Source organism: Schistocerca americana, chromosome 5 (genome assembly GCF_021461395.2).
Source record: "Schistocerca americana isolate TAMUIC-IGC-003095 chromosome 5, iqSchAmer2.1, whole genome shotgun sequence".
Taxonomy (NCBI): domain Eukaryota; kingdom Metazoa; phylum Arthropoda; class Insecta; order Orthoptera; family Acrididae; genus Schistocerca; species Schistocerca americana.
This window is the reverse complement of record NC_060123.1, coordinates 468,138,424-468,210,512: the sequence shown is the minus strand read 5'-3', so window position 1 is coordinate 468,210,512 and position 72,089 is coordinate 468,138,424. Positions and strand designations below refer to the sequence as shown.

General features: G+C 42.8%; 1 protein-coding gene across 1 annotated transcript; it reads right to left on the bottom strand.

Annotated features, from left to right (window-relative positions):
• Positions 1-33,110: 33,110 nt before the first annotated feature.
• On the bottom strand, positions 33,111-53,803 carry LOC124615955 (ejaculatory bulb-specific protein 3-like). Its single transcript, XM_047144159.1, has 2 exons — positions 53,539-53,803; positions 33,111-33,502 (listed from the first exon to the last, which is right to left on the bottom strand). Exons 1-2 carry the CDS (start codon positions 53,729-53,731, stop codon positions 33,306-33,308), a joined length of 390 nt encoding a protein of 129 aa, XP_047000115.1. The 5' UTR covers positions 53,732-53,803; the 3' UTR covers positions 33,111-33,305.
• Between the last annotated feature and the right edge of the window lie 18,286 nt (positions 53,804-72,089).

Below are 72,089 nucleotides of genomic sequence, written 5' to 3'. Positions count from 1 at the left end.
TATCGTCTGAAGGTTTTAGATGGGCCTTTGGTCTTAAATAAGCCACTACCAATCTCCCTTGTCCTGATATTGTCCAGATGCTTACTGCCTTTGTTTCAAGTTGTAATGCTCGCAGTCTTCCTTCCCAGTGCGTTATTTTGCGTAGGAATACTGCTGTCCTACTTCCTCGTATATTTTGTCTCCACGTTCTATACCGTGTAAATATTCCGTAGTTATAAAATTTCAGTTGTACGCAGATGTGTTACGTTTAGTAACAGCCCGTCGTAATTGTTAGTGGAACAAAGTCCTGGAGTTCTGATTTCGTGTTTTTCGAAGTCCATTTTCATCCGAGACGCAGATTTTTTAATCCTTTGTGCGTCTTCTATCCGTGGTGCGAGTAGTACTTTCAGAAGACAGTTATGTTAGTAATTGCGTCAGATGTAAACCTGAGCTTCCTCCCTAGGTTGGTGAATATCTGGAACAAGTTCCCATTTTTAAGGAAGTTGATAGATTGGCGAGCTCCGTTAGAATTCAACCAGCCTCCAGTTTTACTTTGTTGTAGTCTGAGATAGTTGCATCTCGTCTTCGTTGTTGCTCAGTGCAGTTGAACACAATTATCCCATTGTGGGCATTCTTCTTGCTGTTTTGTTCCTTTCGCTGTTGAGGTGCTGGCTTGTGTCGTCAAAGCTGTTTCTTTTTTTTTTCGTTCATGGTATCATTATTTTCATTGCAGGTAGGTGTATAGCTTTTGGTGTAACATTGGCTCTTACCTTGTGGGCACGTATGGTTTCCTGGGCTTTACTGGATGAACATCCTGTTAGCAGTTTGCGCATTCTGCTCGTTGATCCTTTGTGTGGGTACAAACTTCCCTTTGGTGGAGTCCTCTGCATTTAACGTTTCTAGCTAGAAGGCAGCAGTAGTCTGGTATGCGTCCACTTTCGACACTGTGTGGTGACCGCTCGTGGAATACAATATTCAATTGTGACTTTTACGTAAAATATGTATTTGACTTCATAGATGGATATAGGTTCTGTTTTGTTTTAGCAGAGTAGCCGTAAATACAGGTTGAGGAATCGTCGAGTTTTGAGATCCTCCTTGTGATAGTTGTGCATTTCTCGGAGAGTGAAACCTTTGTTTCGAAGTTCCTGTAGAACTTTTTCTTCTTCTGTATCTTTTGGCAGATGTTTGATAACAATTTACAATTCCATTATGTCTAATTGCCGATGGGTGTAGGACAGTATTTTGTTGACTTGGTAAAAGTTGAATCCGCCCCCAGAGTCTTCCATGGTCTCAATATGGTTTGATACGTTGTCACCTTTGACTACTGCTCTGAGGCTCCCGTCTGTCTCGTTTTTGATAATTTTTATAAGTTTTATATTGTTAGCGTTGTATAGGATGACAGTGGCGGCACGCAGTTTCTTCTCAGCGTTGTCTTGTCTTGTGGGTCTGCGGCTGAAATGCGAGAGGTTCGATTGAGGTTGTTGCCAAAGGGTCGTATTTTCTGGTTGACGCGATGTTCATCTTCCTTCTTTTCTTTTCACGTGTTATTTACTCAGTCGTACGATGTATGACCTCCGAGAGGAGATTTGATGAACTGCACTTCATTGCCGTCTTCTTCTCTGTTCTTTTGGTTGACATCTATTTGCTCTTAAATTTTTTCATGTGACTGTGTATCGTTGATGAATTCTCCTTCACTGCGTTCCTCTGAACTACTTCCTTCCTGTAACTGGTTGTAATGGATTCTCCTAATATCAAGTTCTTTCATTGTCTTCTAGCTTCATCTATCTCTTTTTTTTTTCCTTGATGTACGTGGATCTTGGTTGTCGCTGGCCTGGACAGGGTTGAAGATTGGCCTCTCCCTTGTTCCTGTGGGTGGTCATGGTTGGAGGTTGTCCATACTCGCGGGATTATTGGTGCCTGAAAATAGTTTCTGACTACGAGGCGCTGGCTGGTCCTGCCCCAGCAAGGGCTCTGGACCTGAGTTTACCTGTAACCATGTCCCTAATTTTCGGCTGATCTGGAAATATGTCTCGCCTGTCACGCCCTAGCACTCTCCTACAAGTCGTAAGAGTGAAATCATGATTTTTCTGCTCAGCTTCATAGGCTGATGGCAATAACCATGGTATACCGCAAACCCACGCACACTGACCGTTATTTGCACCGGAATTCGAACCACCACCCACAACAGAAGCGGGGTATTATCAAGACGTTATCGGACAGAGCTATAAATATTTGTGAACCTGAGTTGCTCGACGTGGAGATGGAACATCTCCACAATGCAGTAATGAAGAACGGATATTCGTCCGCTGAAATAAAACGCAGAAATCATAGTGACATTCAGGCTACTGCAAAATCCAAGGTTTTCCTGCCGTTTGTTAAAAATGTAACGGAAAGAATAGGGAGGATCTTGACAAAGGGGAATATTACCGTAATTTACAAGCCCACCAGGAAGATATAGGAATACCTTAAGCCTGCCAAGGACGCTCGCAAACCATTGGAAAAAGCTGGAGTCTATAGGATCCCAAGCAGCTGTGGAGATGTTTATGTGGGTTCCACTAAAAGTACTGTTTCAAAACTTTTGGATGAGCACAAGGGCAATTGTAGAAGAGGAGAAACGGAACGATCAGCTGTTGCGGAGCATGCTTTCCACCCAGGGAACCACCATATTCGTTTCGAGGAGACGCAGGTACTAGCTGCCACAAGCTGATATTACGAAAGGTTCTACAGGGAGGCAATCGAAATCGCTTAACACCCTAATAATTTCAATCGAAAGGAGGAGGGCGTGAAATTAAACGGTATGTAGATGCCGGAGTTAAATAAGATGTGTACCACCCGTCCACTACTGGGTGATGGCAACGGCGATAGACGGCAGCGGACAGCGGCCAATTGCACTGATGTTTTCAAAACACGTGTCGTCAAGCCACGGCGCTGGAGCGCGCAGACACGTAATTTAGCGGCAGTCAGTAGCGAGCCAGCGGATGTGTTGGACCTTCCATCGAGCTACAGACCCCGTTGAAGATGTTTCCCGCAGACGGGGATGAAACGTTGGGAATTGAGACAAAATTGATCAACCGACCACGGCATAACAGCCCGGATAATCATAATGGACATGACACTTCCGGCCGTGAAAGTCTACATTTTAGTATCAATAACCATTGTCGTGTTCCTTGTTAATGGTGGTTATGCTTGGCTTAATCTGAAGAAATGGAGTCATGGGCTAAAATGGCTGTGGTTATCATTGATAGGCCATTATCACTGGATAGAGAGGAAGTTTTCGTGGGCTTATGCTGAAGAGGAGTTATTGGTTAAAATACTATACAGCTATGGACTTCCGCCTTCGCGACTTCCTGCCACCAACGAAGAGAATATGCGGCCGCGGTGCGCCGGCAATACAAACAACGTCGAAGAAGCCACCTCTGCGCATAATATTAATTTTAATAAGTATTCCTCCTCCCTTCCTCTACCTGCTTAACTTCTTTCTGATTACGATGGCCCACCTATAGCAGCTGAAGGAATTTTAAGCAATAACTCAGCTTCCGCATGAACGTGGGTAAAATCCCTTTCCATAACGTGATGATGGTCCACCAATGGTCGCCACAGGAATTTACGTAACAACCTCACATTGTCAACGTAAGTGCGAGACGACTCCCTTTTATAAGCAACTTGACACTGATCTCTGTTGTCTTTTAAAAGCTCTATGGTACGTCTCCAGGTTTATAGATGCTACGCAGTATATGGTATAAGAGTCTAGTGGCAGCTTCCTAAGTTAACATTCAACAGAAACGGTGCTTATTGCGTCTGCCTTTTATCGTCACAAATCTTCTAAAGCCATCTCAAGCCTCAACACTGTGTCTGGCTGTCCTTCCAATCGACAACATTTCCATTCTCTGTCTTGTTACCAGATAGTTCCAGTTTTTCGTAGAGACACTAAAGGCACTCTTTCCATTTATGTGTCCTGTCCTCTACGTTTCATTCCCTTTGATTTCGTAATATGAAGACATTTTCTTTTAATGTCTCCAACAGTTTTCCTTCCTTTTGTAAATATTTTTTCTCAAAATTAATAGTTTGTCTAATCCAAGTTAGTATTACTTTTTTTACAGATGTTCATTCCTTCTCAACTGAAATACCAACTATCGTATACCGTTTCGCAGCAACTTCAACCTGAGTGCTTCAAATTCATATCACTTTTCATCAGTACTCCAGTATTTCTGTTTCGTGTAAGATGACCAAAAAAAATTTCCTGAACTTTGCCTATTTCATCATCATAGATAAACATTAATCTGTATCTGTATTTGCTCCTGAGTAGAACTTGTTATCCATTATTTGATTTCGGAAATTTTGGTCTCATCATGCTGTAATCCGACTGAGACATAAAAAAAAATGGCTCTGAGCACTATGGGACTTAACTTATGAGGTCATCAGTCCCCTAGAACTTAGAACTACTTAAACCTAACTAACCTAAGGACATCACACACATCCATGCCCGAGGCAGGATTCGAACCTGCGACCGTAGCGGTCACGCGGTTCCAGACTGTAGCGTCTATAACCGCTTGGACACTTCGGCCAGCCCGACTGGTACATTCCTGCGTCTCCATGCCTTTTCGAAGCAAATCTGCTCTTCTTGGAATTTTCGAATGGTGTATTTGCTATGCGTAGCCGAATTTTTTGCAAAACTCAAGGAGTCTTTCTCTTCCTTCATTCTTACTATCTAGTTGTTAGCGTTCGCCGACCACTGTGACCGAGCGGTTCTAAGGGCTGCAGTCCGGAAACGCGCTCCTACGGTCGTAGGTTCGAATCCTGCCTCGGCATGAATGTGTGTGATGTCCTTAGGTTAGTTAGGTTTAAGTAGTTCTAAGTTCTAGGGGACTGATGACCACAGATGTTAAGTCCCATAGTGCTCAGAGCCATTTGAACCATTTGAACCAAGTTAGGTTTAAGTAGTTCTAAGTCTAGGGGACTTCTGAGATCAGATGTTAAGTCCAATAGTACTTAGACCCATTTCAACCATTTGTTGGCGTTCATTTGGTTTTGATTCTTATGAGAATACTCCTACCGCTGAGGTGCTCGTAGTTACATTTTCAACAGTTGCACATTCTTTTGCAGGTTTTCTAGCTTCGCTAAGATAGTCAGGCCTATGAAACTCCACACTCCGACTTGTACAACATTATACTCGGCCGGCCGAAGTGGCCGTGCGGTTAAAGGCGCTGCAGTCTGGAACCGCAAGACCGCTACGGTCGTAGGTTCGAATCCTGCCTCGGGCATGGATGTTTGTGATGTCCTTAGGTTAGTTAGGTTTAACTAGTTCTAAGTTCTAGGGGACTAATGACCTCAGCAGTTGAGTCCCATCGTGCTCAGAGCCATTTTTAGAACATTATGCTCGGTGTTTATCATGAACATCTCATTTTGTATCCCCGTAGCAGCGACACGGATGTGGAACTATTCCGGAATGTTTTACCGATGGAGAGATCATCATTTATTTTGTTATTGTTACAGCTCACCGCCCGGAGTGGCCGTGCGGTTCTAGGCGCTACGGTCTGGAACCGCGTGACCGCTACGGTCGCAGGTTCGAATCCGGCATCGGACATGGATGTGTGTGATGTCCTTAGGTTAGTTAGGATCAGTAGTTCTAAGTTCTATGGGACTGATGACCACAGCAGTTAAGTCCCATAGTGCTCAGAGCCATTTGAACCATTTGTTACAGCTGACATTTCTTGCGGATGCATGTTATGCGACTTTCATGCGTTGATTCCGTTGCCTTCCGCATCCTTATACCTGTGATTATTACTATTATTCCGCCTTTGGGGGACGTTTCCTACCCGAAAGCCATGAGGGTGCCCTAAGCCTCTATATGTATCCGCACCTTCTTTTGATAAGACCTTTGGTAGAATTGTGGTTCCTGTCATCCGATGTCTGCGGCCGCTATAGTAGATGATTTTTACTCAGAAATCAAGCAGTGGCTCGGTGAGATGACCGGATCAACGAATTTTTGATTTTCAGACCAAGACGCTACTTTCAGATCCCAGCGACTTCTATATCTATTTGAAAGCTAGAAAAACGAGAATTTTGCTATTATCATCTCGGAAGCGGTTATGTTTTGTGAAAAATACTCTCATTTAACCGCATTAGCATAGAATATGCTCCGCAAGCAGAAATCCGTAGCAAAGTTTTTCTCTATGTGATTTGTGGTATTTTACAAAGTCATAAAAAATTTATAATCTCGAACAAAACTAATGCAGTTCCTAACCCAGATCGCAGTGTTGTCTTTCTTTTATGCACTGAAGGCAAGCAACACCGATAGTTTTAGTTGTAACTCTTAACTCGGTAAAGAGAACTAGGAGTATAACAAAGGTAAACATTTACCTCGGCCTTTAGTAATTCTAGATATTGTAGTGTCGTATTTACTTGAAATACCTCATACACTTTTTCTTAAAAAAATCATCATTCATTCTTCGATTGGACTAATGCTGTCCTTTCTCTCGTCCCATTTATTGCTAATCTCACCGCTATTTAACCACCGTGCAACACGTCCTCCAGGACAAGTCTTGCTTATTGCGCTCTTTCTGTTGTCTTCAATGTTTCCCCACACAGTACTGCGATAACCACGTCTGATTGCCTTACCAGACGCCCAACAATCTATACATCTATATAGTATGGTTATTTGGTAGCTTCCTACGTCATCCATTATCTACTAACCTCTCTTCATTTCACTGTTTCGCTAAACTTTAGACGTTTATCTGAGGAATACATTCTTCCGTCGTGTTCCAATTGTCCACGTTTCTATTCCACGGAATGGCGTCCTCCCATATCCGCTTTTTTTCGAAAACCGATCTCTTTACTGTGAAACAAGCCACGACAGGCCCTTAACCATCGAGATTCAGATCTGACAGTTTAAATATCACCACAGTTATTCTCAGTACTCATTTTAACAGTTGGAAACCGTGAAAACAACGCCGAAGTCCAACGTGGCGCTCCATAAGACGCTACATCCAACTGCGGGAAATCTTATAGTAGTATTAGTAGTAAAGACGGTACTCTTCTCTCTTAGACTCTTTACTGAGACGGTTACAGGTGCTCACAAGGCACTTTTAATGCTGTAATTTTTTCCTGTTTTTAAGCGCTTTACGTAACAAACGTTCTTAACCATACATATACTGAATGGGTTTGGTCAATTAAAGTAATCTGTTACGTGCCACTCATATGTGAACTGGATATCGGACTTTAACAATTGCTGTCACACAATTTACAGCTACGTAGTGGCCGTTCCGTAAGTTACTGTTTTCACTTACCTCTCTTTACCACTATCCAGTGCCCAGTTCCATCGTAGTTTACCCTGGAGCAGGGGCGGGCAAACGTTGCACGCGGCTCATGAGCGCACAGCGCTGCACGTGTGCTGCTCGCGTGGAGGCGTCGACCGGGGCTGTGGCGACAGCCGGCAGGTTGCGGCAGTGTAGTGCCAGGCTAAGCTGCGGACGTTGATGCGAAGCGAGCACTACGTAGTGAACGTTGTATTTCAAGAAATGGAGAAGTGGAGATTTGCTATCTTTTAAAATGTAATGGGAGAATCATTTTTTCTTTGTGTAAAAACGTGAAAATTCGAAATGTTTAATATGTGGCAGTATTCTCGCTGGTCAACGGAAGTTTAGTATTGAAGGCCATTATAATGAATTTCACAAGGACGAGTACAATTTATTGTCGGATTCTGAGCGGATGGGGAACTGACTGAGCTTAAGAAGAGCGATCTGACGATACCAGATGAATCTGTCGTAGTTGGCCGGCCGCTGTGGCCGAGCGGTTCTAGGCACTACAGTCTGGAACCGCGCGACCGCTATGGTCGCAGGTTCGAATCCTGCCTCGGGCATGGATGTGTGTGATGTCCTTAGGTTAGTTAGGCTTAAGTAATTCTAAGTTCTAGGGGACTGATGACCACAGCAGTTAAGTCCCATAGTGCTCAGAGCATTTGAATTTGTCGTAGTTGCTGTTGTCACGAGAGATCTGCGACTTTCTCTCGTCATGTCTCTCATCTAACTGATTTAGCATTTTATGGAGCACTGTTTTCAAGTTTTCAGGACGACAACAATAATAGCCCAGCGGTATGTGCAAGTTACAAGACTGCGCTTAATATAGCGAGAGCTGGAAAACCATTTGCTGAATTAATAAGTCTCGGTTAAGAGCAAACATCAGAGATGAAAATTTACGTAACTGTTTGTGTTTGTCTGTATGTAGAAATTTTGTTCCAGATATTAAAGTATTGTAAACTCCACCTGTGATAATTAAATAAAACGTATCGTAGGTAATAGGTACTCTTTCAAACCATGATTTCTTTCAAGCACTCCTACTAACGTTATTCATTCACTCAATAAAGCAAGCTAGGAAACAAAACACATTACAGAGGAAGGAGCGGACAGAAGGTATGGTGGGGATGGGAGATAAGCGGGTGGCCAGCTTGCCCCTGTGTGCACCGCACATGTGCAGGATTCCTGCCCGCCCCTGCCCTAGTGCTTCCTTCGGGACAATTCTGCTGTGCTACTTAATTAGTATGAGAACAGGTGAATTCAGAAAGTAATGTTGCAAATAATAAGAAAAATAATTTTAACAGCAAGAAGACCATTAAGATATGGAACTCTTTTAGGCTTTCATTTAACCACAAAACATTTTGTCATGTTGGGAACAAAGGTATATAACTGAACTAAGAATTTACAGATAATTTACTTTGCTCACTGTTAACTCAATTGTACAAAGATAATCAGTTCTGTTGTGACGTAACCCTACAGTCCGCAGTTTTGAAGTGTAGGAAGCTTAGCTGGTTGCCTTAAATTATTCGTCCTAGGGACCTAATTCGTCATTAATCATACCAGTGCTTTGACATCCCATTACTATGCCGGGTCATGAAGTGTCAGAAGCTAAGACTTGTATAAAGTTTCACCGACATAGTCCTCAAAATGCTAGTGGCGCACTACATTCCAGATACCTTTTAGCTGGTAGCACTTCCTGATACATCGTACCATCATCTTCACTATCTTACATCGAGTAAATAATATAGACACAGCCAATGCGCTCTTTCTCTAGGCGACTGTGTTCTACACAGGATTGCTATCCGCCCCAATATGTCGGGACTTTCACGGTTATGGGACTTCTTGTCCCGACATCCCGATAAGACCCGATTTTGTCCCAGTTTTGCGGAATACTGTTGCGAGGATAGGCTCAAGTGCTGAAGTAACGCCATCTGTCAGCGCAACATGTAAGTGCAGCCTCAGAAAGTATTACTTACTTCAACAAGTCTACGTTGATGAGATCGTCTCGCAGATGGCGTTGCATGTTGCGTATCCTGTATCGACGATGCAAGTACTTTCTACAAATAGCGCCATTATCCGAAAAAATGCCAGCCTTCTCCGGTAATACGAGGCTGGAACCATTTAAGCAGCTCCATGCCGAAGAATCGGGCAGTTCCCATTTGAATAGCGATCTGATAAGACTATTCTTTCAAAACATAATACGAACAACGAGTGCTAGTTAGTAATGTTTTCAGTGTTTACTGTGGGTATATAGGGCATGAAGTGTATTTCGGTGATTAAAGCGTTATTGTCCATAATTTACCGTCTAATAAATTTACCACAGCTTGTGAAAGTGTCTAAGGATGGAGAGAGGGAGAGAGTGTCACTTACTGGATGACTACACAAAAGAATTGCCTTTTTTTCAGTGAAGGACTTACTGACTAGGAAGCGTTGAGTGAGATTTGTAGCTGTTTCATCTCAGTAACTCACAGAGGTTACGCAAATGTGAGGCAAAATATTTCTAAAAGAGTTATATAAATATATTCGTGGTTGCATAGACATCAAAGCCTATGACTGCAGTCATGATTAAAGAAGGTACCCAGGAAGAATTTCTCGTTGCTGCTGCATAACTAACAACAGTTTAAAGTTGTCAGGCATCATCAATCCTTCATGTTTCTTGGCTATACCGTAAAACAATGCCGCCATGTATCCTGACTCCGAAGTCCCCACAGTCTACAGCCAGGACCAAATCTACAGCGATTGTTCAAACCACAGGGTGTATCAAAAAGAATAAACCGCTGTAAAAAATATCAACTGATATATTATTTGAGATACGAGCGTGAACAACGTACAGTTGGAAAGAACAAACTCGAGTTTTACATGGTATCGTACATCAAAAAGAATCATCCGATTTAAAACAATCGTATCTGTTATGATATCTGAGATGAGGTGTATGGTCCATTTTTCGTTGCCGAGAACACTGTTACCGGAAGCACTTTCATTTCCCACAGTTGGAGACTGATTCGAACGGCTTGATTTACCAACAGGATGGGACACCGCCACACTGGCATCTGGAAGTGCGAGAATTTTTAAATCAAAGGATTACTGAACGATGGATCGGTCGCACTTGACCAAATGATTCAACTTTACATTACTGGCGTTCAAGGTTGCCGGTCCTGACGGTGTGTGATTATATCCTGTGGGGGCTTAGAAAAGACTGTTTATTTGCCTCTGTTATCAACAAAAATGAATGAACTGTGACATCGTTAACAGCAGCTGTCGAAGCTGTAACTCAAGACATGTTCGCTATAGTGTGGCAACAATTTGAATACCGCATTCACATACGCAGTGCATCTCAAGGGAAGGGGGGGGGGGGGAGGCATGTTTCCCGTTCATACAACAAAAATTTAATTGTATACCCTTCTTCATTTCAGAAATATAGACATGCCAAATCGGATGATACTTTTTGAAACACCATGTACTCTCGCTCTACTCCGTGCACAAATGCTTAAAACGATTGCAAGAAGTTTGATTTTGCGGCATAAGCACCGATACATCGAACTACAAGGCTGGAATATGTGTCCTTTAGGTGTTCAATAGTTGACTGAAACTGACGGAATCTAACAGAAGCTGTTGAAGTTTGATTCGCTGAATAACGAAACATCGGAGACAACTACACAGTTTTGTCTAGGCACTTTAAGACAACTGCAAATTCTATTAGATAAATTAATCGCTATTTGTGGTACAATGCCAATACCAGCTTCGGTGTGCTTCATCGACGCGGCCAACGAAGTGTTTCATAAAATTAAAGCAGAACTAGGAACAAACGTAGAAGGAATTGTATGCCCTGCTCATATTCTCAACAATGTTACATCAAGAGCTGCTGGAGTCTTAACCGTCGACACTGAAATAATCGTCATGAAAATATTTAGTTATTTTTTAATATAAATGGTAAAAGACAAAAAAGCTGAAAGAGTTCTGTTATGCGTAGATGTCAATCAGGAGACTCTGCTGTCTCACTTAAAAATTAGATGGCTGTCGTTAATGCCCGTAATTGAGTGGGTTCTTAAGGTTTGAATTGCATTTAAACAATTATTTTAAGCCCAAGACAGGCCAACTAAAAATTTGAAATATTTTCAGTAGTCCGATTAGTAAAATTTACTTAATGTTTCTGCAGTCAAGCTTGGCTCCGTTTGAAAAAAGTTGGAAGAAGCGTGGAGAAGAAAAAAGACTCGAAAATTGAAAAAAGAAATATATTAATTGACACTCGAAGATGTCTGAATGAAAGGAAGGCTACCAGCTTTATTGGCGTGCAGACCAACATAAGTTTGAACAAATTTAAGAATGAGAGCCTTGACCAAGAAATAATTAAGCTGATTTCGAAATTTGAGTAAGAGATAATGACTTTCTCTATCATAGCAATTGATTGCTCAGAGAAATGGGCTATTTCTTTCAGTAATTATCAAGTATCTGGTTGGATAACGCTATCTGAAACTCCAGATTGCGTCATGATTGAAAACACTACTATAATATAATATATATTATATATGTCTAAAAATAGTGTGAAAATTTCACGTGACTGTTGTTTTCAGTTATATACACTTAAGTGCCAAAGAAAATGGCATAGGCATGTGTATTCAAATACACAGATATTTAAACAGGCAGAATACGGCGCTGCGGTCGGTAACACCTATACTAAGGCAATACGAGTAAATGTACGGCGCATTTGTTAGATCGGTTACTGCTGCTACAGTGGCGAGTTATCAAGATTTAATTGAGTTTGAACGTTGTGTTATAGTCGGCGCACGAGCGATGGGACACAGCATCTCCGCTGTAGCGATGAGGTGGGGATTTTCCCGTACTAGCATTTCACGAGTGTACCGTAAATATCAGGAATCCGATAAAACGTCAAATCTCCGACATCGTTGTGGCCGGCAAAAGATGCTGCAAGAATTGGACCACCGATGACTGAAAAGAATCGTTCAACGCGATAGAAGTGCAATCTTTCTGCAAATTGAAGCAGATTTCAGTGCTCGCCAATCAACAAGTCTCAGCCTGCGAACCATTTAACGAAACATCATCGACATGGGCTTTTGGAGCCGAAGGCCCTCTCGTGTACCATTGATGACTGCACGACACAAAGCTGTATGCGTCGCCTGAGCTCGTCAACACCGACATTGGACTGTTCATGGACGGCCGCGGTGGCCGAGCGGTTCTAGACGCTTCAGATCGGAACCGTGTGACTGCTATGGTCGCAGGTTCGAATCCTGCCTCCGGCATGGATGTGTGTGATGTCCTTAGGTTAGTTAGGTTCAAGTAGTTCTAAGTTCTAGGGGACTGATGACCTCAGAAGTTAAGTCCCATAGTGCTCAGAGCCATTTTGAACCTCCGATGTTAAGTCCCATGGTGGTCAGAGCCATTTGAACCATTTTTGAACTGATCATGTCTTGAAACACGTTGCCTGGTTAGACGAGTATCGTTTCAAATTCTATCGAGAGGATGGACGTGTATGGGTATGGAGGCAACGTCATGAATATATTGACCATGCATGTCAGCAGGGGACTTTTCAAGTTGCTGGAGGCTTTGTAATGGGGTGGTGCGTGTGCAGTCGGAGTGGTACGGGAGCCCTGATACATCTAGATACGACTCTAACGTACGTAAGCATTCTCTCTGATCGCCTGCATCCATTCATGTCCATAGTGCATTCCGACGGACTGAGGCAATTCCAGCAGGACAATGCGACACCTCACACGTTTAGAATCGCTACAGAGTGGCTCCAGGAACACTCTTCTGAGTTTAAACACTTCCGCTCGCCACCAGACTTGCCAGACATGAACGTTACTTAGCATGTCTGGGTTGCCTTACAACGTGCTGTTCAGTAGATATCTCCACCCCTTCTAACTACACCGCCTGTAACTCTTACGGATTTATGGACCACTCCACAGGATTCTTGGTGACAGTTCCCTCCAGCACTATTTCAGACATTAGTCGAGCCCATGCCACGTCGTGTTGTGGCATTTCTGGTTGTGCGCGGGGGCCCTACACGATATTAGGCAAGTATACCAGTTTCTTTGGTTCTTCAGTACTTGTATTTGATGAGGTTTTTAGAAACTAAGCTTGACTCGGAGGAATGGAAGTCTAAGCACTCCGTGGAAGAAAGGTGTATTTACTATCTTAAGGAAACAGAAAATCCAGAGCACAAATGCCCACTGCTAACATTATGCGCATTTTTATTTTCTATTCCCGCACACAACGTTACAATGGAAAGGGTCTTTTCGCTGCTCTATGCCCAGAGGACTGATAAAAGAAATCGACTGCTGCCAGGAAAACAGTGGAATCAATCTTACACTGCCAGTTAACTACAAGCTGACTTGCTTGGCGTTTTATGAACGCAAAAAAAGGGAAAAACACTTGCTGAAAAAAGGTGAAATCTTCCGAAAAATGTGGTGTAACAACCACTTCTGCCGCAACGAGTTCCATGTAATTGTGTTCGAAACGAAAAGTAATTACACTAAATAAACTTTTTACCTCATGTCTACATCCCATCTCAGTGTCCCGACAGAGTCCCAGGTAGATATGGGAACCCTAGTCCCACAGTGCCACTCCTGCTAAAATGTTGTTCTTTCGTTCCTCGTCTTGTCCCCGACCAGCAAGACGCTTTCCCAGTAGGCCGACTTCAAGCCACTTCTGAGAATGTTTTTATATTCTTAATTTCTTCTAAAAAAAAGTGGGGTTTCTATTTTATGAGTTTTATAACTTTTTTCTTTTTAACATAATAGCGAACTCGGCAGTGCTTCGAAACTGCTAAATACAGAGGGGAAAACGATGTATGTACTGATCTGGGGTATCCCTTGGGTATTGTCAGAACGCAGTTTCCGACTCTTCGTTGTGACTTCGCCGACTTTGAAGAAATGGTAATCGAAATTATAAAACATTTTAGAGAATATAATTGTGAAAGACTCCTTTGTTGTAGTTTTTCAGTTTTATTATCTTTAATGTTATTTTTAAATATTTTGTACACAATAAAGTTTCCAAACATCAGAATATAAAATCATTTTTTGTTTTGTTTGGTACTGTGTCGTGAGAGTATGAGCTCGTTTTCAGTACTCTCAGTTCGTGAAAGCACAATATTTAATTGACGCGTTTACATTGTTGTTAAAAATATATACCCCGTTTCCTAACAGTAAAGGGAACAGTTTTAGTTTTTGGAATACTGTGTGGTAAGAATTATGGAAAAGCGAAATCATGGTAAAATCAATCAGATCTATCTCAATGTTGGACCTTGAGACTACTTCTTGTTACACGCGCACAAATTGAATGGGGATACCGGTTACGCTCATTGGTGTACAAGGTATCACAGTAGGGTTGCCACAAATACTAGTGCTAAAATCGGTACAAAATCCACAGAAATCCTATCAAGGATGCGTGTGAGGCAAGATTAACCTATGCGTCGTCACTGAGCGTAATACATAAACACATTTGATAAAAAACAAAATGTGAGTTACTTATATACACATTTTTTACACGGATTACTTTATCAACTATTCATACTTCTATGACACTGTCTTACACTGTAAGGCGCTGTCTATAGTTGATACATCCAAACTATTCCGTTCCTCAGTTTATTGAACTCACATGAATGAAAAACGTCTCTCAACATTAGAAAATGTATATTGGCACATCTCTAGCGATTCCGACTTTGGAACGCGGAACGCTACACTTCTGAAAAATTGCATCCATTGGTCCTGGGCATATTGGCACATCTCTAGCGATTCTGAACTCAGAACGCTGAGCGCTATACTTCTGAAAAATTGCAGCCATTTGTCCTGGGCAGGTAATAGTCACTTCCAATTATCCTCTGAAACATTTCAAGCCAGAAGACTCCTCAAATGCACATATTGATTAAAAATGCTGACCCACCAATATTTACTTTTCCCCCTTTTAAATAAACCAACGTCCTTTCCGAGTCTTCCAGTTCCACTAACTTAGTCAAAGACATCCACTCCAAAAACGTCAAATCCTGATAGGTGATGTCGCCACTTTGTAAGACACATAATGGCAGTTTCATCAGACCCTTTTACTTCATTGTGAAATTTGTAATGCTTAGTTTAGAGCACTGACATTCCAAATTTTTAAAGAATTACTTTATATTCATGTCCAAAAACAACAGTGTTCTTTCTCTTGTGAAATTATTCTATTCTCAATAATGACCTTCACTTCAGTCACAGATATGTTACTAATTTCCATTTTGTATTTCGTTACTAAAAACCTCAGCTGATGGCGAATTAACCAAAGTCCTCGCTTAAAAGAGCAGAAACAAATTCTACCTAGACCTTTGTTTTTTTCCTTCAGACAAGAAAAGAGATTTCTGAGCTTCCCACAGTTGTAAACTTCTCTCGACTTCAGATACTGAAAACACTCATATAAACTTAGACTGTGACGATAAGTATCTATAGCAAGTACACACAAATTCACAAAAGTCAGCAGGTTTTGAGTTTCTGATTATGCAGATGGAAAAGTAGTCAAAAATTTCACCACAATGAACTCAATATAAACAGATAAGATGACTGAAGCGGTTGGAATAGTCCGATATAAAATGTGTTCTCACTCTGTTCTTCCTAACTCTCTTATGTTGCTGTTGTTGTTGTGGTCTTCAGTCCGGAGACTGGATTGATGCAGCTCTCCATTCTACCTTACCATGTTCAAGCTTCTTCAATTCGAAGTACCTGCTGCAACCTACATCCTCCTGAATTTGCTTAGTTTATTCACCTCTTGGTCTCCCTCTATGATTTTTACCCTCCACGCTGCGCTCCAGTACTAAATTGGTGATCCCTTCATGCCTCAGACCATATCCTACAAACCGATCCCTTCTTCTAGTCAAGTTGTGCCACAAACTTCTCTTCTCCCCAGTCCTATTCAATACTTCCTCATTAATTATGTGATCTACCCATCTAATCTTCAGCGTTCTTCACTTCTATACATGGCTACGCTCCATACAAATACTTTCACAAAAGACTTACTGACACTTAAATCTATACTCAATGTTAACAAATGTCTCTTCTTCAGAAACGCTTTCCTTGCCATTGCCAGTGTACATTTTATATCCTCTCTGCTTCAAACATCATCAATTACTTTGCTCCCCAAATAGCAAATCTCCCCAAATAGCAAATCTCATCTACTACTTTAAGTGTCTCGTTTCCTAATCTGATTCCTTCAGCATCACCTAATTTATTTCGACTGCATTCCATTGTCCTCATTTTGCTTTTGTTGATGTTCATCTTATATCCTCCTTTCCAGACGCTGTCCAATCCGTTCAACTGCTCTTCCAGGTCCTTTGCTGTCTCTGGCAGAATTATAATGTCATCGGCGAACCTCTAATTTCTTCTCCATGGATTTTAATTCCTACTCCTAATTTTTGTTTTGTTTCCTTCAGTGCTTGCTCAGTACACACTGAATAACATCTGGATAGGCTACAACCCCGTCTCACTCCCTTCCCTACCACTGGTTCCCACTCATGTCCCTCGATTCTTATAACTGCCATCTGGTTCCTGCACAAATTGTAAGTAGCTTTTCGTTCCCTGTATTTGACCCCTGTCACCTCCAGAATTTGAAAGAGAGTATTCCAGTCAACATTGTCAAAAGCTTTCTCTAAGTCTATAAATGCTAGAAAGGTAGGTTTGCCTTTACTTAATCTATCTTCTAAGATAAGTCGTAGGGTCAGTATTGCCTCACGTGTTCTAACATTTCTACGGAATCGAAACTGATCTTCCACAAGGTCGGCTTCTACCAGTTTTTCCAGTATTCTGTAAAGAATTCGCGTTAGTATTTTGCAGCCGTGATAGTTTGGTAATTTTCACACCTGTCAACACCTGCTTTCTTTGGAATTGGAATTATTATATTTTTCTTGAAGTCTGAGGTTACTTCGCCTTCTCGTACATCTTGCTCACCCGATGGTAGAGTTTTATGAAGGGTGGCTCTCCCAAGGCTATCAGTAGTTCTTATGAAATGTTGTCTACTCCCGGGGCCTTGTTTCGACACAGGTCTATCAGTGCTCTGTCGAACTCGTCACGCAGTACCATATCTCCCATTTCATCTTCATCTACGTCCTCTTCCATTTCCATAATGTTGACCTCTAGTACACCGCCCTTGTATAGATCCTCTATGTACTCCTTCAACCTTTCTGCTTTCCCTTCTTTGCTTAGAACTGGTTTCCCATCTGAGTTCTTGATTGTGGTACAAGTGGTTGTTTTTTTTTTTTGCTCCAACGTTCTCATTAATTTTCCTGTAGGCAGTATCCATCTTACCGCTAGTGATGTATGCCTCTACATCAGTACATTTGTTCTCTAGCCATCCCTGCTTAGCCATTTTGCACTTACTGCCGATCTCATTTTTGAGACGTTTTTAGTCCTTTTTGCCTGCCTCATTTACTGCATTTTTACATTTTCTCCTTCCATCAATTAAATTTAATATCGCTTCTGTTACCGTAGGATTTCTATTAACCCCCGTTCATGTTACTCGTTCCCTAATGCTCTCTCTGAAACTCTCTAAAACTTCTGGTTATTTTACTTTATCCAGGTCCCATCCCCTTAAATTCCTACGTTTTTGCAGTTTCTTCAGTTTTAGTCTACAGTTCATAACCAATAAACTGTGGTCAGAGTCCACATCTGCCCCTGCAAATGTCTTACAATTTAAAACTTGGTTTCTAAATCTCTGTCTTACCTTCCGAAATCCGTCGGAAATCTCCCAGTGTCTTCCAGAGTAGTTCCCGCTCGGAGACGCGAATAGGAGACAATTTTTCTCCCGGAATATTGTACCCAAGAGGAGACCATCATCATTAACCCATTCAGTAAAGCTGCGTGCCCTCGGGAAAAATTACGGCTGTAGTTTCTCTTTGCTTTCAGCCGTTCGCAGTACATCACCTCAACACCGTTTTGGTTAATGTTACAAGGCCTGATCAGTCAATCATTCAGACTGTTGCCCCTGCAATTACTGAAAAGGCTGCTGCCCCTCTTCAGGAACCACATCTTTGTCTGGCCTGTCAACAGACACCCCTCCGTTGTGGTTGCCCCTATGGTACGGCTATCTGTTTTGCTGAGGCATGCAAGCCTCCCCACCAACGGCGACTCCATGGTTTATGGGGGGTCTCTTTTGTTAATCTAGCGAAAACGTTGTTTGCACCTCTCCGATTCAACAGAACAAACCAAAATTGGTGTGGAAGTTTCGCAGCAATATGCTACACCATTTTTTTAAATTAATTTTAATATCTGTGAAGCTGAAATGCATAAATTGTGTATAATCTTCGAGGTTCGCATTTTGTACAGAATCCAGCCTTATTTAATTTTTATCCTTTCACCTGCTTCAAATACTGAACAATTACAGAAAATAATTTCAGTGCTACGTGATTGCGCTATCAGTTGCTAGTCCGTAAAAGGAGATTTTTTCGAGTCCAAATTGCAAATGGATACAGGATGAGGAGAAGAATATGTCTGAATTTTGCTGTGGCTTCTGTTTTCGCGATACTTTGCTTTTTAGCAATTACAGAATTGGGATAAGTAACTGAACACAGTTTCCTTGTGCAATCAATGATTTAAATGAATTGTGTTGTTTTACATTTCTGCACACTGTTGTCAATTCAGAGGTAGCAACGAGCATTTCCTCTGTTGTTTCCGGTTTCTGTGAGTTTTGAACCGGATGCCTGCCCTTGAGTAATTAGACACTGCGTGCCAAACACCAGTCACTAGATTATGCAGCGGCTCTTGACAGTACAAAAGGAGATTTTCTCTTGCATAATGGCGCGTGTTCTGTAAGTTCACGTACCGTGACAGGCTGAACCTAGCCTCATCTTAAGAAGTGAAAACTGGGGATCCTAAAGTTCTTATCCAGCTTCACTCAGAAACGAGCGGCAGGAATCAACAATGCGTTAGTTTCACCTTGACACTTTAACTCATGCACGATACTAAATACGTAAGGTTAGAGATGCAGGTCCTTTCCGATAATTTTTCGAACGACGAGCTCTTAGTTCCCATTTGCACTGATAAACGGCGTTGAGATATAGTCGGACTTTTTTCCAGGCTTTCCCACATTCGAGCAATGATTCCTCTTTCTTGGATAGTCGCGGTTTTTATTCACTAGAGCCCGTTTCGCACCATTACGGTACTACATTTTTCATTGCAGACTTGGCTGGGGGTTTTGTCGCAACTTTTCCAGTCTGAAATTCTTGCGTAAACAGTTCTGAACACGCTCTCAACGAACTGTGCTTCGCAGAAGGCTCGACAATGGGCACGCGCTTAGCTGGTATTACACTAGCAAATTTCTTTGTCAAATATCAATGTCAAAGAAATTTGATGATGTAATAGGGAACTCTGTCAAATGACGTCTGTCGTCAAATAAATCTGATCAAATCTAGGGCCACGCTGTAGATTGGATCAAAAAAGGCGCTTGTCTTCTGTTCACAGCAATGTGACATGCTACCCTGTGGAGCACTAGTATCGTTGCAGCGTTCTGTCATCTGTAGTGTTTTTATACACATTGCTGATAAATACAATTGGTGTGTACCACAACTACAAAATTAATAGAGATGTATGAAGCTGATGAGGCGCTTTACAACGTGAGGCACCCTGAACACAAAAATAGATTAAGAATGTTGGCGACCTAACCTAACTCTCATTAGGAAATGAGACACTTAAAGTGGTAAAGGAGTTTTGCTATTTGGGGAGCAAAATAACTGATGATGGTCGAAGTAGGGAGGATATAAAATGTAGACTCGCAATGACAAGGAAAGCGCTTCTGAAGAAGAGAAATTTGTTAACATCGAATATAGATTTAAGTGTCAGGAAGTCGTTTCTGAAAGTATTTGTATGGAGTGTAGCCATGTATGGAAGTGAAACATGGACGATAAATAGTTTAGACAAGAAGATAATAGAAACTTTTGAAATGTGGTGCTACAGAAGAATGCTGAAGATTAGATGGGTAGATCACATAACTAATGAGGAGGTATTGAACAGAATTGGGGAGGAGTTTGTGCCACAACTTGACAAGAAGAAGGGACCGGTTGGTGGGACATGTTCTGAGGCATCAAGGGATCACAAATTTAGTATTGGAGGGCAGCATAGAGGGTACAAATCGTAGAGGGAGACCAAGAGATGAATACCATAAGCAGATTCACAAGGATGTAGGTTGCAGTAAGTACTGGGAGATGAAGAAGCTTGCACAGGATAGAGTAGCATGGAGAGCTGCATCAAAACAGTCTCAGGACTGAAGACAACAACAACAACAACAACCTAACCTAACCTAACCCTCTCCTGTAGCAAAGAATCGGAGTGTTACAGTGAGCCTGTTACACTTCACTGAGTACATACTGGTTCAAGTGGCTGTGAGCACTATTGGACTTAACATCTGAGGTCATCAGTCCCCTAGAACTTAAAACTACTTAAACCTAACTAACCAAAGAACATCACACACATCCATCGCCGAGGCAGGATTCAAACCTGCGACCGTAGTATTCGTGCGGTTCCGGACTGAAGCGTCTAGATCCGCTCGGCAACCGTGGCCGGCAAGCACATACTGAAATGTATGCTCATCCTTTCTTAAGTAATTGATGAACTACTTGACGTCCTCCACTATAAGATCACGTAACAAGTTTTGTTGAATGTTTTTATTGTGTCGTCGTAAAACCCACGGCTTCCTTTTTCTCCCCCGCTTATCTTCCATATGTGCACACAGTGCAATTGTGGTACGTGCAACTGCTGCGGTTAATAACAAGTTGCTGTTTTCAGCCATCTTGAACTTTGACTAAAAATATGATGGCAGTGTAGTACCCATTTTTAGCACCACGTCAAAGATCTTTGTCAAATACACTCCTGGAAATGGAAAAAAGAACACATTGACACCGGTGTGTCAGACCCACCATACTTGCTCCGGACACTGCGAGAGGGCTGTACAAGCAATGATCACACGCACGGCACAGCGGACACACCAGGAACCGCGGTGTTGGCCGTCGAATTGCGCTAGCTGCGCAGCATTTGTGCACCGCCGCCGTCAGTGTCTGCCTGTTTGCCGTGGCATACGGAGCTCCATCGCAGTCTTTAACACTGGTAGCATGCCGCGACAGCGTGGACGTGAACCGTATGTGCAGTTGACGGACTTTGAGCGAGGGCGTATAGTGGGCATGCGGGAGGCCGGGTGGACGTACCGCCGAATTGCTCAACACGTGGGGCGTGAGGTCTCCACAGTACATCGATGTTGTCGCCAGTGGTCGGCGGAAGGTGCACGTGCCCGTCGACCTGGGACCGGACCGCAGCGACGCACGGATGCACGCCAAGACCGTAGGATCCTACGCAGTGCCGTAGGGGACCGCATCGCCACTTCCCAGCAAATTAGGGACACTGTTGCTCCTGGGGTATCGGCGAGGACCATTCGCAACCGTCTCCATGAAGCTGGGCTACTGTCCCGCACAACGTTAGGCCGTCTTCCTCTCACGCCCCAACATCGTGCAGCCCGCCTCCAGTGGTGTCGCGACAGGCGTGAATGGAGGGACGAATGGAGACGTGTCGTCTTCAGCGATGAGAGTCGCTTCTGCCTTGGTGCCAATGATGGTCGTATGCGTGTTTGGCGCCGTGCAGGTGAGCGCCACAATCAGGACTGCATACGACCGAGGCACACAGGGCCAACACCCGGCATCATTGTGTGGGGAGCGATCTCCTACACTGGCCGTACACCACTGGTGATCGTCGAGGGGACACTGAATAGTGCACGGTACATCCAAACCGTCATCGAACCCATCGTTCTACCATTCCTAGACCGGCAAGGGAACTTGCTGTTCCAACAGGACAATGCACGTCCGCATGTATCCCGTGCCACCCAACGCGCTTTAGAAGGTGTAAGTCAACTACCCTGGCCAGCAAGATCTCCGGATCTGTCCCCCATTGCGCATGTTTGGGACTGGATGAAGCGTCGTCTCACGCGGTCTGCACGTCCAGCACGAACGCTGGTCCAACTGAGGCGCCAGGTGGAAATGGCATGGCAAGCCGTTCCACAGGACTACATCCAGCATCTCTACGATCGTCTCCATGGGAGAATAGCAGCCTGAATTGCTGCGAAAGGTGGTTATACACTGTACTAGTGCCGACATTGTGCATGCTCTGTTGCCTGTGTCTATGTGCCCGTGGTTCTGTCAGTGTGATCATGTGATGTATCTGACCCCAGGAATGGGTCAATAAAGTTTCCCCTTCCTGGGACAATGAATTCATGGCGTTCTTATTTCAATTTGCAGGAGTGTATATTTGACGAATATTTGATCAAATCTTTGATCAAATCTTTGACAAAGAAATTTGATAGTGTAATACCGACCTTATTTAACCTGAGGGCCCCTTTGTCTTTCATTCAGCTGGTCACTAAAGACGTCTGCTCCTCTCACTCACTAACACACAATGGCACAGAGAATTTCTCGGACAGAACATGCGGGAGACGCGCATGTGCGGACTTGTGACATACCACCGACTGTTGCACGGACATCACGGTTTCTAGCATTTTCTGTGATTGGCAGTTCTCGTACTCATCAACAAATGTCAGTTCCGGGTAAGTCTTATAAATAACACCCGGACCAGTTTTATTTTACTAATCCTGTATAAAGTGAGCCTCTCAGACACCTACCGTCCATATAGCTATCTCCAATCCTTCCCGAATCGACCATAAATTGTCCCTCAGTTAGCAGTGTAACTTGCCTCTCATACCTGCGGAATCCCATCTCTTATGGCAGCCAGGCACAATCGTAAAATCTACTGCATTGTCCTAATTAAGGGTATATACTGGACACCGGACGCTGTGGATTGCAGTTACCGCCCAACACTTTCGTCTACCGTATATATTCTGTAGGGCTGTTTTGTACAAGACGACGACACTGTACACATACAAGGTTTCCTACACGACACAGTTACATTTTTTTGGCCACCGCCTACGTTCGACGTCTACTTGCTATAAGCAGTCATGTATGGCAGGTGGCAGGACTAGAAAGCGTGTTGGGAGCACGCCGAAAAGAGTGCAGTTATTGTCTTAATGCGGGAACGGAGCTATTTATCTGGCATCCCACATGGCATGGTCACTGGTTTTTAGGTCACTAGCGGGAGCATTTCCGAAACGGTTAAGATACTGAACTGTTCGCGTGCTGCTGTGGTTAAAGTATACCATGCTCTTCCCAAAACCGGCGCCGACCGTTCGGCGAACGTACTCCTTTATGGGACTCCGTACCAGATGCCTGGTTCAAGCATCCAGACTGACTGTTGATGATCGGAGACGAAGTCTGTAATTTTCACGCCAGAACCGCAATTGGACGCCCATCGAGTGGCGACAGGTGGCCTTTTCAGCTGCATCACGTTTTATGCTCCATCGGACACACGGCTCTTCGAGTGTACAACGTGAAACATCTCAACACCAAGGTCCAGGCTGGTAGATGGAGCGTTAAGCTCTGGGGAATGTTTTCATGGCTTTCCCTGTGTGATCTCATCATTCTAGTAGGTACAAAGGGTCAGCAAAATTATGCATCTATACTTTGGGACCATGTCCACCTTAACATGCAACTAGTTTTTCCTCAGCACGATGACATCTCCCAAGAGAACAATGCAACGCGTCTCACAGCTCGCAATGTAGGTGGATGGTTCGAAGAGTACCAGGGCGAGTCTAACGAACTTCCCTGGCTACCAAACTCCCCGGATTTAAACCCAGTTGAGAATCTCTGGGACCAACAGGATTTAGCGATTGGCGTCACAATACTCAGTCGAGAAGCCTCGTGCAGCTGGATACGGAACTGAAGTCGACATGGTTCTACATCCCTGTCGGTCCCTTCCAGAATCTCACTGACTCTTCTCCTGCTCGTTTTGCAGCCGTCCGCGAAGCAAAAAGTCGTTATTTCGGCTTTTGACACGTGGTCACATCAATGTGACCGGATAGTGGGACATTATGATCACCTGCCTAATAGCGTGTTGGTCTATCTTTGGAGTGAAATACAGCAGCGATTCTACGTGCATTAATTGCACAAGACCTTGGTGTGCTTCCGGAGTTACTTGTTCTAGGTGACGCAATTCCTGTCACTTGAGTTGTCGTCTTTTCGCGAAGCTGACGGCAGAGAGCCTCAGAAATGTGTTACATCGCGTTCAGATCACACTAATTTGTAGCAAAGACAACAGCATACCTCCAGTCTCATTTTCCTCAAGCCACTATAGCACATTTGTAGCCTTGTAACACGAAATATTTGTACATGCCGCGGTTATATGCCATCACCATCAGGGAAGACATCAAGCAAGAAGGGAAGCGTATGGTTCGCAATAATGTTCGTATAGTCCACAGCTGTCAAGATGCTTCAATTTTCTGCCACAGCCTCCATGGTCGACTAAGTGAATTTTACTCATAACGCAATAGTAGACCCACTGCGTCTGTGGCGCAGTGGATGTATCCAGCGGCAGTTGACCCAGTTGACGGCGTATTCAGGTACGACTACAAACCTTGTGTAAGAAGAAACCCAATTCATCCGAGCAGTTAGCACATTCCCATTGGCTCACCATCGAATCCCTATTTTCCCTTGCTCACTGCAGCCATAACTGACAATGTCGGATCAACATGAGAACACGTAGAGGTCGCCTACTGCCGAGTCCCACCTTATACAATGTACGCTGAACGGTATGCTGTGGAACACTTGTGTCTGCATTAGCATTGTTGTCTGACGTCAGATGTAATGCAGATCGCCTCCTATTCTGCTTTACAGAACGTCAAGCTTTAAATGGCTCTGAGCACTATGGGACTTAACATCTGAGGTAATCAATCCCCTAGAACTTAAAACTACTTAAACCTAACTATCCTAAGGGAATCACACACACACCTATGCCCGACGCAGGATTCGAACTTGCGACTGTAGCAGTCGCGCCGTTTCAGACTGAAGTGCCTAGAACCGCTCGGTCACCACGGCCGGCCAGAGGTGTGGACGTGCAGCACTGCCGCCTATTCGTGATTTCATCGTCCACCAGCCACTTCCCACAGACGTTCACGACAGTACCACGTAAGGAGTCGACTATCTTCGCCTAGTGTTTGGTGCTCGTTCCCAGGTCTGCACTATAACTACCTTTCTCTTGTCGACGTCGTTTATGTCAGTGGATCTCCTCATTTGCGGCTCGCACCGTCGCTAGAATGTTTCTTTACTCGTCTCTGGCACGTATGTATAGTATTTTTTCCTGCGCAATGCACTCGCAAGTCTACCAGACACTTTTCCGTCTCGCAGTGTTCAATGGTCATGTTTTGTCTGGCAATCAACAACGAGTTCGAACCTACTGTGAGGGTGGGAGAGAAGGAGTAGCTCTGGGAGGAAGTAAGAACGACACACAGCCAGCAACAGCTTCTGTCGTTGGCATTAAAAGTTAATTCTTATGAATAAATGTACACAATAAACTGACGCGCCTGTCTCAGAAGCTACTGAAGTGCGAAGACTAGGCGAATAGAAAGGGCTACAGACATTAGATGGTATGTGATTATCTCTCTAATGTCGCTCATCGATGTTTGTTGGGGTCTTCTTTCGATGGCATATTCCGTGGAAGCAGAAATATCCTTCACGGGATGCGCGGCTCATATTTCTCCAATACCACAAGAGCTGTAGCCTCAGCAGGCACGTGAAGTTGTAAACCTTGACCCTATCACTGCAACACTTCCGTTTCATCAAGGTTTCAATTTGTAATATTATGGGGATCTGGATGCTCTGTATATCAAATATTTTCTGTAAAAGAGAAGGACAGCCATCGACCTGTAGTTGGTAAAATGTTATACTCTTGTAATGTGCGTCTACACAAAGACGCGTGTCCAGCATTAACTGCTTCAAATAAACACTATGACCCACTGGGCGCAGATGTTTGAATAATTGCCGAAGCGCTGGATCCTAATAAGATGAATAGTTCTAGAGAATTGATTACCTTTTACTGTTTCGTTGCAGACGTGTGAAGTAGTGCAGTTTAACATCGCTACAAGTTATACTATATTTTGTGTACTAAAAAATGTAAATGTTTGATCAAACGCTTCAAAAAACCGTGCGACGCAATGAAATACGCGCACACGCAACGACATCTAATTTCAAGAAAATATCGTACAGACAAAACATGACATTGTTGTAGCACGCAATGTGTGAAAGAAATATTGAATGAAAGTTTTATGTTGCTTAGATATTTGCTCAAGTTCAGCGGTATGGATTCTTTTATGATACATTGATGAGTCATAATGAAATCTTTTCTTTCTATTCTTGTCTTTAAGTAACCTCAGTGTTCATTTGATGTAATCTAACTATGTTACAGGTCAGCTCTTTACAGCGGTATCTCGGTTGTTTCCGGGATGCTTCTAATGTATGCAATCTCAGATTTGATAACCACTACAAAAACCCACATTCGTGTATCCATTTCCCCTTTTTTTTAATGTTCAGTTAGGTCCCTTAGATATTTGTATCGAAGAATCAGATTGCGTGAAGGCAATCCGGGTAAAATGTCAGGCTCAAGCCACTTTTGCGTAATCTGACAATTTTCCTTATGAACACAATCGTTAAACGTTGCAACACAGTTCAAAACTCCGCTCTCTCTCTCTCTCTCTCTCTCTCTCTCTCCGACCTGCACCAAAATCGGCTAAGAAATTGCAGCGACGGCAGAATCCAGTATAAACTCAATTATCATTATCTGTAATATTATCTAATCACATTACTATCAATATATCACGTTATCACTATTTGACCTTTTTTTTCTTTTTTGCGCGATTTATACTAGAAATTTCAGACAGGTTGCCATCGTGTATGATTGTCCGTTGCACGTCGTGGTTTGTTTGTTTTCGTTTTTATGGTTGCAGGAATTATGTTAGTTGAATTTTTTTTATTATGTGGTACTGAATTATGTCAGAAGCAAGTTTGTTGAAAGTTCTGAATGGAAAAGTACGACGCAGTTCTCTTGCCCAGGGCATTTCCGTACGAGGTCAATCGATAGAATGATAATGTGTTTACTTAGAGACTAGGAAACGTAATGGTAGTATGTTGCTCTCCGTCAATATGGTAACTGATAAAAATACCATAGCTTTAAATACGACAGCCGTCCGTTGTGGCCGAGCGGTTCTAGGCGCTCCAGTCTGGTACTGCGCGACAGCTACGGTCGCAGGTTCGAATCCTGCCTCGGGCATGGATGTGTGTGTTGTCCTTAGGTTCAAGTAGATTTAAGTACTAGGTGACTGATGACCTCAGATGTTAAGTCCCCTAGTGCTTAGAGCCATTTGAACCATTTTTTTTTAAATACAACAAAAATACAATTTTGAACAGTGAATAAGAAAAGGGAGAAAAACTGGAAAGTACTCAAGCTTAAAACTCTGGGGAAAATGTATGGATTAACAGATTACCAATATACATGGTCCAGTCAACGCTAATGTCATCACCACCTTTGTTTAGCGTCATTGTGCAGTAATTTTTCATAGACAGCAGGTGACAGCATAAGCAGTATGGGGTATATAAGGCATGTTGGGGGAACGCGGCAAAATGGCGCAATACAAAACCGGCGTTGAAGCAACTGTGGTGCACCAAGGGCCTTAGATCATAGGGGTGAATAACAGCTGCGGAGATCTAAGGACGAGAAGAAGTGCGACTCAACTCAGTTACTCAATTGACAGCCCAGATGAACCAAGGGGCTACCAACAGTGTCCCCTCAACGACCGTTCAGCAAACGTTTCTGCTTATGGGACTTCAGGGCAGATACGTGGTTCTTGTACCCACACTGACTGCTGTTCATCGGCGACAAAGGCAGGAATTTGCACGTCACTAGCGCAATGGACGTTCATTGAGTGGTGAAGGGTGGCATTTACAGAACAATCACGTTTAATGATGCATCGGACAAATAGCCGTTGGCGTGAACGTCTGAAAGCCAGCATCGAGCAAAAATCCTCGGAAAGGGACCAGGCAGGACGAGGGAGCGTTAAGCTCTGAGGAATGTTTTCATGGCTGTCCCTGTGTGATACCGTCATCCGGGAAGACTTTCGGATCCGCGCAAGTATACGTCAACACTTGGGGGCCATGTCCAACCGTGCACGCAGTTCTCGACTCGATGGTATCTACCAGGAGGACAGTGCAACGTGTCGCACAGCTCACAGTGCTTGTGGTCGGAAGAACACCACGATGAGTTACCGTACTTCTCTGGCCCCGGATTTAAACCCAATCGAGAATCTGTGGGACCACCTCGATCGTGCATGGTGCACCATTTAGCCTCAACCGAGAAACATAACCCAGCTGGTCATGGCAGTGGAGTTGGCATTGCTCCACATGCCCTTCTAGAACTCGGCTCTCTTCCTGCACGTCTCCGCTGCAAAAGGTGGTTACTCAAGGCCTTTGATAAATTGTGACATTAATCTGATTGGATACTCAAGTGTTAAAGCGTTACGTCGTCGTATTTATGATAATTATATTATGTTTCCTTGAATTATTGATACCCACAATGAATGGTGTCTTGTTCAACACAGCAGCATATCGTTATTTTCCACAACCTGCGGTTGCGCTATGGATATTTTCGTGGCCGTAAGCTTTTGAGAGAGCGAGGATGTAGTTAGATGGTGACGTCGATTTTCAGTGCCAATCCGTGGCATGAACATCGGCAAGGTGGGATAGCTTGATGATACATCGGTGAGTTTTCGTCAAGTAGTGAACCAGTGTTGGGCAGGTGACAGAACTAAAGGGACAATGAAAATGCCTTTTGGCAAGGAGGGGTGAGGGGAGGGGGGTGGCAGCACATGAATTCAGCGGAATGTTTGGAGCGCGTGGAAAGTAGTTACATAACATGTAAGCTGTGACGTCTTAATAAGAAAGTCATTATCAGCAACAAATTCTCAACGTAGTTCTCGGGAATTCAGTGCGTATGGTAAAAAATAAATATCTCTGGTTGCAGTATACCCGCTTCGGTACCGAGATACTGTTCTTAGATCGCTTTTGTTCTCTCTCCCAGCACCTCGTGGTCAATGTAAGATACCTATTCTCTCCTTCAGAACCACTCATAAATATATTTTTATGTTGTAAGTGAGTGAGAAGATGAGGAAGCTTAACAAAACGTTAATTATAAATCTAGAGATTCGTTTCTCGTCACGAAACCGTAAGTGACTGATTTGTACGCGAGCTGCGAGCTTATAATTGCTCGTCACATTTAACTGAAATAATCTCGTATTAGACAACTCTGTCAGAGTATCGTTTCGGAGCAAATGAGAATGTGATGTATTATTAATATTTTGTTCGTGTAATGTATTCACCCAAGTTCGACAGTAAAAACTTCGCCGAACATTGAAAATTCGGTGACGTGGGCAGGAAATGTATTTTCATGAACTGTGCGTTCATCATGTCAATAATTTTTTGCTGCAAATAAAAATTACGAGAAAAAAATAGTGCATCTCTCCCATAGCCCACTAATGCCACATACGCATATGTCATTAAATAATTTGTGAGTTTGTTGCTGATACTACACGTTTTTTTCTTCTTTTTATGTTTGTTATAAGAATTATCTTGTATTTGACCACATTTAAAGGGAGCCGCCAATCATTCAACAAAGTTTAAATTTTAGTCGTTCAACCCTGAACTTACTTACCATCGTCCAACGACTGTACTTCGCTGCACACATCATCATCACTGAACAATCAGGTGGTGGTGCTGCTGTCCCCAAGAGAACAAATTTGTACGTCGTGAACATACAACTTCATTCAAGCATTCATACAGAATAAATGGTGTATTATTTATCTTCCACCAATGTTAAGCCCTCTGAGATATACTGACAAGGGAACCTCCCCATCGCAACCCACTCAGATTTAGTTATAAGTTGGCACAGTGGATAGGCCGTGAGAAACTGAACACAGATCAATCGAGAAAACAGGAAGAAGTTGTGCGGAGCTTTGAAAAAAATAAGCAAAATATACAAACTGAGTAGTCCATGGGCAAGATAGGCAACATCATGGATAGCTTGAGTTCAGGAATACCGTAGACCCGTGGTTAACGTGAGTAGCTGCGTGACGCGGGGTCCGTGGTTCAAGTCTTCCCTCGAGTGAAAGTTTAATTTTTTGCTTTCAGTTTATGTGCCAAACTCTTACGTTTTCATCATTTTTTTTGGAGTGATTATCAGATCCACAAGAAAACTTAAATCGGGCAAGATAGAAGAATCTTTTTACCCATTCGCCAAGTGTACAAGTTAGGTGGGTCGACAACATATTCCTGTCATGTGACGCACATGCCGTCACCAGTGTCGTATAGAATATATCAGACGTGTTTTCCTATGGAGGAATCGTTTGACCTATGACCTTGCGATCAAATGTTTTCGGTTCCCATTGGAGAGGCACGTCCGTTCGGCTACTAACCGTACGGTTTTGCGGTGCGGTCGCAAAACACAGACACTAAACTCATTACAGTGAACAGAGACGTCAATGTACGAACGGACACATAATAACTTTGCGAAAATAGCTCGAGGGAAGACTTGAACCACGGACCTCTCGTCCCGCAGCTGCTCACGCTAACCACGGCGTTCCTGAGCTCACACTATCCTTGATGTTGACTATCTTGCGCATGGACTACTCGGTTTGTATATTTTGCTTACTTTTTTCATGGTTCCACAGAACTTCTTCCTGTTTTCTCGATTGATCTGTGTTCAGTTTTTCAAGGTCTATCCACTGTGCCAACTTATAACTAAATCTGAGGGGGGTGCGATGGGGAGGTTCCCTTGTGAAGAATCTGAAATTTCGTTATTTCTTTGAAAAATTCCGACTTATATGGTATTTATTGATTTAATGTGTGTGTTTCCTTGTTGGCGCTTTCCCTTCCTATAATCTGTTTCTAACTCTAACTCTATAAATGGCGTTGTTTTCGGTTCACTTGTAGCAGTCTGGCACACGCCACACGCCAACCATTACAGTGGTCTGTAGGAGATGACGGCTGCTCTATAGTAGTCACGTTTTCAGTCTTTTACTTTGAGCAAAACATAATGCCAGAATCTTCGAAACGTATTTACTACTAAAGCAAACATCGATGCGCGCTGTGAGCTTTCCTAAATAAAAATCACACCAAAGTTTTCTAAACGCGCTGCCAGCAAGATACATCACAACAAGGTTATCGCACAATGTGGGATCCACATGTGCGTTAAACAGTCTCAGTCTGTCCATTATGGCCACGGGACATCAGCTAGTACGTATTTCTGGATTCAAAGATTTTTACCAACAGCCGTGTATTCTGGGTTATTTTATTTTATAAATCAAACGTTACTAATTTCGGCAACTCAATATTGCCATCTTCAGGCCCCATGCGCTTTCTTCGTATTAACAAGCTTATCGTATGGTGCTATAAAACTGGAGCTGTGGTCCCGGCGGACTTTCGAGTCCTCCCTCGGGCATGGGTTGTGTGTTTGTCCTTAGAATAATTTAGGTTAAGTAGTGTGTAAGCTTAGGGACTGATGACCTTAGCAGTTAAGTCCCATAAGATTTCACACACACAAAACTGGAGCTGTAAAACACGAACCGTTATGCAGCTGATACATGTGAAATCAGTTGCATGATATAGACGGCATAACTGGAACCTTTAAGGAACCATTTGCACTCGAGCACGGACGATATTTAATTTACCGAACTTAGATTATATGTATCGATTTTTTAAGACAAGAGAAGGCAAAACAAAGGAATTAGCGCCGCTCTCTTGTCGCAGCCAGTAGGCATCAGCACACTCTTATGTCATTCGTTGTCCTAGAAGGACGTAATATTTTGTGTGGCTCCACAGTTAGTCATATTATTACTTATTTGTAGATAAGAGGTGCACAATTAATAAGTCGCTCTCATTTGTGAATTATCTGCAATTATTTACCTAGAATTTTACGTAAGTGTTATTCATATCGTAATGTATATGTTGAAATGAATACATGTTTTGTTTAATCGTATGCTTTTCTCTATTTTAGTAGTTTTAGTCAGCCCATTATCATGATTGAAGCTGAGGTCAGATATCTGTCTTTGTCTACAAAAAATATATAATGAGCCCTGGCTACGTTCCGTACATCTTCGGACGTGCGAAGCTCGATAAATTCACGGCGTAAATTGCATTTACTTTATTGTGTGACCTCAATGAACAATGCTACGTAAGATTTTATGAAACATTAAGAAATTCAGTTCCAATCTCAAAGGCGAAACAAACTTTAATCTCTCAATTACTTATCCAAACAATAATAAAAATAATTATTATTATTACTTTACTTTTATTTGTTAAAAACCATAAATGCGAACCGTCATGCTACTCTTTCACATGAAACACGAATAAGTTGCATAATGGTTCGGATTTACTGTTCCAGTTTGGTGGCACCATACGATAACCTTGTTAATACGAAAAAAGCGTATGGGGCCTGAAGATGGCAATACTGAGTTGCCGAAACTGGTAGCATTTGGTATATAAAATAAAATAACCCAAAATACACGGCTGTTGGTAAAGTTTTTTGAATCGCGAAATGCCGTTAAACAGGTCGTCTAACTCTTATTTGTATCCATTATGACATGAAATATTACCTACTAACTTCAGTACTTCTTATCGGAAAGCGTTCTTTATCTGAACTAGAGTAATCATACTATAACCGTATTTTTCTGCTTCGGTAACATGACGACGAAGTGAGCGTTGTTCCAAGATCTCTGGAAACGTTCAGTCTTTATTTCACACTTCATAAGAAAAATACTACCCCCCCCCCCCCCCCCTTTGCCCCACACCCCAAATTCAGTGAACGGATGTAAGGTAAGACAGATTGTAAAATGTGTAAATGTGGATATTTTTTGTATTTTACTTTTCTCAAGACATGTGGGAAGAAAGAAAATTAACACTTGAAGGGAAACGATTTTATTAAGAGTAAATTTTCAAACAGTGTGATTTTTGTGTTTTAGAAAGTTACTGAAACCTAATCTTATAACAGATAGGAATTTTCACGTGTTCTTCTGTGGTGAGATGTTGAATATGACGTGGCCGAACAGTCAGACACGCAGTCAGAGGTGAGTAGGGCTGTGGTGAAGAAGCTGTGCTCAGAAGGTGACGCCGCGCTGCTTCCAGGTGTCGGCGTGCTTCTTGGAGAACTCTCCAGTGGGGTCGTACTTGGCCTTCATCTGGGCCCACTCCTCGGGGTAGTTCTCCGTCATGTGCTTGATGACCTTGATGCCGTTCTCCACCTGCTTAGGCGAGCAGTCGTTGCATCCCGTCTCCACCATCCTGGGCAGTGCCTCTGCACAAAATGAATAAAACCCTTTTTATCGACAAGTTATTGTACAGATTAATTTGATGGGATGTGACCTACTTCCAGAGCACTGCAAGAGTGACCAATGGAAACAGGTTTTGCGTATCGTACCTTCGAGGGAAAGATTTTCAGGGGCAGACCGTCTAAGTTTCTAAAAGCACAGTGATTTTCAACGTCCAATTCTCAGTTACATTTGTAGAGAAGAGCTGTACTGCTACCTACGTCTCCCAACTCTCAGTTTCTTTCCAGAACTTACACAAAGAGAGTAAATGCAGCGACAGAAAATCATTTTGGTAAAATACTAATTCTTACTAAACTCGAGCTCTTATATTCGCTCACCTACCACTCTAGAACCAAAGGCAAAAAAATGTGCCAGGATAACAAATATACGAGGATTATTCCGAAAGTAAGGAACGATTGGCCGCGAAATGGAAACCACAGTGAAAATCCGATGAAGTTTTGCACAGGTGTTTTGGGCACTGTCTCTAGTATGCTCGTCGATCGCATTACGTTGTTTTTTAGTTCTGAGCACGCAGGGAGCACATTAAGATACCTAGAACAATAGTGTCTCCCGCCGAGTACGAGGGGCTGGTGAGAAATTTTGCCTGAATCTATGCAACCAACATTTCATAACTGTCATGCGTTTTCTTCTTCAAGACAATCTCAGCCGCATCCTGCAAGGGCAACAAAGATGCTCCTGCGTCGTTTTCAATTGGAAATGTTTGATTACCCACAATACAGCCCGTAATGTTCTCCCTCTGAGTTTCATCTGTACTCACATGAACTGCTGGCTTTGAACACAACATTTTGGCACAGACAACGAGCTGTAGGCCAGCGTAGAGAATTGGCGGAAAGCGCTGGGGGCTGCCTTCTATAACGATGGTATTGAAAAGTTGGTACAACACTACGACAAACGTCTAAGTCGGATTGGCCAATATGGAGATAAGTAGCTGGAAGTTGTAGCTAACTATTACAAATAAACCAGTTTTGATTTTCACTGTGGTTTCCATTTCACGATACAGGAAATAACTGTCTGCAGTGTATATCTTCATCCAGATGGTGCTGTATCCCTGAAATACAAAATTGTAGGATTTAAGATCCTCCAGTAATGCAGAACATCGTTTTTTTCCGAATTCCCAAACGTGTTTCAGCACCACAGTGCCATCATCAGTGGGTTTCCGTTTTATTTCATCTGTAATGTGAACAGTTTTACTAAATGATTACAAAATTATATGGATATGTATTTCACACAATAATTCGTTTCTTTTTGTTAACACCTTTACACTTGGTGTGCATGACCTTCAGGGCCAGTTGTCTATTATTTGTAACAGGTAACTTGTCATCTGCAATAAAACGACGCAGATGAAAATTTTGTTGGGAGTTAACCTATCATCTAAACGAAATTTAGTTTGTCGGAATATTTAGCGCCTATATTCGTTTTTACTTACGATTTCGTGTGGCATACCCTAGGTCGTAAACGCGCTGTGCACTTCACCAAAACACAGTGTAATTGTGTTTGTTGTCTGTCCCAGCCCAGTCAGTGAGTTCGGCGCCAGCACACACACACACACACACACACACACACACACACACACAAAGATAAAATGTAAACAAAATTCAAATTTGGCGTCCATCTCACTGGTGAACAAATGAACACAAGTGGTGTTGAAAAATCATGCACACCAAGTGTTAAGGTATTAACAAAAAGGAACAAATTATTGTTTGAACTAAATATCCACATAATTTTGTCATCATTTAGTAAAAATTTTTACATTCCAGATTAAATAAACCGGAAACCCACTGATGATGGCACAGTGGTGCTAAACATGTTTGGGAAGTTGGAGAAAACGGCGTTTTGCATAACTGGCCGACCTTACATCCTAAGATTTTAACTGCAAAAACACGGTAAACACAAGGAGCTGCAAATCCAAATATAATACATATGAAGAGGTTAACACAAAGAACACTCGTTAATTGTCTGGCTCCTAGCTCAATTCATGAACTTTAAGTGATTGCTCGTCACGCCTTCCGGCAAAGTCTTAATGTCTTGTATCTTCTTGCAGAAGTGGTCGGTCTATTCGACTAAATGAAAGGTTGTCTGTTTTCTGCCTTATTTAAGAAGCATATTTAGTATTCTGTAATGCATGTTTGTTTTATGTACATAGAAATTGCTTTATCTATTGATTCCAGATAGGTTAATATTTCGTTCTTTCTTATTCTCTTCTTCTTAGGTAAGAAACAAATTTTTGGAGTCCAAGTTTCGTAATGGTAAATTAATGTTCGGCTCTACATACGATTATGTGATTTTATTAATCCAACTTGTGTCGTGCTGGAGTTGTCCTTAGTTGACTGCGTACACCAGTTTGTCCGATTTTCGGCGTTTCAGAGTACATTACACTCGATAAGTTCACTTTCACTCTTTCACGTATGTGTTTAATTATGCTTTTTTGTTTGTGTTGTGGGGTCTGCAATTAGAGGGTCCGGCAGAAAAGACCTCCAGTATCTGGAGAGGCCAGTGTGCGACTTGTGGTGGAGTTACTGATTTGCAGGAGATATTGATCGTGCTCGTACCAATTACAGCAGACGCAATGACTTTAATTTTTTGAAGAAGATATTCTAACAGTAATCGTTAATTCAAATTCCTACTGTCACATAACAGAGATCTATGTTAGACCAGTTTGTTGGGAACCGTTAGAGGGTGAAGGATGGTTCCAACAAGACGATGCTAACAGCTTACACCTCTTAACGTTCTCAAGAAATTTTCAGAGAGTTATTTCCTGGACTTCTTCTCTCTTCGCGAGCACACATCGCCTGGTCCTTAAGGTCATCCGATTTATCACCTTGCGATTTTTTTCATTTGAGGACAGTTAAAGGCTCAAGTGTACAAACACCGCCACACAACCCCGCAAACACGTAAAGAGATAATTACCCAGGAAGTGGCTACTATTCTATCGGAAACGACACGAAAAACTACTGACACCCTAGAAAGGCTTCGTGGATACATCAACAATGGAGGACGCCACTTACTGGACATAATTTTTAAAATTAACTAACGCAAAATGGCATAGTATTTGTTACTGACAAGTAAAAGTATTTTCTCTGTATCATTCTTTTTTTTTATTTGTAACTACCATTTAATATAGGGGATACCTTTTTGCTGGACCGTGTTGTTTGATATTCGTACGTGGGTACGTGTGTTATTGTGTGTGGTGGGGACTGTGCTGTGACAAAGGGGAATTTTTTGAGGAGGAAACCGGAAACATTGTTTTTCTTTCTTTTTTTAAGTGTCTGTAGTGGGAGGTTGGGTAATCTTTTGGTCTGGCTGTGGCCTACATATTTACTTTTTTATTGTTTTTCGTTCCTAAACAGATAAGTGACTTGTTACTTAGACTGATTTAGTCAGTTATTTTTTTTCCCGTTCATTGCACGGTCTTTCTGTATGTGAACGTTTCCTTGTAATATCAGCAGAATGTAGTTGTGATTGTTCATTCTAATTTTAAAAAATAAAAAAGAAACAGTATTTATTATTCCCTCTTATCAAAATTCCCCTTGTTCCCAGTGCACGCTCTCGTACACGCAACAAACACATGGACAATTAAACGAATTGCAAAACATACAGCTGCACGTGGAAACACTATGTACAGTCAACACATCCAGCCTACAGTGAAACAGCAAAGATGGAGTGTTCGAGTGTCATGTCTTCGGAAGCGCAAAAATCGGACATTCTGGCGTACGCAGCGCAACAATTCGAGGACGACACATTTGAGATAATAAAATCACAAAATCGTAAGTAGAAGCAAATAGTGTTCGAAACTTGCACTGCGAAACGTTGTTCCTTAAATAAAAATAAGAGAACAAGAAAGGAACTGTCATATATCAAAATATCTGGAATCTTTATACAGTTTGGTCAGAACAGTCTAAAAAGCTTACAAGGGCGTTCCAGTGGAGGTTGTGCTAAGAAATAACAGTTAAGAAGAAAATCCGATACGCTGCGCAGTTTCCGAGTCATTTAGCATTTGAAGTTAGCCTATCAGGCCACTGAGGCTCAAGGTCAAGCACTTGCGCAAGCTAAAATGCATTACTACACCGTCATCTCTGGGTCCGTGTCTAACCAATTGTTGAAATGCTCACTACCAGTTAAAATGTGCCGTTCTCGGAAGCGAAAAGTGTATGCTAGTTGAGTAAATGCTACGTTTCTTCAAACATAGTTCAAATGGCTATAAGCACTATGGGACTCTGAGGTCATCAGTCCCCTAGACTTACAACTACTTAAACCTAACTAACCTAAGGACATCACACACATCAATGCCCGAGGCATGATTCGAGCCTGCGACCGTAGCAGCAGCGCGATTCCGGACTGAAGCGCCTAGAAGACTCGTCCATAGCGGCCGGCTACGTTTCTTCGATTTGAGGAAACCAAACGAAGAACACAGTCTCTGGTGGGCTTCATGAATTTCCTCGCTGGATAACCTGATTGACTAACTTCGAAGCTAAATAACTTAGAAATGGCGCAATGTATAGACTTTTCTGTTAACAATTATTCCTCATCAGAAGCTCTCCTGTATGACGCCAGCAAGATTTCAGACTGTTTCCTACGATCCTGTGTAACTAAATTATTATATACGGAACACAAACATGCTTGCCGGTCACTGAAGACCACGGTAGATGTTTCATAAACAAAAAGAAGCGAAACACGTATGGAGCAAAACAAACATCCTTTCGTTTAGTTGCACTAGACGTATCACGTCCCCAGGCGCATACAAACAACTAAGGAACGACAGATAACATAAAAACTACTGTCTTCAATTTAACTTCAACAAAATGTAACTAAAATTGCTTGACTACAATTGTTAAGTTTTAGTGTCTGGCATGCGAGCTACCCACAAGAGCGCCTTATGTATGGAATACACTGTGCCTCTGAAACAAGTAAATACAGTAAGCGATTCGTAACTGCGTCTTGGGAAAGACAGTTCACGTGGGCTATGATAAAAGTCGTAACATAACTAGTTCTATGAAACACGCAGTATTATTTGAACATCAGCCTACGCAGTGCACACCACGATTACAGTGATTAAAAAAAAGGATCCTACATACTAGGAGAAGGTCAATTAAACGTTTGTTAATATAATACAAATTTATGCTTTATTTCACTGCTTGAGCTGCACATTTTACGAGAATCCGATATAAATATGCAACTGACACACGAAACCACTAGTGGCGAATTTCTTTGGTAATAATCTGTCAGTGCATTGATTCTGATGGGGTGTGTCGCCACTGTGGCTCACCATATCAGCGTAATGTTGAAATTATTGGCAGTGAACGCATAGCTTTATAGGCGGTGTAGTAGCTCCCTTCCTTCTGTCCTTTCCAGAGTAACAGCACTACTAAGCACGCTGATACTTTTCACCCAGTACGTAAACACCCCTGTGAAAGCTATGTAACGGCAACATATGTCTGCTCACAGACAAAACCTCCACAACTAGCCATTCCATTGAGTTGTGAACTAACATTTTGTCATTTTTATGCTATTAACTAATATCAGTGCATGATTTTATGTACTAATCAAATGGATCTTAGAAAGCCAGAGTAAGCCAACAGAGACACTTTTAAAAACACTGAAATGGTGAGATTATCTGTTTCTGTGAACCTCCGGATGTATAAACAATCAGTCCGAAGCCAAACAAACAGTTGTTACCTCACGCAGGACATTGGAACATCAGTCCGTGAGGACAAGAGCGTTAAGTCAAAGTACCTGTGTTGCACAGGAGACTACTAAGATGTATTATTATGCACGTTTGTGAGCAACTAAATTCAGTATCTAGATACTGTAAATGATTGTGATTGGGTAACAATTTCATATGCACAAGCCGCATTTCTGATAAGGAAAGCTATTTTTAAAAGGTTACTTCAAGTGCAGAAGCGAAAGAGTCCGTAAGGGTAACTAAATGATGGATAGAACTAATAGAGGTATCTTAGTAGTTGGAAGACAGAGAATATTCAATCATACACAGTAAACCATTGTTGTTAATGCTTGCGCCTACTTATTCGTCGTCTTCATGAACATAAGGTCGAAGAGAAAGTAAAAGAGGACCTAGTCGTACTAAAGTTTAACCTTACGATCAAATCCCCTCTAAGTCCAGTAAACAACAGACGTGAAACATCTTACGTTTAAAATCGTAACTCGACAAACTGCGCTGTGAGCCGCGAGACCAGCCCACAATCCACTTTGTCCAGAAAGATAAAGACTTCGCGTTTGCGGCAAAAACTTGAATTCCTTCTATGTTATGTATCTGCGAAGGCTGTAATAACGGCTAGCTATTGAAGACCTTATAGGGCAATTCCCGACAGGTATTTTGCGGCAAGCAGTAACTGTAATGTTCTTGTCGACCTTCAACGTTCGCATGTAAGAGGCACCAGCCACTTCGCTGACGTCCAAACGTTTTCCAGGTGATATCTCGCATTTATCGGAAGCTTTTTAAGTAATTACTATCAATAAAACATTTAGGGCCAAGCCCATAGTTCCTTTTCGATCTTGTTTCGTGGTGAGCAGGATCATTACATACTTTTATCTGCACAAGAAATGTGTAAAAAGCGTATGGTAAGCAGGAATGAACCAAAACTGCTTCATCTTATACTGTATTGACGTTATGATAAAATTTTGTATCATTGTTCTCTTAAAAATTTTCCAGCTATTTTTAGCAGCTGGAAAATATCGTAATATGTGCTATGAAGCTCGAAGTTTGACATTTTAATTGGAATGCTATAGCAAGCCTGGAGTGATCCGAAGAGAAACGGTCGTGCAAAATAAGTTGGCTGGTGCCAGTCGGAAATGTATATAGCGTACGAGAGTAGTAGCTTACGAAATCTTTGACCGATTCGTTAGTACAGCTAGTCAGAATAGGGCTCATTCCAGGTGTGAATAATACAGCGAAGATAAGAAAACAGTGTCTTCCGCCATGGGTTCGTTTGGTAACCGAGAGAGCGTCACCGACTGCTCATCCAAATCTGGTGTACGATTCAAGAAATATGCTTCGTCCGCCCGTATATTCCTCGCTAAATCATTATAGCGAGAAAATCAGGTAAATGTATACGGGAACTTATCAACAGTCATTGTTAATTCTTAGCAGTGCGGAACGAACTAGGAAAATTATGAGCGACATCGACACCCAGTGCACCGTCCACCAAATGTAATAAGGTGGATTTTTACTTTCAATCCATCGAATTATTGGTTGTCCTGTGTTATATAATGCTTTTTTATTTCTTAGAGATACAAGCAAAACTCAGGGAAAACCACGTCGTGAACCCTTCTGTCGTCTTGTACTGCTTCGAATGGATCCATAAGATGGCAATGTTAGGCTGATATCAGTTACCACTAAATGAATGCTGAAAATGTATATAACAGAACTAAAAGAAAATTTATCGTTGTATTGCCAACACTGGCTCGTTTGAACAACGGGAAACAAAATCTGCTGGCGCCCTTTGAAAGCAACCAGCCCTTCATCCACTCTGAGTGTTAATGTGGATAGTATGAGAATCCTTAAACACGGTGGAAGCGGGAATATTTTACTACCGTTCTCACAACTGTGATATCACTTTCTTAAGTCCAGTGTCAAGTCTCTCAGTACGCTTCCGACCTCTGCCACATGGATGAGCTATAAGAGGAGGAAGATATTAGTGTTTAACGTCCCGTCGACAACGAGGTCAGTAGAGACGGAGCGCAAGCTCGGGTGGGGGAAGGATGGGGAAGGAAATCGGCCGTGCCCTTTCAAACGAATCATCCCGGCATTTGCCTGAAGCGATTTAGGGAAATCACGGAAAACCTAAATCAGGATGGCCGGAGACGGGATTGAACCGTCGTCCTCCCGAATGCGAGTCCAGTGTGCTAACCACTGCGCCACCTCGCTCGGTGATGAGCTATAAGGAAAGTTGATGTCAACTCTAGCAATTGAACTTGATATAGTTCTTTCGCTGTGGCTACAGTAATTATGCCGAACTGGAATGTTGTTGCAGTTTCCATGTACGTGTGAATGTAGACTAGGCTACGATTAAAAAAGTTGATCGCACGTGTTACTTCTCAGAACTGCTGTGATAGAGCCCACAAAAATAAGTGTCGAGCATTTGTAGGGACTGAAATTTTGGTGCCCCTCGATTTTTTTCTTTCTTGCAGCTTAGAACCGGTTACATGATTGCGAAGAATGTTGTAAGGAGGGTGCAACGGTGGAGATACTGAAGGGCTATAACAGGGTAAGATCTGTCTACCCATTGGCTAAACAAACACGGGTTTAGTAAAGCGTCTCAGTCTCACTTTTCTAGTCAAGTATTTTAGTACGTACTCCCTGACAAGCATAGTTACATTAAGGATATTCCTTATCTCGAAGGGTGTTAGTTGCCACGATGCGTTGGTTGTTCGACGCGTTCTGTCACCAGATGATCGTAATTTGACACATCAACCCTCACAAGCACATATGCGGATTCATGTTCTTTATAATAAGCAGATATATTTATGGGTCTCTTTCATTCCTTCTCTAGCATCCCGTAGGATATATGCAAGTGTTCCCCAAAAACGTAACGTATGCAATTTCGTATAATACCTTGGAATAGTAATGAAAGATCATAATGTGACAAATGAAAGAAGCCAGAGTGGAACCCTACCTGCAGAGAACTAAAGAAAAAAATTCTCTAGAACAAGAAAAACAAGTTAGCTAGCGAAGAAGACCAGTGTTGTACACACGTCGTTATTCTTTTAGGAGAAATGCACTAACCAAATGAGACACCCGAGCATATTTCGCAACGCGGAAAAAAAAATTCTTCTGAGAGAAAAGAAAGTTCTTATAGCTACTTATTGTAGGCACTGGGGAGGGGTAAGAGGCTTTATAGTGAATTACTATGTAAATTCCAATTCAGGGATGTAACTAGATTATTCTGTCGTATCGACAATCCCAGTTTTTAGTCGCAACGAGGATTCATAGACATTAAGATATTTTGTTACCTTTCCGTCTCTCGTTAAATTTTACTTTCCATACCCAGTCGCGCATTCACACGGTCATGATCCTCACTTTTTTACATAGTTCTCCTTCTCTGCCGCCTGGTAGACAGCCCCACGCCTCTCTCTCTCATGTTACTTGAATCTTCCCCTAGCTGTCTGGTGAGATGCGCTTGCCTCTGCCTCTATTAACCAGCATTCACCCAGAAATATCACTGTAGCCTTCGAATAACATTTAACTTTAGCAGCCGACCCTGTCTCCCCTAGGACTTGCGTATGATAGAAGTCTATCCTTCCAATACAAACCCATTATAAACCGAAACTGTAATGTACGCAGCATTAATTTCATTGTATTTATAAATTTCATTTGGCCCTGACCACCATCTCATTCATCCCGCTCACATCCCATTCGTCGTCGTACACCGCGTACACTGTTGGCTTTCAATGCGAGTACTTCTTGCGGCTTTTATGTTCTGTGTAAACATGTGATGATGTATTCTCTGCACTATAAACCACGCTAGAAGACTGTCACCAGTCCCTGAGCCCATAACTGAATGCTACTTGAAAGTGCCTCGCTAATGTAAGGAGACGTTTGTATAGGTTGCGAAATTACTGGAACACTCAGATGCTGTAATTCAAAGTCTTCACTGGTCGTAAGTTAGTCATTCCACTCATCGTCTAGGAAGTTACGCTGGTAATACTCATTAGACTGATGAAGGCTACATACTGTAAGGAAACTCAGAGACCAGTTACACATTGCGTCTCTTAGAAACAACAAACAGTTGCTGTTTCGACCTCGGTCCTAAATTTTGGCGACAAATTACCGTTTCTGTCGATACGTACGATATGAGTATTTACTGCGTCTTCATCTTAACACACGCTTACTGCGCACTAGTTTTTGCTGTTTGGAGACGGGTCATCCTCGATCGGTGCTCCACTCGCTCTACGCATATAATCTATATTGTTGGTTTTCTTGCGATGTTTCCGTCACAGCAGCAGCAAAGTTCTCATCCCGTATTATGTCTCTAGAATATCTAATAGGATGTGGACAGTTGCTGGTCATTAAGAACATCTGTAAAGACATTTAAAATTATAGTTTTATTCGTTATATCGCAGTGATCAGCTGAATTTGCTTCACAGGCTTGCGTCTGCAGCAGAGCTGAAGAATGACAGATTGCTCTCCAAACGAGGTCACGCCATCTACTAGGCTCCTTTGTACAAACCACCACTTTGTACCATGTAAAATACGAAGGATACTGTACGGCACATACTTCTTTTTAAAAATTTATGCCTTTTTGCTACTAAACTTTCGGGTATATGGTAGTCCCCAATCTTGCTTAGTCGCCCTTCCTCACTGTACATTATCTGCATAGCTTCTTTCTATCTTTGAGTTGACGAACCGGTGTACAACTTCAATTAGTTTTCCCTGTTGTTTCCTATTTTTCAAGTACTGCATCTTTTCCCCACATTTTTCCCCTTTCTTGTGTCCATGTTTGCATGATTTATTGTATTTTCTCGATTTTGTAATTTCTCTTGAAAGTTGCTTCTTATTTCTGTAATCCATACTACTGTTGACTTCTTTGATCGGAAATAGAAGAATATCTATTGGTTAGTCGGTTCTCATTTATTCCGTAGAATAATCAAAACAAGATTAACCTTCGGTTTCTCCGTAACATCCGGTATTATCTGTGGATTTAGGCAGATCTGCTCCCATTATTTTTCTAATAATTCTTCTTTCAAGTGTGTGTATTCAGTCAAGCTTATAGCACATCTTCAAACATTGACATGCGTGTAAACATTCTAGTATTATCACTGTAGTAGACTCTAGACTTTTAGTTTCGTATTTATAGGTATGCATTCGTTGTTGTAAAGCACATGCAGTTTGCATTGTATTAACGATTAACATTTACAGCTAATTATTCTAATCGATTCTGCTGTATGCTTCCTGAGAGACTGCTAAATCTACTAACTCGCTCTATTTTAATTACATGTGTTTCTATCTATTTTGGGGTGTATTATACATTTATCGTGAATTTTCCTTTCTTGACGGATATTCTGAAACCACTGGAACTGGCTGTCCTTGGCAGAAGACGTATTGGGATAACTGCTTCTCTCAGATTCTCTGAAGTAATGAAAACTCACTTGCAACACCCCAACTGTTTAGTTTAATTTCAACTCATCTCATTCCCAGATTATTAATTTTTTTTCTATCAGAATGTTTTAATTTTAAATTTCTTTGAGAAATCTCTCATAAATATAACTTAATAAGAAAATATGTAATGACTTTATCTATTAATTATACATAGCTAAAAGTTGTAGCGTATTTCCTTATATCGTGTGGGACTGCTTTTCGGCCGGCTTATGGCAGCAACTCGACTTGTCATGGACTCAACAAGTCCCCCGCAGTAATACTAAACCATGCTATCACTATAGCCGTTCCTAATTGCGAAAGTTTTGCCGGTGCAGGGTTTTGTGCACGAAATGACCTCTCAGTTATGTCCCATAATTGTTCGATGTGTTACACGTCGAGCGATCTGGCTGGCCGACGTCCACAAGGTTCTTCAAACCAATCGCGAACAATTGGTGCCTAGTGATATGGAGCATTGTTATCATAATAACTCCGCAGTTGTTTAAGAAAATGAATGGAAGCAAATGGTCTGTAAGTATCCAAACATAGCCATTTCCAGTCAATAATCTGTCCACCTGGCCCCAGTCCATTCCGTGTAAACACAGTCCGCACCAGCGTGGAGCCACCACCAGCTTGCACAGTGCCTTGTTGGCAACTTGTGTCCAGGGCTCTGTGGGGTCTGCGCCACACTCGAACCCCACCATCAGCTCTTACCAGCTGAAATCAGGACTCATCGCACCAGGCCACAGTTTTTCAGTCATCTAGATCCAAATGGCTCTGAGCACTATGGGACTTAACATCTGAAGTCATCAGTCCCCTAGAACTTAGAACTACCTAAACCTAACTAACCTAAGGACATCACACACATCCATGCCCGAGACAGGATTCGAACCTGCGACCGTAGCGGTCGCGCAGTTCCGGACCGAAGCGCCTAGAACCGCTTGGCTACATCGGCCGGCAGTCATCAATGGTCTTACCGATATGGTCACGAGCCCAGGAGAGGCGCTGGAGGCAATGTCTTGCTGTTAGCAAAGACACTCACGTAGGCCGTCAGCTATCATAGCTCAGAAACATCAGATCTCGCCGCACTCTCCTAAAGGAAATGTTCGTCGTACCTCCAGCATTGATATCTGCGATTTTTTTACGCAATGTTGCTTGTATTTAGCATTGCAATTCTACGTAATCGCCACTTTTCTCGGCCATTAAGTGCAATTCGTCGTCCATTGCCTTGTTCCTGTTGAGAAATAATGCCTGAAATTTGGTATTCTCGGGACGCACTTGATACTGTGAATCGCGGAATATCAAATTACCTAACGATTTCCGAAATGGAATGTCGGATGCGTCTAGCTCCAACTAACATTCCGAGTTTAAAGTCTGTTCAAAATGGTACAAATGGCTCTGAGCACTATGGGAGTCAACTTCTGAGGTCATTAGTCCCCTAGAACTTAGAACTAGTTAAACCTAACTAACCTAAGGACATCACACACATCCATGCCCGAGGAAGGTTTCCAACCTGCGACCGTAGCGGTCTCGCGGTTCCAGACTGCAGCGCCTAGAACCGCACGGCCACTTCGGCCGGCTTCAAAGTCTGTTAATTCCAGTCGTGCTGTCATAATCACGGTGGAAACCTTTTCACATTAACCATCTGAGTACAAACGACAGTTCGGCCAATGTACTGACCCTATATACCTTTTGTACGCGATACGACCGACACCTGTATATGTGCATATCGCTAACCCATGACTTTTTTCACGTCAATGTCCTTGTTACTGTTATAGGTTTCTTGGTAACAGCCTGCATGGCTGTGTTATTAATAATATTCACCATTTCTGAAATACGTAGCTCAATCTGGCCTCGTCTTATTATCGCATGGAGTCGGCAGTCCAGGGTCATGTACATCACGTCGTAGAGTTTTCGTACCACGTAGCCGCCGAAAACGAGAATCAGTGTAAATGCCACTTTAAGATAGTTGCGACAGCTAAACTTAACGAAGTTCAAGATCATCCAGCAAAAAAACGTTTTTTCTGCTGTGGTGCGCGCGTTACGAGGTGCGCTGTAAGAGGGCTGGATTTAGTTTCCAGCGTCAAGGACTGCGACAGGAAGCGGGCGGTGGGGGGCGGAGCCTCCTGCGGGCGTAACTGAGCGCCTGTAGACCCTGGACACCATCCGTCGCCTCTCTTTTCTCCAGGCCTTCCAGCCTAGCTCAGCACAACTGTTAAGCAAGCCACCCACATACACCACAGAAAAATTGCTTGCGACTACTAACACTGTCAAATACATTTCAACAATAGAAGTTGTTCGGAAATTCCCGTTACAAACTTCTAGGAACTTGTAGAGGGTAGTGAGCAGGCCTATATAATATTTTGATTAAGAATCAATAACCAGAAACGTACCTTTTCCGCGCTATAGCCGTTTGAAAATATGTTTGCAAGATAGTTATACATCAGAGTAAACACTGTAGTGGATGGTTACGTCGGATCGGCTGATGGCATTTGAAGCCTATCCTACCTCTCTGACCCGGTTCGAGCCTCATTCACGTGTGTGTGAGAGTTCTAGCAACATGGCTCAGTACAGTTTTGCAGAATACACCGATATGATACTTCATCTACATCTACATCATACTCCGCAAGCCACCTAATGGTGTGTGGCGGAGGGTACTTTCGGTACCACTATCCGTCCAACCCTGTTCCACTCGAGAATAGTGCTTGGGTAGAATGATTATCGGTGAGGCTCTGTATTGGCCGTAATTTCTCGAATTTTCTCCTCGCGGTGAATACGCGAGATGCATGTGGGGGGAAGTAATACGCTGTCTGACTGCTCCTAAAAAGTGCTGTCCTGATATTTCAGTAGTAAATCTCCTCGTGATGCACAACGCTTCGCTTATAACGTCTGCCAGTCAAGTTAGTTTAGCATCTCCGTAACGCTCTCTCGCCAGCTAAACAATCCCGTGACGAAACGTGCCGCTCTTCGTTGGATATTCTCCTCTATCAGTCCTACCTGATACGTGTACCAGATAGATGAACAACACTCAAGAGTCGGGCAAAAAAGCGCCTTACATATGGATGAGTTACATTTCCTTAAGATTCTTCCTGTGAATCTGAGTCTGGTGTCTGCTTGTCCCACTATCTGTTTTATATGGTCATTCCATTTAATGTTGCTCTGGATAGTTACGCCTAGATATTTTACAGCAGACTCTGTCTCCAGCTAATTGTCATCAATAGTATCGCTGTACAGTACTTCTGTATGGTAAAGCTCACGGTAATGGAAGAGGTGTTCGTCGCCCTTATCACGATCGTTCTCCACAACCTACCCTACGATCGTTATCCACAATGTACCCTACGATCGTTCTCCACAACGTACCCTACGATCGTTCTCCACAACGTACCCTACGATCGTTCTCCACAACGTACCCTTTTCATCACAGTTATCCATCGGCTTCGGGAAACGGTGGCTTCACTGCCAGCAGGCGTGACTGCGGTTCTGCAAGGAGACGCTGAATTGGACGAGGCCTGCATCACATTCAAGAAAACCTGTCAACGACTACATGAGCAATTTCTTTGACTAGTAATAAGTGGAACTGTACGAAACTGTATATACTGGCTCACGACTAATCAATTACTTGTAAAAGTGATTGCGTTACTGTTTTCAATTCGTTGTAGCATGGAAACTGTACGTAGAATATTCTCTACGTACTCCCCTCCTCTAGGACTCCAAGTCCTAGATGTTTGTAACGGAAATTTTTGAACACCCTGTAATAATTCCTCATCGGACGTGTCATGAGCAAGCGCAATAGGGTCTCTAACTCTCACTACAGAAAAACAATTTATCAGATAGCATGAGCGACACTACTTTATTGATTGCCGATTTACACAACGCCAAGCGAACATCTGGGACAGATGAGTTTGTCTAAAGTTTAAAATATAATAATAAGATTGCTGTGATATGGGACTAACACATAAGATTTGTGTTACAGTAAATGGAGGTTATAGGTTTTTTGTAACGTCCTAGGAAAGTGCAGAAAGTCAGCAAAGAAAGTGGCATACCAGATGCCAATCCTATGAGCAGTACCTGTTAGGTAACACATAGGACAAATTCAAACACGCACTGATAAGATAGAATAGATCGGCATAGCCCATTTCACATTAATTGAATTTTCTCATGTTGAGAAATTAGAAGGAGCAATCAATGTTATACCTGTTAAAAATTTTCAATATCGAAGATCGAATAAATTTGCCTTTATCTTTGACAACCGGTCTCGAAGAAGGAAGGAAGATTGGGTTTAACATGCCGACGACGTCGAGTTCACTAGAGACTGGGCTTAAGCTCGAATTGTGGCAAGGATGGGAAAAGAAATTGGCCGTGCCGGCTTAAAGGAACCATCCTGGCATTTGATTGAAGCGATTCGTGGAGATCACGAAACATATAAATCTGGATGGCCGGACCGGTGTTTGAACCGTTGTCCTCCCGAATGAGAGTCCAGTGTGCTAAACACTGCACAACTAGGTAATCAGTTTCGACAGATATAGCCGTCATATTCTGGTACTCAAACAATTACTGTTGCAAAACGTTTTCATTGTGAGTTAGAACATCATACCATGTTGTCATTATTGTGGATAAATACTAGCACATAATACAAATGTTAGTATGAAATAAAACACAGAATCAAAAAGCAACTTGTGGACATGGCCATGTCCGTATACCGAGCGCTCACGGATTCTTGATGTTGCCAGAAATTCGCTGTGTACAGTAAAATGCACATTCGTACATACATTTACGTTTGCGAGACGTGTTCCATATATTGGGGATCAATCTTAGACGAGGTATAGGATGCACCATTGTCATCTATCCATACACTAAGCTGTAATAGCCTTGGAGAAGAGGATGAGAGTGACAGTCTAGATACGAAATACACACACCAAAGAAAGTTTTGCATCACCCCGGTTCTCAGAACTCCTGAAGATAGACGTTGACTGGTGATGTTGCGTCACAGACACAGTCACTTTGACTGTTCAGACATCTCACTAAACCAACCCGAAGATGTATACAACCATGCATGAGCAGCGCCTATTAGACGGAGGGGGTCCGACAGCCGATCACTTCCAGTCATTCCACCAGGAAGGAGGTGCACGGCTCGTGTTGTCTGTAGTTCAACCGTGCCTAGACGGTCAAAACCGCAGTTCGATCGCATCCGCATTGTTACATTGTGCCAGGAAGGGCTCTCAACAACGGCAGTGTCCAGGCGTCTCGGAGTGAACCAAAGCGATGTTGTTCGGGCATGGAGGAGATACAGAGAGAGAGAGGAAATGTCGATGACATGCCTCGCTCAGGCCGCCCAAGGGCTACTACTGCAGTGGATGACCGCCACCTACGGATTATGGCTCGGAGGAACCCTGACAGCAACGTCACCAATTTAATTAATAATTCTTTTCGTGCAGCCACAGGGCGTCGAGTTACGACTCAAATTGTGCATAATAGGCTGCAAGATGCGCAATTTCACTCCCAACGTCCATGCCGAGGTCCATCTTTGCAAGCACGACACCATGCAGCGTCGTACATATGAGCCCAACAACATACCGAATGGACCGCTTAGGACTGGCATCGCGTTCTCTTTACCGATGAGTGTCGCATATACCTTCAACCAGACAATAGTCGGAGACGTGTCTGGAGGCAACCCGGTCAGGCTGAACGCCTTAGAAACACTGCCCAGCGAGTGCAGGAAGGTAGAGGTTCCCTGCTGTTTTGGAGTGGCATTATGTGGGGCCAACTTATGCCGCTGGTGGTTATGGAAGGCGCCGTAACGGCTGTACGATACGTGAATTCCATCCTACGACCGATTGTGCAATCATATCGGCAGCATATTGGCAAGGTATTCGTCTTCACGGACGACAGTTCGCGTCCCCATCGTGCACATCTTGTGAATGACTTCCTTCAGGATAATGACATCACTCGATTAGAGTGGCCAGCATATTCTCCAGACATGAAATCTGTCGGGAATGCCTGGAATAGATTTAAAAGGGCTTTTTATGGACAACGTGACCCACCAACGACTCTGAGGGATCGAAGCCGAATCACCATTGAGGAGTGGGACAATCTGGACCAACAGTGACTTGATGAACTTATGGACAGTATGCCATGACGAATAGAGGCATGCATCAGTGCAAGAGGACGTGCTACTGGGTATTACAAGTACCGATGTGTACAGTAATCTGGACCAGCACCTCTGAAGGTCTCGCTGTGTGGTGGTACAACGTGCAATGTGTGGTTCCATTAGCAATACAAAAGGGCGGCAATGAGTTTTATGTTGATCTCTGTTCCGATTTTCTGTACTCTCGGGAACGAGGTGATACAAAACTTTTTTTGATGTGTGTACGTCTAGGCAAAATACGTGCATGCATAGGTGGAGATCGTACTGCGGTTCTTCCTCTCAATGGTCTCATGAACACTGAAGACTCTCTTCGAAATAAGTTACTGTGACATCCAAAACCAACTGAATCGGTGAACGAAGTGAAGGTGACTTGATATGGCATATGTATCAGATACTTTTGAGGGTACGCGAAAGTACTTGCTGCCATTCTAGCAGCAGTCAATCGATAGTCGATTGAGGAACAAAACACACAGCTTTTCTCGAATATTGTTGACGTCGGTCTGTCATAGAAATACGGAACACAAGTTTTGAGCTTTCTGGAGACCGAAATTCTCCTCTGTACGAAGGTACGTGGACTCCGCAAACAACGTCCGAAATCAAGAGATTCAGGAGGCAGTAAATACCGGCGCATAGGTTTTCCAGTGTTCCTTGTGTTTCAGAGGCTGTTTGGCACATCCCAGCATTGTCGCATAGTGAAAAAGAAGAATATAACAGAATACCAGTCTAGGTTTGAAACTGGGTAGAAAAGTTTCTTTCAAATACTATAAGACTAGCAATCCTTAAAATGCAGAAATCTTCAGATGTGAAAGCAACTTCGGGCGTACCCCAAGTGTATGTTATACGACCATTATAGTTCACAGTGTACGGAGTGAACCAAAACTCCACCGACGAACTTTCATGGTAACATGGACAAAAACATGGCAGTATGCACCATAATAAAGAAGTAATGTCTGTAATCATGGGCTCTAAAATGTGTATCATAGAGCATTGAACACTTATTCATTTTCGACAGTGTTAAACAAATCTCTTCTACAACAAGCTTTGTCTTTCCTTATTTTGTGACGGGGTGATATGGATCAAAACAATAAAAATGTCGTGTAGATGTACCACTAAAATGCATACCTTAAGAGCTGTGAGCATTTGTCAAGTAGAAGAGATGTGTTTTAAAATAGCAAAGGTGAACAAGTGCTTATAGGTCTCAAGGTACGCGTCTTAGAGCCCATATCTACTGGACTTTTTTTTTGTTTTGATCCCTACCACCATCTCCCAAAACATGGAAAACAAAGAACATTAAAACAAAGAACTTTCAGGAGAACTGTAGTGTTTCGCAATAATGAAGACAATCAAGTAGTCACAGCTCTTAAGGTAAGCATCTACAGCTCATATTTACTAGACACTCTTATCTTGTTATGGACCATATAGCAACCTCTGAAAGTTTGTTGATGAAGGTCTAGTCCACGCTGTATGGAAATGACCGAGCGGATAATGCTTGAAGCCCCACGAGGCTCTCCACAGATGTTCCTGGTGTATATGGAGAAGTCACAATGCCGGAAAATCGTAGCGAAATACATAAAGACTTGCTGTGGATCGATGTTAGGCTCATGTTTTGCCAGTCGATCCCAAAGAACTGGACCGATAATTGCTTGAGTACACCACTGCTGAACAATCACTGAAACAATCCCATTAATTAAATATCTGGAAGAACGCTTACAGAAAATTTGATGTAGAATTTCCACATGAAGCTAACTGTAGGAAATGTAAATGATGGACTCAGATTCGCTCGAAGAATCTTCAGACAGTGTACCCCATCCACGAAGGACCGATCGTCAGTTGACTATTTCTCATCATTCTGGAACTCTTACCAGGTACGATTTTATTCATACGCTATTCAACCATCATTTGTGGATGGATGGAAACATAGCGAGTAAGATAGCTATTGTGCCTCTAATCCTTTACTGCAGTGGGCATTGTTTCATTCATTATATTTTATCATTTATCATTTTGGATTCCATATTTTATCTTACATCTATCGCATAATAACTTCATTATGTAGTAGAAAACCTCTGCACACTGTGATCCTGTTACCAACTCTGGCTATAATTTTCATCTATTTAAAGTATAAAATCAGGCTTTACTTTTAATGTGACATTCCTGTTTGCCTAAGCAAGTTTGACAACTTCGTGCCAGCGGCTGTCAATATTTTAAGGCTGTACTTTGTGCCATCTGTTAGCCATCACAGAGAAAAATATCTCGTTCTTTGTAAAGAACATAGTAAGGTACTAATGGAGGTGTTTTGCCGTTGCCTTCCTCCGATCGTAATGGGTATGAATGATGATGATGATGATGATACAACAGCAGCCAGTCATCTCGGGGAAGGTGAAAATCCCGAACCCGGAACCCCGTGCTCGGGAAGCGAGAAAGCTACCGGGAGACCACGAGCATCGGACCAGTAATCGTTATACAACCTAAAAGTACGAAAATAGAACAAAGGAAATAATTTTTCCTTACTCTGTTTGTTCCTGTTCCAACCGCCAGTATGACGGGAATGTGTAAGAGTTACATATATTCGAGCTCACACGGGGCATACCAACAGTCTACCACGCATCACTCTTCAGTGAATAGTGGAAGGGGTTTTGTGTGCAGCAAGTACCCTTAGCCACAACACATAATATTGCTTCCGGAGTATAGATGTATCTAACATATTGGGCCAGAAATTAAACGAAAACGTGTGGGTTGTCGAGGACTGTAAGAGGGGAGACGATACTCACTCTTGAGCTCCTTGCCCTCCTTGGTGCAGCGGCCGTCGCCGTCGTCCAGGATGCACTGGACGTAGGTCCTGAGCAGGCGGCGGTTGCTGAGCACCTCGTCCACGTTGATGTTTTCCAGCCTGTCCTGCGGGGCCGCGTCCGCCGCCAGGGCGACCACAGCCAGCAGGCAGCAGAGGATGAGCACTCGGGCCATGGCTAGCGGCTACCGTCTACTGGCTACTGTGCAGAGCGTTGGCGGGGGAGCGTGCGCCTTATGATCGCGAGGCAGCTCACGGCCTCTTATACCGCGCGCGACGCAGACGCTCTGACGTCAGCGGATACGCTCGAAGCGGCACTGCGTTCGCAGGAATGAGTTTGGGGAGTGCCGCTTCTCCCACAGTGGCTTTACCGCGAGGACCGCCGGCTCAAACTGACACCTGGACCAAGTTGCTCTAAGATACTGAGGAGCGCACCCACAATGAAACGCCGTCTGCGCGACGGTTCTGGCAACAAGCGGAGCGGATGGAAACCTCGTCATTACAGGAAGCGAACAGATGCGAATGGGCATCCTTAGGTCTTCAGTGTTCAGTACCATTAGCTTTACCTTGTGAGCTTACGTTTATACTGGACGGAACGGAAGAACACGAGAGGACGAGCATAACGTGCTAACTCTGCAAACCCTGCTAAATAGTTTTTGGGAGTTAATAATCGCCACACAGGTTTCGCTCGATAACGACAATATTTACAGGCAAGATGCAAAACCTTGATACTCAGACATGATTCATTCGTGTGACGAGTGCACAGTTCTTAACGAAGTAAGTAAAATGGTGCAGAAAAGGAAGAATAAAAGTGTAAAGGTAAAATGTCAGTTGATATATTTCACTTACGTCACATTGTAGTTGAGGAAAAAGTTAAAATTAGACCACTATTTATCCACTATCAGCACAATATGAAGAAACGCTACCATTCACACTCTGTTTTTTAGCAACTGAAGACATTTGCGTTGTTAATTTGTAAGTAGGCGGTTTAGGTTTTTATGGTGGTAACGCCACGTAGCGCTCTATATGAAAATCACTGACTGTGCTGTGTGAAGTCTGTGGCTGGTTTGCGTTGTTGGAATATTCGCTACTGGGTGTGAACAGCGCGTAGCGTTGGACAGTTGGAGGTGAGCTTCCAGCAGTGGTGGCTGTGGTAAGAGAGATGGCAGAAGTTTGAGAGCGGACGATCTGGCCGTGAGTCCATCAGAAAGATTAAATTTGTAATATTGAATATCATGAAGTGATATACCGGGTGATCAAAAAGTCATTATAAACTTGAAAACTGAATAAGTCACGGAATAATGTAGACAGAGAGGTACAAAGTGACACACAGGCTTGGAATGACATGGGGTTTTATTAGAACCGAAAAAATGCAAACGTTCAAAAAATGTCCGACAGATGGCGCCATATCTGCTCAGAATAGCAATAATTAGCATAACAAAGTAAGACAAAGCAAAGATGATCTTCTTTACCGGAAATGCTCATTATGTCCACCATCATTCCTCAACAATAGCTGTAGTCGAGGAATAATGTTGTGAACAGCACTGTAAAGCATGTACGGAGTTATGGTGAGGTATTGGCGTCGGATGTTGTCTTTCAGCACCCCTAGAGATGTCTGTCGATCACGATACACTTGTGACTTCAGGTAACCCCAAAGCCAATAATCGCACGGACAGAGGTGTGGGGACCTGGGAGGCCAAGCATGACGAAAGTGGCGGCTGAGCACACGATCATCACCAAACGATGCGCGCAAGAGATCTTTCACGCGTGTAGCAATATGGGGTGTTTTTTTTTTGTTTTAATAAAACCCCATGTCATTGCAAGCATGTGTGTCAATTTTTACCTCTCTATCTGCAATATTCCGTGGTTTGTTAAGTTTTCAAATTTATAGTGACTTTTTGATCACCCTGTATACATGAAGACTTTTGAACATTATTAACGTAAATACATTGTTTGTTCTCTATCAAAATCTTTCATTTGCTAACTATGCCTATCAGTAGCTAGTGCCTCCAGTAGTTAGAATCTTTTATTTAGCTGGCAGTATTGGCGCTCACTGTATCGCAGTTGTTTGAGAAACGAAGATTTTTATGAGGTAATGATTCATGAAAGGTATGGGTTATTGTTAGTCTGGGCCATTCTTTTGTAGGGATTATTGAAAGTCAGGTTGCGTTGCGCTAAAAAAATATTGTGTGTCGGTTTAGTGATGATCAGAATAAGTAAAGAGAGAAATGTCTGAGTATGTCCAGTTTTGCTCAGCTGTTTGAAAATCAAATAACGTAAGAGATTTATCAGCACAGTAATTCATTAATTTTTCTAAGGGGACGTTTGAAATTGTTCACATTTCACTAACTGCTGTACCAGTACCTGAAAAATTTACTGATATTCTACCGTTACATGTGGGTGGTATTTCAATGATTTAATTAAAGAAGGAGGATAATGTCAATGAAGTGTGATTTACGAAGTGTGTAATATATCTACAACTTGTCACAAACGCTAGTTGATAAAATGTGGTATATAGTTTGTTAGAGGAAACATAGCGTTATGGCTGAAAAATGATTTTTGTTCTGTCGGTCATTATATCAAAACGTTTTATAACAGTGATCATCAGGCATATGACTACGGCTACCACGGATAAACTAGAATGATGAAATTTCATGTGCTTATAATCAACGAAAGACAAATATGTTCTGCTGCTCCTTTTTATAAAAATAAACGTAAAGGTTGTGTCTTATTCAGTCCGTCCCCGCCTGTTGGAATCATCTGCTGAATCTGCCCTGTTTCTCACATCTACGTTTGGACCTCTGACTCCATCGCGCAATTTTCTACGAAAAATATCGCATGCCCGACGCAATATACTCCGAAACGCCGCGCATTAAAAAAAGGGATTCTTGAGGTGCTCATGCCTCGGGTTCTGTTGGTGATAGACAGATACGGGTAAGCGTTTTAAATAATCTTTGGGGTAGGGACCTTTTGTATATACAACAGAAGGAGGATCCTCTTACTGTCAACATCCTACAATATAGTGTCAAGTCTCGAATACTGCACACTTTCTCCTGCTCAGAGAAATGGAGCAAATCGGTATCTTATTTTTGCATTTCATCTGGCCTACAGTGGGCCTTAAGGGGCTTATGGAGGTGCCTAGTTACAAAACACACAAAAAAATGTTTCGACTTTTCTTTTTTTTACCAAACCATGGCGCAGGTTCCAAAAAGGCTATGCAAAGCGGCTGAAAGTTTACGATATGTTCCTAAGATCCAGGTCTGCGAATAACGTTCAAATTTTCTTCATAGTTTTACCCGTTTCCGTGCTAAGGATGTTCAAAGTTACTTTACCCCTTCACATGCATATAATATCCGGTATGAGGCTAATCTTAAATAGTTGCAGAAACTACTCAAATTTTAATGGTATAAAATCTAGGGATTTATCTACAAGTGGGTTCCTCCCGTTTTCAAATATCTTTGTTAGTTCATGGATGGTTCCTTAGAAAACCCCCAAAAAAGCGTTTAATTATCAGTTTTTCGCACCAAACCGTGCTGCGGTTTACTAAACAATTCTGCACAGAAAATGGATAACGTTTTTACGACATATTCCTCAGCTCCAAATTTTGAGCATCCATTAAAATATTGTTGATATTTGCATCAGCTTCCAAGATACAAAGGTTCAAATTAACCCAACCCGTACACGTAAAATTTAGACGCGATTACCAGTGAGTGAAGAAAACGTAGTTTATAAAGTGACTTAGCACGGAGAAGTATGCTGTAAAGAGTCTTCGTTATAATCCGAAGGATTGTGGGAATCATATGTTGTAGTACTAAAGCAAATGCAATATTTTTATGCACGAAAAATACGGCCTGACATGTAAGTTTAGTCTTGCTTTTACATACGTATACCATCAAAATTTTACTGACCGATAAAGTTCTTTTCATATGAGTGACAGACCCTGCTGTGATAGGTAATAGAAGGGACCATCGGAAAAATTCTCCTGTCGGAGCACAAAAGGCGGATATGCTCCTTTTTAAAGGACTCTGAATCCAGATAAGGGTACCAGCTGCCCCGCTATAATTTCCTCGGCATGTTTTAAATTTTCCCAAAAGTTATGCTAAACAAGTGTATTCATGCTTTTTATAGTGAGAGAGAAGGAGGCAGTGTCGGTGGGAAGGGGATGGGAGAGAAGTAAATACTGGAAGATAGTATAGGGTTGTCGTGGTACAGAAACAGTGAAGGAGACAATGGCAGTGTGAGAGAAACAATGGGCCGCGGTGGCAGTGGAACATAGTTGAGAGAGAGAACGGTGACAGGAAAAGAGTGAAGGAGATACTGCCAGTGGGAGAGGAATAAAGAGAAGGAGAACGTGGGAGTGGCTGAGAGGCAGTGATGATGAGAGAGTCTCTGAGAATGACAACGAGGAAGAGAGATATTGTGACAGTGTAAAGAGACAGCAGCAGTGGGAGAGCATGAATGATATACTCTGAAACCCAAAAGAAACTGGTATAGGCATGCGTGTTCAAATACAGAGATATGTAAACAGGCAGAATACGGCGCTGTGGTCGGCATCGCCTATATACGACAACAGGTGTCCGGTGGAGGTGTTAGATCGGGTACCGTTGCACAATGGCAGGTTATCAAGATTTAAGCGAGTTTGAATGTGGTGTTATAGCCATGCAAGAGCGATGGGACATAGCTTCTCTGAGGTAGGGATGAAGTGGGGCGTTTCCCGTACGACCAATTCGAGAGTGTACCGTGAACATCAGGAATCCGGGAAAACATCAAATCTCCGTCGTCGATGCGGCCGGAGAGAGATCCTGCAAGAACGGGACCTACGACGACTGAGGAGAATCGTTCAACGTTGCAGAAGTGCAAGCCTTCCGCAAATTGCTCCAGATTTCAATACTGGATCATCAACGAGTGTCAACGTGCGATCCATTCAACGAAACATCGTCGGTATGGACTTTCGGAGCCGAAGACCCACTCGGGTACCCTTAATGAGAGCTTTAAGCCTCGTCTGGGCCTGTCAACATCCACATTGGACTGTTGATGACTAGAAATATGATGCCTGGTCGGACGAGTCTCGTTTCACATTGTATAGAGCGGATGGACGTGTACGGATATGGAGACAACCTCACGAATCCATGGTCCCTGTGTGTCATCAGGGGGCTGTTCAAGCTGGTGGAGGCTCTGTAATGGAGTGGGGCGTTTGCAGTTGAAATGATATGGGATCTCTGATTCGTCTAGATACGACTCTGACAGGTGACACATACCTTAGCATCCTGTCTGATCACCTGCATCCATTCATGTCAATTGTGCATTCCGACGGACTTGGCCAATTCCAGCAGGATAATGCGACACCCCATACGTTCAGAATTGCTACATAGTGCCTCCAGCAACACTCTTCTGGGTTTAAACACTACCGCTGGCCACAAAACTTTCCAGACAAGAACGTTATTGGGAATAAATCGGATGCTGTTCAGAAGAGATCTCCTCCCCCTTGTACTCTTACGGATTCATGGACATCCCTGCACGATTCATGGTGTCAGTTCCCTCCAGCACTACCTCAGACATGATTGCAGTCCATACCACGTCGTGTTTGCGGCACTTCTACGTGCTTATGAAGGCCCTAAGGAGGTGTACCAGATTCTTTGGCTCTTCAGAGTAGTAGCTGTGAGAGAGAGAGGAAGAAAGAGACAGACAGTGAAAGGAGACAGTAGCGGTAGGACAGAACGAAGAAGGCTGTGAGTGTGAGACAAGAGAAAGTGACAGACATACACAAAAAGACAATGACATTGAGTTGGACGGAATGAATGAGAGAGAATGGGCAGTTGGGAGTGGATGGGAATGAGCGACCTACAGTGATAGTCAAGTGGGTGTGAGCGAATTACTTATTTTTGGGCGTGATAAGTAAGTTGCACGTTAAAAAGAGGGCGAATAAATTACATATCAAAACTTTTTGGAAAAATTTTAAAGCTGGTGACGAAAGTCGAATGAGGCACCTGGTACCACAATCTTCAGCGTCTTTTATGCAGGAGCATATTGACCATGTGTGTGTGTTCCGATAGCATTTTTCCACTGCTTTTATCTTACCTCAGAATTTGTGCTGTATATCTCTTGGATCCCACAGCTAGTTATAATATCCAAAATCATAAATCACCAAAATTTCAGTCTCTTCTACCCACTCTACTTCGCACTCGAACTTAAGCTACAAACAAAAGTAGTTCGTACTGCTCACGGAAAACAGCAAACACGTGCTCTCTGTGCTTCTAGTAGAGCATCAAAGAAAAAGTCCAGTTCCTCTGATGGTTCGCTGAAAGAGCGTCAACCAGCGGAAGACGAAAGAGCACCACTGAAAGCTAACGAATCTTTTTCGCTGTGTAAGTCTGCAATTTGCAGCAGTGAGAATTTTCGTTGTGTTGTGTTCGATCAGGTGAAAACCAGGCTTAAGACACGTGTGTTGTGTAGTCAGTTAGTAGGAAAATTGCCGAGGCCCCATCCGTATTTACCATGGGCCATGGGTAAAAACTGATCCTCATTAGAAGGGGTCTTAATCGAGTGTTCATTCTTCAAATAAACCTGTACTAACTAGCATAATACTTCGGACTAAAGTCCCTAGTGGCTCGTAGCCACACATATAAATTTCTCTCACAACTGCATATTTGCCCAGCCACTGTTGACAGGTACGGTTTTTGTTGTGTCTAGGCAAGACAGCCTAGACACAATGAGAGGAAGCCGAAAGGCACGCGCTAAGCTAGAGCAGGATGGCGTGAGGTCTGATACAGGATACGTAATGAATGCTATAAAGAAAAGTACGTAGCTTCTGGAATACTTAACTTTAATCCATCCTTTTTGGTACATCTGGAGATTGTGGCGATACAAGTGAGACTCTTTAGATACATGCAATGTTACTAATGGCGCCTTGCTAGGTCGTAGCCATTGACTTAGCTGAAGGCTATTCTAACTATCTGCTCTGCAAATGAGCGAGGCTTCGTCAGTGTGCATCGCTAGCTACGTCGTCCGTACAACTGGGGCGAGTGCTAGTCCGTATCTCGAGACCTGCCTTGTGGTGGCGCTCGGTCTGCGATCACACAGTGGCGACACGCGGGTCCGACATGTACTAATGGACCGCGGCCGATTTAAAACTGCCACCTAGCAAGTGTGGTGTCTAGCGGTGACACCACAGTTTTCTCCTATTATCATATGTTACCAGTCGTGCCAAATTTGGCTGTGAATTATGACGCACTATGTGTGTAGTAGGAGTCCTATATGAGACAGTGCACTGATGCTTAGACCACAGTTAAGCTATTAGTACACATAATTAATTTATCCCACTTCGTTAACGAACATATCAGCTACAAGTTTCATTTCCTAGATGTCTTACAGATCATTTGGTTACAGTTTAAAACTATATACCAGATCGTATAACCGCATTCTATAAGCAATGATTATCACACTAGTTTGACGCTGCCAAAACTTACGTGCCGAGACATCCTCTCTACCGGGCGAGGTGGCATAGTGATTAGCACAGGGGACTTGTATTCTGGAGGACAACGTATCAAATCCGTGTCCATCTATCCTGATGTAGATTTTCTGTAATTTCCGCAAATAGCTTGAGTCACATGCCCAGATAGTTCCTTTGAAAGGACATGGCCTACTTCCTTCTCCATCCTTCCCAATCCAATGGGGCCGATGATCTCGCTGTTCGCTCCCCTTCCACAAATCAGCAAACCAACGAATAACCTCACTACTGCGTCCACAATCAACTGTCCCTGTTCGTTTTCTAAGAGAATAGTTACATTTATCCAAGATACAAAAATTCCTGCCTAGCATGCTTTTTAAACAATCACAATTTAAGGGCTAGAATGCCGACAGGGAACCCAATTTACCGCCATTTCTCAACAAATTCTGTGTCTTCTACCACTGAAAGCTCTTAAATAAAAGTTAGACGTTGCTGACTTTGGGTGTGGCTTATTTTTCAACAGGTAACATTTGTCATTAATGTTTGTAAATGTTCAAATGTGTGTTAAATCTTACCGGACTTAACTCCTAAGGTCATCAGTCCCTAAGCTTACACACTACTTAACGTAAATTATCCTAAGGACAAACACACACAGTCATGCACGAGGGAGGACTCGAACCTCCGCTGGGACCAGCCGCACAGTCCATGACTGCAGCGCCTCAGACCGCTCGGCTACTATTTGCAGATGTAAACATTGTACACCTAGTAAATGAAACGTTTCGCTGCAAAGAAAGCAGACAATTTTTCAGCCAGTAAGAAGTGTTAAACAGAGCAAAGAAAAAGTTGGTGTGCGTCTACGAATGTATTCTAAAAACCACTGTACAGTGCTTGGCGATTGGTGCATCATGCCAATAGTAGCGAATAACCATTCTTTGCTATTCATATAGTGAACGAGGGAAAACGGCTAATTGTAAGTCTCTGTAGCTGTCCTCACGTTTATTATGTTAATCCCAAGATCCCTGTGTTCTCATTTCTTCGAAAGACTCCCCTTTAAGTCACCGAAGATTCTTGTTGCACATTCATATGGACTTTACCATTAACTACTCTAGCAGCACATCCCTAAATTCATTCATTGTCCTTCCTATTGCTTACAAGGACTCCGTACTAGAGCCATTCTTAGGAACTGATGGTATTGTCATCTTATACCTGATTTCCTTACAGAATCACTGCACTTTCCAAAAACTGTTCCAATAAACCTAAATTTTTTATTTACTTTACCTAATACTGATATGATGAGTTCGTCCCATTTCATGTTGCTTCTTGGTACTATCCTTAAATACAGGTCCACTATAAATGATTCATTCGTTTTCAAAGCTCTATGTTTTCCAAAGTATTAACTGCACAAGTATGAGTGGCGCATGAATAGAACCTTAAACTCAACAAGTTCGTAAGGTTTGTGTCTGATCAACAACAACTGTGTAAGCTGTAAACAACTTTGGTTAATGTTGCAAACTTATTACAAAAATACACGTATTTACACAGTTTACAGTGTAACAATGTTATGACAGTTGTCAAAGGAACGCATCTCGTCCTCAGAAAGTGAAACAATCCTAAACACAAAAATGGTAAATTTTAACTATAAGTTTCTTTACAAAATTATTCTTACAACTGCATCATGATGTTGTCCAGTACTACAATAAATCATCCAATTCTGGTTCAAAGTTCGGTACTATTTAGGATGACAATCTAGTTTACGGAGGATGGTTAGTTTTGTGACAAGTTGAGCGAAAGATTACCCAAGGTCGCTCGAGTTTACAGTGGACGCAAGCTGGTGAACCAACAAGTTTGTGTCTCTGCGCATGGTATTTACCTTAGTTGCGATGAGCTGTCATATACATGGCTGCTCTTGCCCACTGAAATTCCTATAAAATCTAATTAAGCCTTTGCTGACTTTTTTCAGCAGAAATTCTACCCTTCTCGTGATGCGAGAAAACATGCACTCATCACTAGTCTGGGAATATGGCGATATACACACGTATGGCTGGAGCAGCCTGCATATTAATATGTCCTCCAGTCTTCACAAGGACAATTAACTAACTGGCTTTCTCCACAGTGGGAGCTCAACGATCCTACAGCTAATATCTAGCTGAATGTCAGCTGCAGCGAACGCAGTGTTCATACAAATATCTCCTCTGCGTCATATGGAGAGTTATGCGCTCCTTTCTGCATTTGACCCCAGTTCAGATAAAAGTTCCTGAAAATTTCGCTCTCGTCTTTCTCGTAGCCGAACTCTCTCCCCACCTGGGTTCTTTCGTTCTCCACGTCACGGATTTTTCGAGCAATAGGACCATTCTTCTTATTTTGTGGAAACTCTCTCTAAGAATCTCAAGGGCCCTACCACTGAGCGGCGTCGAAACCTCGGCACTTTACTCTTTCCTAGTTCGTTTCCGCCAATCGGACGTTTCGTGCCCACTAATATTTGTACCATTCGCTGTTCGTATCCATTTGGAATTCCGTAACACAGCTTTCCAAAGCTTCTTTCTGTCCCACTTCTGGTGGCCCGTTACTTTCTCTGCAGTATGCGTCACCTGTCCATTCGCTGGCACCCACCGCGGGACGCCCCTTTAAGAGCTTTCCATAGTGACTCCACGTGTGCAGCCTCTGCTTCTGTCCACACTGGCTTCCACACAAAACGTTTCCACACGCTGCTTATTTCACCTTCTGTTCATTGACATGCATTATATAGGAGTGGTGTGTTAATGCTGTCGATTGAGTGTCATCCCTTTTGCATTACATACTTAAAGGGAAATCTGCTCATTACCATTGAAGTAAGTTAGGTGTCATATTCACCTACCCATTACAATGTATAAAACACTTACGTAAGGTGTGAAATTGAACTTCATTTATTCTGACACCTTACAAGTTTAAAGTGCCCATCTGCTAACACGACACACGTGTAAGTGACACTAAAGTTCGTCCCATACCATTTGCAGTGACATCCTGTTACTGGTAATTACAGCTGCAGTAATGTGTCTTCCTTCCAAAGTTCTTGGCAGTGGGGATACACAGTCTTTAAGGTGCCTCCAGGAAAATGTCAGAACCGTTATGTCAGGCGAACTGGGACTAAGTGAACAGAGACTTATCAGCTTCACAAATACGCCCAATCCAGAGATGAGGATTCGTCGTTTATGTATAGAGGAATAATGGTTATCCAATGAGGGAATGCCATGTCTTGATGGAAGATGAAATGCTCGGAATCAACAATCAGTTGTGGAAACACCACACCTGCAACATACTGTATCAAGGTAAAAAGTACCCGCCTTATTCTTCTTACAGGATAAAAATTGGCCAAGTACAAGAAGGACTCGTAAACTCAAAATTTGTTTCAAACTTGATTAGGTATATTGACAGTTATATAGACAGGACTCCGTTTTACAGCCTGCACCACGGAAGTAACCAGCAGCAGTTAGTGGCTCGCCATCACAGTTTTCTTTATCTTAAATATCTTTGTGACTAATGCGCTTTTCACATATTTATTATTTTATAAATGACATATAAGTACTGTCAGTCTTTTACGACGATTCCGTACTTATACCCTATCATACGTTTTTGTCATTATTCTGCGACCATGTTATAGAACTTAGACCATTCATTGTTTTAAATTCTGAAGAAGACACTCCTAGCAGTGTTGAAATTAGATTAATTTGTTGAAAATAGTGACCAAGGGCTGTTTTTCTTTCAATTGTAACTATTCACGGTCTCTGAACGTGCAGCCATGTACAAAAAATTTTGCGAAGCTTGAAAACTGCTTGAAGGAGTCCAGCCAGGTTCTCCACTGGTGGAAGGAGGTGCTTCATCCCATGGTGGTTGGCTGGTTGTTCGGTGTTTAGGTAGATATGCTTCTGGAATACCTGGCAGATAGAAAGTTACAGTCCCAGTTGCCCTAAATCCAGACACGGTGTTCGCTACTGCTGCTGCTTTCACCCACGCTGATTCCAACCATTCGCCGAATTACAGCCTTGCTATTTGTCTGCCAGGGTTATTGTAGATGAAACTGTTACATGCAGAGTAGCGAAACAGCGATCAAGAGGCTGTTGGAAGTGGGTCATGTGACTTGGCAGATTAAACAATATATTGCCATTAGCGTGCACGCTCCAACGAGTCCACCACTGAGGCACACTGGCCCATCCAAAACTGGGAAAACCTTTCAAGCCCGTGTCCTCGGAGGAAAATGAAGTCTAAGTTAAGCATAAAGTACATCAGAAGCTACAAAGGCTGACTTCTCATTCATCACAACTTGAGATCCACGTGGCATTACGTTAATAAATTCTTTTTTCGTATTCTTCCCCTTGAAAATGCCGTAAGGAAGAATGAATATCCATTCGGTACTGAAACAAGCAACAACTGAAATTGTTTCGCCCTTTTCACCGCTATTAATAGTGCTCACATGTTGAGTATCTTTTCGTTATTACTTGGTATCGTTGTCCCGGATGCTTCTGTCCAGTATGATGAAATACTTTTCTACTGTTTCCTTATTCTCCCTTGTAGCTTTCCTAACTGATAACTCGGGGTTTCGTGACAAGAAACTTTCAAGCCAGTCAAAACGTACTTTCTGACGCTCCTTATAAGAGTTATGGAGATTTTTAAGGCTCTCAGTAAATATAAAATCGATCTCACAAATGGTCTCTCTATTAGGAGGGAAACCGCAAGACTGTAGTTTTATTATGTGGTGCACCATTTTTTTTTTCTCAGCACCTTCTGCGAGAACAGATGGTGGCCCAAGACGAACTTTTAACTCCTTGTCGGACTTTAATCTTGTTTTCAGTGAGGCTGACGTTGCCTGGTAATGACTTGCGGATGCATTGGCACACAATGAGCGGTTCTTCACAGCACTATAGGCTCCAACATCGCCTTACGGAACATGGCTTTCTTTCATAAGGTGTCGGGATTTTACTGCACAAATAAGAACCAAAATAATTTAATAGGAACCTGGGTTTACATTTAGGCAATTACAATGAAAAGTTCAGGACGATGGTTGTATATTATAATACTAGTTTGTACCAAACCGTAATATTATATTTAATATAATACAATTATTGTCATAATTATTATATTTAATATAATGTAACAATTATATTAACTATATAATTTCAAGAATAAAATTATTTAATACAATTCAACTGAAAACAAAACTTAAAATGAGACTGATTTCAAATAGAAACTATTAACAACACAAAGAACGATAAAGAGCGAATATTAGTTATGTTTTGTAGTTTTATATTTGAAATTAGGCTAGGTAAAGGTGGTGTTCAAAACCAGAGTTTTGCATAACAGCACTCATCATCTTGGTCAGCTTAGTGGTCTATCTACCCCGAGTACCGGCAAAGATGGACCAGGTCGTCATGTTGCCAGGAGACGCTTCTAACCTCACAACACCTGGGCGTAAGATAATTGACTGAACGAATACTGGACGCTAGAGAGGTTACGCAACATGAAACTGGTGTGGAAAAAATTTATTGGCAGAAGAAAGAAAACTTTCACGTATCTGACTTCACATTTACGCAGTTTATTGATGGAAAACTTGCAAGAAACCAGTTTAAAACCACAAGGCCCTCTTATCCGCCACGTTGCTATAAGACCGCCGGTGGCGCGTTCAAGCAGATTAGTTGGATATTTACGAGCTGGTCCATCTACCCAGTGGTCTATGTCTCCCGGAATTACCCTACATAAGTGGTATCAATACTTTCGGTTCAAAAATGGTTCAAATGGCTCTGAGCACTATGGGACTTAACATCTGTGGTCATCAGTCCCCTAGAACTTACAACTACTTAAACCTAACTAGCCTAAGGACATCACACACATCCATGCCCGAGGCAGGATTCGAACCTGCGACCGTAGCAGTCGCGCGGTTCCGGACTGAGTATACTTTCGGACATGTCAGAGAGAATACACAACACGTACTGAAATATCTTTGCACGGCTCTCCTCTGTCTCGAAGATACTCCTTATGGTTCCAAATCGCGTTTCCTGTATGGATTCCCCGTCGCCAGAGACGGATTGGAAGGTTGTTTGGTCCTGCGTCACATTCCATTGTTCTGTGAATCTAGATGGTCACACAAATATACACTCCTGGAAATGGAAAAAAGAACACATTGACACCGGTGTGTCAGACCCACCATACTTGCTCCGGACACTGCGAGAGGGCTGTACAAGCAATGATCACACGCACGGCACAGCGGACACACCAGGAACCGCGGTGTTGGCCGTCGAATGGCGCTAGCTGCGCAGCATTTGTGCACCGCCGCCGTCAGTGTCAGCCAGTTTGCCGTGGCATACGGAGCTCCATCGCAGTCTTTAACACTGGTAGCATGCCGCGACAGCGTGGACGTGAACCGTATGTGCAGTTGACGGACTTTGAGCGAGGGCGTATAGTGGGCATGCGGGAGGCCGGGTGGACGTACCGCCGAATTGCTCAACACGTGGGGCGTGAGGTCTCCACAGTACATCGATGTTGTCGCCAGTGGTCGGCGGAAGGTGCACGTGCCCGTCGACCTGGGACCGGACCGCAGCGACGCACGGATGCACGCCAAGACCGTAGGATCCTACGCAGTGCCGTAGGGGACCGCACCACCACTTCCCAGCAAATTAGGGACACTGTTGCTCCTGGGGTATCGGCGAGGACCATTCGCAACCGTCTCCATGAAGCTGGGCTACAGTCCCGCACACCGTTAGGCCGTCTTCCGCTCACGCCCCAACATCGTGCAGCCCGCCTCCAGTGGTGTCGCGACAGGCGTGAGTGGAGGGACGAATGGAGACGTGTCGTCTTCAGCGATGAGAGTCGCTTCTGCCTTGGTGCCAATGATGGTCGTATGCGTGTTTGGCGCCGTGCAGGTGAGCGCCACAATCAGGACTGCATACGACCGAGGCACACAGGGCCAACACCCGGCATCATGGTGTGGGGAGCGATCTCCTCCACTGGCCGCACACCACTGGTGATCGTCGAGGGGACACTGAATAGTGCACGGTACATCCAAACCGTCATCGAACCCATCGTTCTACCATTCCTAGACCGGCAAAGGAACTTGCTGTTCCAACAGGACAATGCACGTCCGCATGTATCCCGTGCCATCCAACGTGTTCTAGAAGGTGTAAGTCAACTACCCTGGCCAGCAAGATCTCCGGATCTGTCCCCCATTGAGCATGTTTGGGACTGGATGAAGCGTCGTCTCACGCGGTCTGCACGTCCAGCACGAACGCTGGTCCAACTGAGGCCCCAGGTGGAAATGGCATGGCAAGCCGTTCCACAGGACTACATACAGCATCTCTACGATCGTCTCCATGGGAGAATAGCAACCTGCATTGCTGCGAAAGGTGGATATACACTGTACTAGTGCCGACATTGTGCATGCTCTGTTGCCTGTGTCTATGTGCCTGTGGTTCTGTCAGTGTGATCATGTATCTGACCCCAGGAATGTGTCAATAAAGTTTCCCCTTCCTGGGACAATGAATTCACGGTGTTCTTATTTCAATTTCCAGGAGTGTATTTTTCCGATGAAAATGGCGTCCTCATGGTACCAAGTCGTTCATAATTGTATGATTCCATTATGTGAAGCGTGTAACTTCTCTCACAAATCTAGCTTAAGAGACGCTGACTAGCCTCCTGCATATACGGTTTTGTAGGTTACAGTTGGATAGCGGACTTTCTTTAATTAATGCTGATACTTAGAAAAGTATCTCTTCTTACATGAGCGCAGGTTAAAGGCCACAATTGTCGGTTACTCAGTTTGCAGTGATTTGACGCTGTTGAGATTCCATGGGCTGTGACGGTCGCACGCCATCTATTGTTGGGTGTTGTTATTAATCGGTGCCCGATGAAGGTCGCTACTTTCATTTGGAAGTATGTCACGGACAGGATTCAGGGAGCGATCCTGTCATTACTTCGTATGATTCAGACCTTGGTACCTTGTGTGCTAAGTAAATCCGATTTTGTTGAACAAATTTTTTCTCTTACTGTGGAAATGTCCCGAAAGTTTATCTCGCGAAACTCTATTTTCGGGTGCGCTATGAGGTTATAGCGAGACCCCGGCTGATCAGAGGTTTGGGCCCCCCCTGATTTTCTGGCCAAGGCTTCTTCTTCGCGTTCCCAGTCACTTAAAACTAGCCTCTTTTCCTGTCTTTGACATGCGAGTCTAGCCCCTCCCGTAGATGTTGGCAGGATAAATAATAAATTAAGCTATATTTGGGGTTTTTGAATTCCTGTCAGTTATTGGGGTTTAATCTCCTTTCCCAATTGCACTTGTCTGTAAAAATGTTATACCACTGGACGTTCCAAATTGCGTTTCCTGTATGGATTCCCCGTCGCCAGAGACGGATTGGAAGGTTGTTTGGTCCTGCGTCAGCCTATCTATTTTTCCGATGAAAATGGCGTCCTCATGGTACCAAGTCGTTCATAATCTTTTCCTCACCAACTCTGGCTCTTTCATAGCCCTAGTGAGGCCGACCACTGCTGTCGATACCATAAAACGGATACATTATGTCATCGGTTGTGCTCCTGTGGACGCAGACATTTTAATTGGCCCCCAAGCAATTGGTCTTTCTTGCCTGGACGTCGGAGGCGCCAATCTCCAGCGAGGTTCTCCTGCATCCCGATTCAACCGTCTTTCCCTGAACGAAGGACATAACAATTAATTGGCTTGTCGGACATTATGTTCATTACATGGTCGGGAGAAGGTATGACCCGAACCTTTATGCCTTTCACCAGTATATAGTTACGATCCATTTAACACGGCAAAATATGCCACTCTACGTGTGCATTTTGCGAATATGCTGTCTCGTACTTAACCATCAAGGAGTTGGTTGATGTTTAGAATCACTTTTCTCTTCAAATGTTGACTAGAGCAAATAAATATTTCGTGTTCACAATCTTGTCTTATATTTTGATATCCGTAAATTCCTACAACTTCTTCATGGTTAAGTAGTAATGATAACCAGCTAGGTTTTCAGGCTGTTGCCACCGTTTAGAGACCAACATTATACTCAAGTACAGGGTGATTTCAGAGTGGTGTTACAAACATTCAGAGCCGATGGAGAAGGATAAGTGTATCAATTTGAGGTTTCTGACACTGGTCCGGGACAACCGAGCCATACCTTACAAACGAAAATCTTTCTAAAATGTGGAATACACGTACCGGGCTTGTTGTAACTAGGACTGTAGGGTAACCAATTTACAGAGGTGGTAGTATGGACCAAATCAAGAAAGAAATTTTTTAGTAAACAACTCTATACTGTACACCTTAAGAGCCATGAGCACTGGTTGCTTTCGATATTGTGAAACACAGCTCTTCTACTGCAAACGTTTTAGCTTCCTTATTTTTGGAGGACTTAGTATGGACTAAAACAAGGAAAAAAATCCATATTATATGGGCTCTAAATGCATACATTAAGAGCTGTGAACACTTATTCAGTGGAAGTGATGTGTTTCACATGAAAAAAATCAACAAATGGTCACAGCCCTTAAGGTATGGAGTTAAGAGTTGTTTGCTAAACATTTTTTTTTGTTTTGATCCACAGATTATAGAACTCATGTTTACTTGATATTTTTTCTTGTTTTTGTCAGTACTATATCCGCTGAAAGTTGCCTAACCTACAATCCTAGCAACAAAAGTACTAGTAGATGTATTCCAATGTCACAAGTATGAGAACGTTTTTCGCTTATAACTTCCGACTAATCATTTATGGACCAGCGTCCCTTACCACAAATTGATACATTTCCTTTACTACATCTTCCTTAAAAATGTGTAACATCATCACGGAATGATACTGTCTCTGAGAAATGTAAGAGGTGACAACGAGTGAACTGTGCTCTCATATCTCATAGTAGGATTACTTTTGTTCAAGCTATTAGGCCATATTTCGATCATCTCCTTACGTTTTTTTCTTCTATTACCCACGTTGATTGTATCATGAGATCCATGACGGGACACTTTCATACTTTCTGTTTATTTTCTGCAGGCACTTTGCCGTAGCTACTTACCTGTTTTGTTTCGTTTGTGACAGTCCCTCATAACTTGATTCACGATATGACGAGGGCGTAATACGAGAGTGGTTGGAAAAGCTCTCGGAATTACCACGAAAGGTCAGCGCTAGCGCAACGAGTTGTTCACGAGATATTCATTGGACTATTGCCTGTAAATGCGTGCCACGTCCGTGCTCTTGGAAGAGAGTCGTGGCGGTGATGTGGCTCTGTTGTACCCGCGTAGTGATTTGCGAAGATGGAAAAAATCGAGATTCGAGCAGTAATGGTATGAAAGCAAAAGACAGTCAAGCCGATTTTCAGATTACACTGCGATACTCTGCTCCTTCAACTGTTGTCAAGTGGACAAATGAATTTAAATTTGCTCTGGAGAGCTTAGATGATGATCTGCGCAGTGGTCGGCCGAGATATGTAAGTACTCCAGAAGTCATTGCTAAAGTGCACAAAATAGACATGAAGGATCGCCGATTGGAAAGAGCGTCAAATTGCTCAAGCTTTCCAGATGTCATCTGAAGAATAAGAAATGAAAAAAAAATATCTGCAAGATGGGTGCCATGATTGTTGACAATGGATCAAAAACGCATGAGAATGGAGATATCGGAATAATGTTTGGTCCATTTTAGGAGAAACAAACAAAATTTTTTGCGCTGGTTTGTGACCACAGACGAAACCTGGGTGCACTACCGTACCCCAGAACTACTACTTGTGTAGCCCAGAGACAAAGCAACAGTTAAAGCAGTGGAAACATGTTGATTCTCTACCACCAAAGAAAGCAAAGACAATTTTTCGACGGGAAAGGTCACGGCATCAGTGTTCTGGGATGCGAAGGGGAATCTGTTTGTAGATTGTCTCCCCACTGCGCAAACAATTACTGGAGAATACTACTCTAACTTCCTGGACTAGTTGCAACAAAATATACGCAAAAAGGCCAGGTTTAGCAAGGAAGAAAGCCATCTTTCATCAAGACAATGCGCTTGCACACATTTGCCGTCGCCATGGCAAAATTACACAAACTAAGCTATGACTTGTTGCCACACCCGCCTATTCACTTGATA

What these genes read in the sequence shown, in the direction of transcription:
- LOC124615955 (XM_047144159.1), bottom strand. Translation starts at nt 53,731, where the DNA reads ATGGCCCGAGTGCTCATCCTCTGCTGCCTGCTGGCTGTGGTCGCCCTG. An exon ending in GGAGGGCAAGGAGCTCAAGA is followed by an intron (nt 33,503 to 53,538) that starts GTGAGTATCGTC and finishes CATTTTGTGCAG; the next exon opens with AGGCACTGCCCAGGATGGTG.